Source organism: Mustelus asterias, unplaced genomic scaffold (genome assembly GCF_964213995.1).
Source record: "Mustelus asterias unplaced genomic scaffold, sMusAst1.hap1.1 HAP1_SCAFFOLD_356, whole genome shotgun sequence".
In the NCBI taxonomy this organism is placed as follows: Eukaryota; Metazoa; Chordata; class Chondrichthyes; order Carcharhiniformes; family Triakidae; genus Mustelus; species Mustelus asterias.
The window spans coordinates 15,409-87,163 of NW_027590315.1; the positions used below are offsets into that span (position 1 = coordinate 15,409).

The following is a 71,755-nucleotide window of genomic DNA, read 5'->3' on the forward strand; positions in this document are numbered from 1 at the left end:
GCAGAATATCGCGATTTGCGAACGTCAGATAGTTTAGTATTCTGAACTAGTTAAAATTATGTACTGCCGTCGGAATTTCATGAGCCATCAAGGTTCAAGGTTTGCCAAATATAAAAGCACTGCAAAGCTTAAAACCTAGCCAGTTAAGAAACCAAAATGTTCCTAATCAAATAACTGGTATGTATTGTACCTGCTTTGATTTTGATTCGGCGCCTGTTACTTTTCCTAGAGTGCGGGGGTTTCGATCTGGAGCTCAGTTTAAAAAAAAGAAACGGCTTAAATTAAAAGGGTTTGGATATCACGGGTACGATGTGTAAAGTGGTATGATACAACTGCCGCTTGATTATTTTTATTATACAGTATAGCACTGCCATATAGACACAAGAATAACATCAAATCCTGAAAAGCCTTAACCAACTTTGTATGATATATTCATATACTCTATTGGGCATTGATAAAGACATAATTATTTTGTGAAGTACTGTGGTGTAGCGCTTGCACGCAAACAGATGATCAAATTGGAGATAGTGTAAGAGTACTCATATAAAGATCGGAACTGTATGGCATGTGATTTTAATGGGGAAAGCGATGTCTTTTGATAAGACTACATACAAATGAATGGATGTATCCGACAATACATCCGAGACCTTAGCACCCAATTGAAGGGGATGCGCCGGTCCGTAATTTCTAATCAGGCACAGGTCGACGCAGAGGGGGACTCAGAAATATTACCAGAAGTCCCAAAAGCCGGGAGCCGGGTATTAACAAAAGTGCTTCCTGCAAAACCAGGATTTGCCCCAAGATGGCACGGACCTTACGAGGTCATTATTAGCGGAGATACCTGTGCCTGTATAGATATAAGGGGACAGGGGGTCTGGAAACACGGGACCCAATTAAAACTATATGAGGACAAATGAACTAAAAAAAATACCGTTTTGCTCATTCAACTTCCACAGGAACCAGGACCAGATCTACTATCAAGACGTCGGAACCAACTACCTTTAATTTGATTGCCTGTTTATTTTCTGTATATACTGTAATTGTAAAATACTGTTGAAAAAAAAGAGCGATATGGGAACAGGGACATATCTGATAATAACCCTGACCATTGTAAATACACTCCAACATATGGGGGTTAGGGGAGCAGAACCACCAATCATGGAAGGAAACCTATTCCTGAAAACACACATCCAGATCTATGGGAATAGGACCGCTTGTTACCCCTCAGCGCGATCAGTAAACTCCCTATTCATCGCAACACCAGGGTGGCTCCCACAAGAGTTATTCACTATTGACACATCGGGGGCACCCTGCAAAGAACATATTGGGTACTTTAAGCAAGGGATACAAGGAAGGTGTGTAGAGCTCACTGAGCCGGGAATTCTAAGGGGGACGGGACCCCAACCGGAGGAGACACATGGGAACTACCCACAATGTTTTAAGGGAGAGGGATGGGGGTGCGTGCATGCCTTTGTCCCTAAAAATGATTCGTGCGCTGAGGCACATTGTGCTCTCCAGGAGTGCCGGGTCTGGGAAGGACACTTCACTTGTGACTGCAAGCAACAAAAATGCATTGCAGTCACCGCGGGTAGGCAGCTTATGTGTGGCAAGTGCAACAGCACCCACGTAGGCTCAGCCTCAGGGACATATCCATTTGATTCTCACCAAGAGGTACAATCAAGTGGACAGTCCAGGGGGAGGGAAGGTTCCACAAGATGGGGCCATGCGGTCAAACGACCCCGGGGTAATGCATGTTATCGGGTTAAAGACGGGTACGTGTTTTTATTTAAAAATGTATATATGACGGCCACAGACAGGCCTCCAAGGTTCTTTTCCGTAGGGACAATCAGACCTCTCACGGTTCCATGCCCAAGCGAAGGGCATGTCCAGAAACGCATAGTGACCAGGGCCATCAGCGCAGAATTTTGCTCCGACTGGCAGGCCCCTGTCACACTAGGGTCTTCTTTAGGATATGGATTTCTGGGGACACTATCCCTGGGAGGCGCCGCAGGGGTGATCAGTGCCAGTAATAGGAACTTCTTCATATGTGGACTGACCATTTTAGGAAACAACACCCTACAAGCATTAGGCGCAATTGACCAAGAACTCGCAGAACTCAGACTATACACACAACAAACGAGATATGCGGTGGACTATCAGCTAGCCAGACAAGGGGGGGTATGCACCATCATCAAGGAAAAATGCATCACATACGTACACGACGAGACACTAAACATAACAGCAGCCATGTCCGGGATACAAAAGCAATTGGATAACTTTAAACAGGGGTTAACAGGGACTGATGGGTGGTTAGGATGGCTGTTTAACACAGTTTGGGGAGCATATATTATGAAGGGATTAATCCTAGTAGTAGCCATCCTGTTCACACTCTGCCTTGGCCTAACCTGTATTAAAGTGATATGTGCAAATATTACATCAAGAATGCTACCCACTGCCAGTATCCAGATGCAAGAACTTAACAACGACACAGAAGAGGAGGAACAACGGCAAGGACAACAGCTGTACAAATCACTGTTCCTCTGAAGGTCGTCCATGGGGGGTCAGCCATGAATGGCACCCCCTGGACGAGAGGAGGGACTGAAGGAGGAAATTTTCCAGAAAACCATATTTGTATCATCAAACATATTTTTATTGGACTAATTGGCACCACTCATAACGGGCCAACAATGCAGAGGGGCACCCCCGGATGGATATTCGATCGGGTCCCCCCCCTGCACAGCTGAGAGACTCACGAATTTCAGAAACTACGGAAGATCCCTAATCTGCCTAGCAACAGCACGTAGCTGCATTTTTAAACTGGCCAAGGCAGACATAAAAATCTGATAAACTAAGAGATAAGGATAAAAGGTTAAGAATGAAATACCCCAGACACCCAACAGGACAGGATGACATTAACACTCAATCTCACAAGCAGGAAACACAGACACGGAACAATGGGATCAATTTAAATAAGAGGACACATAGAGATGGTAATGGAAAACGCATTTAGACACCGGGGCAGGACCAAGTAATCCCATTAACACGAACACACACCATACAAATGCTAATCCATGAAACTTCCTAGGGACTTTTGAAACTGACAGACCACTTTATACATTGTGTAAAAAAAGGCATAATCAAATGTTCCCGCGCGAATTTTGGATCCCTATAAAGATCCAGAGCTGATGTGATTTAATGGAGATCAACGTGGCCAAGCCACTGTTTCTGAGCTGGCTACGGGGGTCTCCCTGGGATCCCAGTAATTGTACAATAAAGACACGCTTTGAACCTTGATTTGCGACTCAACTTCTATTCTGCACTGGTAAGGGATATTTCCCTACAACACCATCTTACCCATGTAACTGTCCAAATGCTACAAAATTGCACCCACCTCTAATGCTACCTGTGGCAGTTTGTTCCAGACACTCGCCACTGTTTGCGGGGAAAAAATTGCCCCTCTGGGCTCTTCTGTATTTCTCCCCTTCAACAGGACGTCCCAACTGGGCCTGATGAAATGTATCCTAGGATTCTGTGGGAGGCAAGGGATGAGATTGCAGAGCCTTTTGCGTTGATCTTTGGGTCCTCGCTGTCCACGGGGATGGTGCCAGACGACTGGAGAATGGCGAATGTTGTTCCTCTGTTTAAGAAAGGGAATAGAAATGACCCTGGTAATTATAGGCCGGTTAGTCTTACTTCGGTGGTTGGTAAATTGATGGAAAGGGTCCTTAGGGATGGGATTTACGACCATTTAGAAAGATGCGGATTAATCCGAGATAGTCAGCACGGATTCGTGAAGGGCAAGTCGTGCCTCACAAATTTGATAGAATTTTTTGAGGAGCTAACTAAGTGTGTTGATGAAGGTAGGGCAGTTGATGTCATATACATGGATTTTAGTAAGGCGTTTGATAAGGTCCCCCATGGTCGGCTTATGATGAAAGTGAGGAAGTGTGGGATAGAGGGAAAGTTGGCCGATTGGATAGGTAACTGGCTGTCTGACTGAAGACAGAGGGTGGTGGTCGATGGAAAATTTTCGGATTGGAGACAGGTTGCTAGCGGTGTGCCACAGGGATCAGTGCTTGGTCCTCTGCTCTTTGTGATTTTTATTAATGACTTGGAGGAGGGGGCTGAAGGGTGGATCAGTAAATTTGCTGATGACACCAAGATTGGTGGCAGAGTGGATGAGGTGGAGGGCTGTTGTAGGCTGCAAAGAGACATAGATAGGATGCAAAACTGGGCTGAAAAATGGCAAATGGAGTTTAACCCTGATAAATGTGAGGTGATTCATTTTGGTAGGACTAATTTAAATGTGGATTACAGGGTCAAAGGTAGGGTTCTGAAGACTGTGGAGGAACAGAGAGATCTTGGGGTCCATATCCACAGATCTCTAAAGGTTGCCAGTCAAGTGGATAGAGCTGTGAAGAAGGCCTATAGTGTGTTAGCTTTTATTAACAGGGGGTTGGAGTTTAAGAGCCGTGGGGTTATGCTGCAACTGTACAGGACCTTGGTGAGACCACATTTGGAATATTGTGTGCAGTTCTGGTCACCTCACTATAAGAAGGATGTGGAAGCGCTGGAAAGAGTGCAGAGGAGATTTACCAGGATGCTGCCTGGTTTGGAGGGTAGGTCATATGAGGAAAGGTTGAGGGAGCTAGGGCTGTTCTCTCTGGAGCGGAGGAGGCTGAGGGGAGACTTAATAGAGGTGTATAAAATGATGAAGGGGATAGATAGAGTGAACGTTCAAAGACTATTTCCTCGGGTGGATGGAGCTATTACAAGGGGGCATAACTATAGGGTTCGTGGTGGGAGATACAGGACGGATATCAGAGGTAGGTTCTTTACGCAGAGAGTGGTTGGGGTGTGGAATGGACTGCCTGCAGTGATAGTGGAGTCAGACACTTTTTAGAAACATTTAAGCGGTTATTGGATAGGCACATGGAGCACACCAGGATGATAGGGAGTGGGATAGCTTGATCTTGGTTTCAGATAAAGCTCGGCACAACATCGTGGGCCGAAGGGCCTGTTCTGTGCTGTACTGTTCTATGTCTATGTCTAACTCCTGGATTCAATGTTCTGACCAATGAAACCAAGCGTGCTGAATGCCTTCACCACTCTGTCCACCTGTGACTCCACTTTCAAGGAGCTATGAACCTGTATCCATAGATCTTTGTTCTATAACTCCCCCCAATGCCCTAACATTAACCAAGTACGTACTGCCCTGGTTCGATCAACCAAAATACACCACCTCACATTTATCTAAATTAAACTCCATCTGCCATTCGTCAGCCCATTGGCCCAATTGATCAAGATTCAGTTGCAATCCGAGATAATCTTCAGTGTCCACTATGCCACCAATCTTGGTATCATCTGCAAACCTAGTACACCTGCCTCAATTTCCATCCAAATCATCAATAGAAATGGGAAAGAAGTGGACCCAGTGTATGAATGACATCACCTGCACTTCCCTCATCCACACTCAATTTCAAAAAATTCTATCAAATTAGTTCAAAATGACCTCCCTGTGACAAAGCCATGCTGACAATCCCAAATTAACCTATCCTTTCCAATTAGATAGTAATTTTCTCCAGTAGTTTTCCTGGCACTGACGTGAGACTCTCAGGTCTGTAATTTCCTGGTTCATCTCTCCCACCCTTCTCAAAATGGACCCACATTAGCCATTCCCCAATCCTCTGGCACTTCCCCTGTCGAGCTGGTGTATGAGGTGGTTGGGAAGTGAGAGGTGTGACGGCAAAGTCTCTGTGTCGTTGGTGTTATAGGTCAACCTATAACACTTCCCCTGTGGACAGAGTGGAATTTAAACATTTGTGTCAGAGCCCCTGCAATTTCCTGCCTCGCCTCCCACAGCAGCCTGGGATGCAATTCATCCGGGCCTGGGGATTTGTCCAATTGTATACCAGTCAAAGCCTCCAATACTTCCTCACTTCCAATGTCAAACTGCTCAAGCTCCTCAGTCCCTTTTCCTGAGTGAAGATGAGAAGTATTCAGTTAACACTCTTCCAATGTCCTGAGGTTTCACACACACACATTGCCCCCTTGGTCCCTAATCAGCCCTGCACTTACCCTGGTTACCCTCTTCCCCTTAATATATTTATAGAATATCTTGGAATTCTCCATCTTGTTCACGTCCTCTTTCATGCCCCATTTTTGTTCATCTAATTACTTTCTTAAGGTCCCTCTTGCCTTTCTAAATGTTCTGTATTGTTAACCATTTGTCACCTGCCATCGATCCTGCCTCGCTCCCTATCACAGACCTTCCCTTCTGTTCCTTTTACCAAGTGACTCCTAACTTTACAATCTGAGAATGCTGGAAATACTCGGACATGATTGAGATAGAACCATAGAAAATTACAGCTCAGAAACAGGCCTTTTGGCCCTTCTTGTCTGTGCCGAACCATTTTATGCCTAGTCCCACTGACCTGCACTTGGACCATATCCCTCCACACCCCTCTCATCCATGAACCCGTCCAAGAAGGGGCTTGCAGCTCCGAAAGCTTGTGTGGCTTTTGCTACCAAATAAACCTGTTGGACTTTAACCTGGTGTTGTTAAACATCTTACTGTGTTTACCCCAGTCCAACGCCGGCATCTCCACATCAGTTCTTCCATTGAGCCAGTGTCTTATCCAATTTACTACCTCCCCATGTATACCTAGCGACTGAACCTTCCTAACTAACATCCCATGAGGGACCTTGTCAAAGGCCTTGCTGAAATCCAGGTAGACAACATCCACCGCCTTCCCTTCATCCACTTTCCTGGTAACCTCCTCGAAAAACTCTCATAGATTGGTCAAACATGACCTACCACGCACAAAGCCATGTTGACTCTCCCTAATAAGTCCCTGTCTCTCCAAATATTTGTAGATCCTATCCCTTATCACACCTTCCAATAACTTGCCAACCACCGACGTCAAACTTACTGGCCTATAATTTCCCGGAGTTCTTTTGGAACCTTTTTTAAACAACGGGACAACATGAGCCACCCTCCAATCATCTGGCACCTCCCCCGTGAATACTGACATTTTAAATATGTCTGCCAGGGCCCCTGCAAGTTCAACACTAGCTTCCCTCAAGGTCCGTGGGAATAACCTGTCCGGTCCTGGGGATTTATCCAATCTGATTTGCCTCAAGACAGCGAGCACCTCCTCCCCTTTAATCTGTAAAGGTTCCATGGCCTCCCTACCAGTTTGCCCTATTTCCGTAGACTCCATGCCCGTTTCCTCAGTAAATACGGATGCAAAAAAACCATTTAGTATCTCCCCATCTCTTTTGGTTCCATACACAGTCTACCACTCTGGTCTTCAAGAGGACCAATTTTATCCCTCACTATCCTTTTGCTCCTAACATACCTATAGAAGCTCTTTGGATTTTCCTTCACTCTGTCTGCCAAAGCAACCTCATGTCTTCTTTTAGCCCTCCTGATTTCCCTCTTAAGTAGCTTCTTGCACTTTTTATACTCCTCGAGCATCTGATCTGTTCCTTGCTGCCTGTACATTTCATACAACTCTCTCTTCCTCTTAATCAGTGTTACAATCTCCCTCGAGAACCAAGGTTCCTTATTCCTATTTACTTTGCCTTTAATCCTGACAGGAACATACAAACTCTGCACTCTCAAAAATTTCTCCTTTGAAGGCCTCCCACTTTCAATTAACATCCTTACCAGAGAACAGCCTGTGCCAATCCACACTTCCCAGATCCCTTCTCATTTCATCAAATTTGGTCTTTTTCCAGTTCAGAACTTCAACCCGAGGACCAGATCTATCCTTATCCACGATCAGGTTGAAACTAATGTAAAATGATGAGAGGCAGAGAGAGCAGACAGGAAGAAAGCTTTCCCCTTGGTGGAGGGATCAATGAGCAGGGGGCAGAGATTGAAGGGAAGGGGCAGGGGGTTTAGAGGGGATGTGAGGGAAAACTGTTTGACCCAGAGGGTGCTGGGAGTCTGGAACTCACTGCCTGAAAGGGTGGTGGAGGCAGAGACCCTCATAACATTTGAGAAGTATTTCGATGTGCCCTTATGGTGCCAAGGCAATGGGCCAAGTGCTGGGAAATGGGATTGGAGTAGTTAGGTGTCTTGACTTTGACTGGCACAGATGTGATGGGCCAAAGGGCCTTTTTCTGAACAGGAATTACTCATTGAAAGGAACCAGGTCTGGTCGGGTCTGTGGAGTGAGAAACAAAGAATCTTCCAGCTGGATGATCTTTGATCCGAGCTGGAAAAGTCAGAGATGTAACAGATGGGAAACAAGCGCAGAGGCGGAGGGAGGGGAGTGAGGGGACAAAGGGGAAGGACTGCGATAGGTTTGCTAATATACAGGCCTGTTTCAAAAACCGACAAGCCCTTAGCTACAGACCATTCGGGTTCTATTCAGTGGTGTGGAAGATTCTAGAAGTGATAATTTGTGACACAGACAGAGGTGGTGACCGACTCCTTCCCCCAGAGTTTGGGTAAAGTTTGGAAATCTCTCCCCACCCACCCGGGAGAGGCTGTGGGAGTTCACAGGCTGAAGGCTGTGAGAAGCTTTGTGAATGGACAGGGAGCCCAGGTGATGCGCGTTATCACACACGAGGCTTGAGATGCTCAGGAAATAAAGACTTTTATTTGCTGTAACAACGACGCTACTAATTATATACACGATCCCAGACTGAGGGGTCCCAGACAGAGCAGAGATCTTTATACCTCTCCCAGGAGGCGGAGCCCGACTGGGATGTACCACAATAACTATAATACAAGGTGTAACAGCCCAACCCTAACCCCAACAGCAACAAGTAGAACAACCCATCCCTAACCCCAACAGCAACATATATACATACTTGTAGTACTGGCCAGACCCTGGCTCAGTACTATCTAGTGGGAACCAACGATGGTTCACCACATTCACCCCTCCTTTGAAGACAAAGGCCGGCGGGGTACAAAAAAAACAGAATAATTTGTCATCAGTCTATAAGTTCAGACGGTCAGGGGGACCGCACCATCGTTGTGACCTCCTCAATACCGGCGGTGACACCGGAGTAGGCACTCGCGGTGGCGTTCTCCCCAAGGCGATGTCCAACTGTTCCTCCAAAGACTCACGGGCCGGTTGACCCTGAGGTGATGGTAATCCATGGAGTTCCGACACGCCCTGAAGTGGCGACCATCCTCTGGACTCAGGCAAGCTGTACATGGGAGTAAAAGGGTTAAGTAATGGTCCCGATGCTGCCCGCACCGTGTCCGGAGGGGAAACAAGAGTTATGGGGTTTGTAACAGGGGGTATGGGAGCGACAGGGGTTTCTACGTCCCCTGCTGGCGCCAGGTCTCGGATCGAGACCGTGTCCTCTCGCCCGTCAGGGGATGCCACATAGGCATATTGAGGGTTGGCGTGGAGGAGATGGACCTGTTCGACCAACGGGTCGGACTTGCGGGCCCTTACATGTCGCCGCAGGAGGACAGGTCCTGAGTACGTCAACCAAGACGGTAATGAGGTCCCAGAGGAAGACTTCTGAGGGAATGAAAACAGCCTCTCATGGGGAGTAGCGTTGGTTGCCGTACACAGGAGTGAGCGTATGGAATGGAGCGCATCAGGGAGCACCTCTTGCCAACAGGAGACTGGAAGGCTTTTTGACTTCAACGCCAGTAAGACAGCCTTCCAGACTGTAGCATTCTCACGTTCCACCTGTCCATTACCCCTAGGGTTGTAGCTCGTGGTTCTACTAGAGGCAATCCCGTATGAGAGCAGGTAGTGCCTCAAGTCATCGCTCATGAACGACGAGCCCCTGTCGCTGTGAATGTAGCTGGGGTACCCGAACAGGGTAAAAAGATCACGGAATGCCTTGATAACCGTGGCAGCGGATGTATCAGAGCAGGGAATAACAAAAGGGAATCTCGAGTACTCATCAATGATGTTGAGGAAGTACACATTCCGATCTGTTGAGGGAAGGGGGCCCTTAAAATCGACACTCGGTCTTTCGAAGGGACGAGTGGCCTTGACTAATTGTGCCCGGTCAGGTCGGTAAAAGTGCGGTTTGCATTCAGCGCAAAGCCGACAGCTTCTTGTTATGGACCTGACATCCTCCACCGAGTAGGGCAGATTGTGGGCTTTTATAAAGTGGTAGAGCCGAGTGACCCCAGGATGGCATAGGTCATTATGGAGAGCCTGTAAACGGTCCTCCTGTATACTGGCGCATGTTCCACGCGAGAGGGCATCCGAGTGCTCATTGAGTTTCCCTGGACGATACATGATGTCATAGTTATAGGTGGAGAGTTCAATTCTCCACCGCAAGATCTTGTCGTTCTTGATCTTGCCCCTCAGCGTGTTATTAAACATGAACGCCACGGACCGCTGGTCCGTGATCAGGGTGAACCGTTTTCCCGCCAAGTAATGGCGCCAGTGCCTGACGGCCTCCACAATGGCCTAGGCCTCCTTTTCCACCGCTGAATGCCTAATTTCGGGGCCTTGGAGGGTGCGGGAAAAAAAGGCGACGGGCCTGCCCACCTGGTTAAGTGTGGCGGCCAGGGCGAAATCAGATGCATCGCTCTCCACCTGAAAGGGGATGGACTCATCAACAGCATGCATCGTAGCTTTCACGATGTCGGCTTTTAGTTTATCAAAGGCAAATCGGGCCTCTGGTGTTAGGGGAAAAGAAGTGGACTTAATGAGCGGACGGGCTTTGTCCGCGTAATTGGGAACCCACTGTGCATAATAAGAGAAGAAGCCTAAGCATCTTCTCAGTGCTTTTGCACTAGTGGGCAGGGGAAGTTCAAATAGGGGACGCATACGGTCTGGATCAGGGCCAATGACCCCGTTTTCCACCACGTATCCGAGGATGGCTAAACGGCGCGTACGAAACACCCACTTCTCCCTGTTGTAGGTCAGGTTCAGGCGAGATGCAGTGCGTAGGAAATTCAGGAGATTTGTGTCGTGGTCCTGCTGGTCATGGCCGCAGATGGTGACGTTATCCAGGTACGGGAAGGTAGCCCGCAGCCCGTTCTGGTCCACCATTCGGTCCATAGCACGCTGGAAGACCGAGACCCCATTGGTGACACCAAAGGGAACCCTGAGAAAATGATACAAGCGACCATCCGCCTCAAAAGCCGTGTATTGTCGGTCCTCTGGGTGAATGGGGAGTTGGTGGTAGGCAGACTTGAGGTCTATGGTGGAGAACACCCGGTACTGTGCAATCTAATTGACCATGTCAGATATGCGCGGGAGGGGATACGCATCCAGCTGCGTGTATCTATTAATGGTCTGACTATAGTCAATGACCATCCGGGGTTTGTTCCCACTCTTGACCACCATGACCTGCGCTCTCCACGGACTAGCGCTAGGTTGTATGATCCTTTCCGTGAGAAGCCGCTGAACTTCAGATCGAATGAAGATCTGATCCTCAGCGCTGTAATGCCTACTCTTAGTCGCAATGGGCTTGCAGCCTGGCATAAGATTCTGGAACAGGGAGGGTGTGGTAATCTTCAGCGTCGAGAGGCTACAGGCCTCTCGCGCTGGGCAATTTGTGTTGGGCAATTTGGAGGCTGGTGTTCTCCCACTGAAAGCGAAGGGAGTGGCCCACCGTACTGTAGGGTTACACTCCTCAAGTGGACCATGAAGTTTAGTCCGAGAAGTATTGGCACGCAAAGGTGCGGCAACACCAGGAGCTTGAAACGCTCGTAAACTGTGCCTTGCACCGTTAAAGTTACCATGCAACTCCCTAGCACGGTGACAGACCGGGACCTTGATGCCATAGAAATTGTCTGTTTGACAGGTTGAATCCGGAGTCCACACCGCTTCACAGCGTCTGGGTGGATAAAACTCTCAGTGCTCCTGCTGTCAAACAGACAATAAATCAAGTGGTCATTTACCTGAATGTCCATCATAGACTTGTCAAGTCTATGAGGCTTGGCCTGGTCCAGGATGATCGACGCCACCGTTGGTTCAGGAGCGCCGCTGCAGGCGGCTGAGATTGACGAGGATGACCCCTGCTGGTCGTTCGCGGTCGGTGCCGACCAACATGGCCATTCCCATAGGTGGCACGTGGGTGATGGCGCCAAACTCAGTGACCCCTGGTGGTCACACCTCTCCGACTCCGTCGACCGTAATGGCGTCATCCTGGCCTCGCACGTGGACGAAACCCTCGACAATGCCGACGACAAAGAACCGGGCTCCGAGGAATCGCAGGCCGCACTGCTGTTCCGAGAAGCAGATTTAGATCGGCACACTTTCGAATAGTGCCCCTTCTTACCGCAGGCGGAGCACAACACAGCTTTAGCGGGACACCGTTGCCGAGTATGCTTCGCTCCCCCTCAGAAGTAACACCGCGGGCTGCCCGGAGCTGCTGCCGTCGTCTGGCCTGAGTGTGAGCACGCCATCACGCAGCATTTCCAACCAGAGGGACAAGGAGGGATCAGCGACTGCTCCTGCCACGTTGTCTCCACGTGGTCTTCAGGATACAATACTTGGCTTTTGGAGGCCGTCTCCAACATATCCGCTAGTTCTATTGCCAGGGTGAGGTCAAGATTACCTTTCTCCAGTAGTTTGAGTCGGATATAAGATGATCCGACTCCCGCCACAAACGCATCTCGAGCGAGGTCGTTCATATTCTGGTCTGCCGACACTGCTTTGCAGTTACAGCCCCTGGCTAGCTGTAGGAGCTCGTTCGCGTATTCCTCCGTCGTTTCGCCGGACTGCTGTCGTCGAGTGGCTAAGAGGTAACGAGCGTGTATTTCGTTGGGCGGTTTAATATAACGCTTCTTAAGAAGCTCGAGGGCCTTTGTGTAGTCGGTGGCCGCACAGATCGCGAGGTAGACAGTGTCGCTTATCCTCGCATGGAGGACCCGGAGTCTGTCATCATCTGTGGTGACCGCTGCGGAGGCTGCCAGGTAGTCCTCAAAACATTTCAACCAGTGGTTGAAGGTGTTAGAGGCGCCCACCGCACGTGTTCAGGCTTCAGTATCTGCTCCATACTCTCTATATCGTTTTTTTTTTTTCCGACGAGAGTTTATTTACAGCAAATAAAATTGATGCGCGTTATCACACACGAGGCTTGAGATGCTCAGGAAATAAAGGCTTTTATTTGCTGTAACAACGAAGCTACTAATTATATACACGATCCCAGACTGAGGCGTCCCAGACAGAGCAGAGACCATTATACCTCTCCCAGGAGGCGGAGCCCGACTGGGATGTACCACAATAACTATAATACAAGGTGTAACAGCCCAACCCTAACCCCAACAGCAACAAGTAGAACAACCCATCCCTAACCCTAACAGCAACATATATACATACTTGTAGTACTGGCCAGACCCTGGCTCAGTACTATCTAGTGGGAACCAACGATGGTTCACCACACCAGGTTCGTGTGGAGATGATTGAAAGTGGAGTTGGTGCAACATCAGATCTGGATTGGTCCTGTTGCCGGGGGAGCAGAATCGAGGGGCTGAATGGCCTCCTCCTGCTACTATTGTTCATGTTCTGATGGAGTAACATGAATCTTCACTTGTGCAAATGCATGTTTATTAAATGAATCCAGCTGATAAGAGAAGAACGCGCTGGACTGACTTGCTGCAGTTGTTGATGCTGTAACAGAAAGTATTGCTGAGAGGAATAGAGTTAACGTGGTTTCCCAAAAGGGAGTAAATAAAATCCTGCATCACTGAGACGGAGCAACATTAAAACTCCTGCACCAACCGGGAGAGGAACAATATTGATACCAAACTGGCAAACTCCCAACTAAGAGGGAGCCGGAATGAAAGGCTGTTTTCCAGGGTTGGAGTTGAGTTAATTTTAGAGGATTCCTGTGTTCGGTGTCAATACACAAACTCCTTCTGCTCCAATTAATGACAAAAGGTAATTAGCATTGGCACCAAACAAACCATAGCCATGCCTGGCCAGAGAGAATCTAACCAGCGCCCCTTGACTTTCAATGGCATAGCCATCACTGAACAGCCTAATGCTGGATTAAAATGGAGCAGAAACTGAACTGGATTAGCCATATAAATGCTGTGGCTACAAGAGCAGGTCCGAGGCTAGGAATGCTGCAGATAGTAACTCACTTCCTGACTCACAAAAGTTTGACCATCATCTGGAAAGCACAAGTCAGGAGTGTGATAGGAAGCTCTACACGTTCCTGGATGAGCGCAGCTCCGACAACACTCAAGATATTCGCCAGATTTCAGGACAAAGCAATCCGCTTGATTGGCACCCCATCCACAAACATCCACTCCCTCCACCACCCACACACAGTGGTAGCAGTGTGTACCATCGACAAGATGTACTCCTGCACTCCCTCAGACAGCACCTTCCAACACAGGACCACTGGACCACGATCATCGAGAGGGGAAAGGGCAGCAGGTGCTCGGAACCCCCACCACCTGGATATTTCCACCCCCCCGCTGTCTGCCCGCCTGCTGGCTGGCCCCCACTGCCCCTTGCCTGCTGCCCGCCCCGCCCTGCACCCCACCCCCATGCCCTGCCCCCTGCCCCCACCCCCGTCCCCCCTCCACCCCCCGCCCCCGCCTCCCAACGCAAACCACTCACCATCCTGACTGGGAAAGATATCCCGTTCCTCCGCTGTTGCTGGGTGACAATGTGGAACACCCACCTTAACAGCACAATGGGCGCACTAACAGCACATGGACTACAGTGGTTCCAGAACGCAGCTCACTGTCACCTTTACAACGATAATAAATCTTGGCCGAGTTAACAACACCCACGTTCCATGACAAAATTAAACCAAACACACCCACGCTTCGGTGTGCATGGCAAAATCTCAAATGTTGCGGAATTGACCAAACTCGGAAGCATTGTGACCTGTGGCGTATATTGTAGAATTTCAGCAGGACATCGGCAACTTGGTGGACTGGACGGACACCTGGCAGAAATAATTAAAATGCAAACAAGTGAGAAGTGATTTAGTGTGTGAAACTTCACTTCAGAAACCTCCTCACTGTCAGACAATTGCCCCAAAATATCCATTAGAACCCAGAATGAACAGTGAATCACAACTATTATCATATTGCATCAATCCTCAGGATTAGCAAAAAACAATTGATATTTATCAAAATATGGAAAATTGTACATTTAAAAAGCATAGGGACACACTGACACAGAGAGAGAGAGAGAGATGGACACCACAGCAATGTAGACTGATGTGATTTTAGATAGAGGAGCCATCTCTTGCTGATGTGACACTAAACATATCGATGTAAATTAGGAGTAACAAGAGAGAATCACAGAATCCTACAGTGCAGAAGGAGACCATTTGGCCCATCAAGCCTGCAACAACCACAATCCCTCACAGGCCCTATCCCCATAACCCCATGCATTTACCCGAGCTAGTCCCCCTGACACTAAGGGGAAATTTACCATGGCCAATCCACCTAACCTGCATATCTTTGGGCTGTGGGAGGAAACCCATGCAGTCACGGGGAGAATGTGCAAACTCCACACAGACAGTGACCCAAGGCTGGAATTGAACCCGAGTCCCTGGCACTGTAAGGCCGCAGTGCTAACCACTGTGCCACCGTGCCGACACTCATGTGGCCATTCAATCTCCCCACTTCCAGAGAACGGTGATGAAAGCTGATGAGTAGCGTGTGTGCATTCACATGTCCAAACATTCAAACAGTGGCCTGGCTTTAAGGAAATCTAATGGTCCTCTCATGTTTCAGAAATGAGCCAGACTCTCTCAGAGAAGCTGCTCTCACTTCATGTCCATGACCCCTGACCCCGGCTTTCAGCATTTCCACAGCTAACATCAGAATTATGGATAAGAATTCTGCTTTCCCTCCCTGCCCCGCTTCTCAAATTGAGGAATTCAGGATTTATACCTCAATGGTACGTACTGTTGGCAATGAATGCCGGGCGGCACGGTGGCACAGTGGTTAGCACTGCCGACTCCCAGCGACAGAGACCCAGGTTCGATTCCGGCCTTGGTGACTGACTGTGTAGAAATGTGAAATCTCCCCGTGTCTGTGTGGGTTTTCCCCGGGTCTCCAGGTTCCTCCCACACTGCAAAGATTTGGGGGTAAGGTGCATTGGCCATGCTAAATTACCTCTCAGTGTCAGGGGGACAAGCATGGTTGATACCTGGGGTTACAGAGATAGGATCTGGGTGGGATTGTTGTTGGAGCAGGCTGGATGGGCCGAATGGTCTGATTCTGCACTGTAGGGATTCTATGATTCAATAAATCTATCTGAAATTCCTACTCAACTTGCACACTGAGAGATCCTCCCAATAATTGTCTGTTTGATTTGTTGAATGCTTTCCCTTTCTGTCCAGGCAGTGTCTGCTGAGCTGCATTTTTGAAAATCTCAGCATGTTAGATGTGAAATATTGAAAGCATTGTGTTTGTTTATTCATTGTCAGTAATTTTAATCCCCAGAGAAACTCCTCCCTGTGGATTCCACTCCCACATAAATGTGAGGCTTCTTTCAACGCTCTCCCACACTGCCTCACTCGCCTCGAGTGCTGACTGGTTCACTCTCTGCTGCCAAAGTCGAAACATGCTTCGGGAATTCTCAATAACCATCCGTGTGCTATTCACAGTCTGGGAAGTGCAGAAGATATATTATCCCATCATCGCTGCTCTTGGCGTTCCCTGTAAGTGTCGCTGTTAACTCCATGCATCATGTTTCACTGTGGCATTTCTCCTCTGTACATCCAGATTCCTTTCACTCTCTCAGCTCATTGCTGGTCCTGGTAAGTAACACATGCTGAATTAGTGCTGTTGATGGTGAAGAAACATGAAGTATGAACTTATTGGAAAAGTTCCTGCTGGGCCGCATTTTAATCCAGATGCTCACAGACTCAGCTGATATTAGATAAACCCTCAATAAAATAACGAATGCTGTGTAAAAGTAATAATCATTGATCACTTAATCTCCAACAGTTATGTGCGCTCTTCCAGACAACCAGCAGTTATGGTAAACGTGTTGGATTGAGAGAGATTTTGTGAGTTAAATCGCAATTTGCCATGCTCAGTGTGTTCCATGTATCCGTCTCCAGGTGTCACACTGGAACACATCTGCCTAATTCTGTTTGTTACACAATCACCTCCTCACTTTGCCAGATGTCTCTTTCTGTTACTGAGTTGGCGTGGGCGTCTGTGTGTTCAGCATTTATTGTCCAATCGTTCTTGCTCTTGGGACGGTGCAGTAGAGGCACTTCTGCTGCTGTACTTTGTGATATAGGAACCCAAGCAATCCCAGACTCCACGGATTTTTACCCGGCAACCATGAAGGAACGGCAATATATTCCCAAGTCAGGACACGGAATAAAATTCTGATGCCTGCTTTACCAGAACACAGCAAGCTTTGATAGTTTAACACATCATTTGGACACAATGCCTGATGTAAAACTGCATGTTGCTATTAACTCAGATATGTTTTCAAGACTTTTTTTGCATTTCTAATTCTTTATTCTGCACACATTTTCAGATGTAGAGCAGCAATGTGACAGAATGGTGATAAATACGCAGACAAAGAGTTGAACATAGAATCCCGACAGTGCAGAAGGAGACCATCGAGTTTGCACCGACTCTCTGACAGAGCATCTTAGCCAGCCCCCTCCTTCTCCCCTTCACAACATTTAAGAAGCATTTAGAGGAACGCTGCAAACACCATTGCACACAACACGATGCAGGAAGTGCTGGAAAATGGGTCTGGAATTGTGCATGCATCATCACACAGGGCACTGCATCGAGAAGTAGCACATGTTTCACCTTACTGAGTTAGTGGAAAAGTGTAGCAAAATACTCTGTCATTTTTCACAGAGCAATTGGATAAGTTGTCCACGGATGTTGCCTCATGTGGAGGTTTCCATGTTCTTCTTCCAATAAGTAGAGACAACCCTGGTAATTATAGATCAGTGAGCCTCACTTCTGTTGTGGGCAAAGTTTTGGACAGGATTATAAGAGATAGGATTTATACTCATCTAGAAAGGAACAATTTGATTCGGGATAGTCAGCACGGTTTTGTGAAGGGTAGGTCGTGCCTCACAAACCTTCTTTGAGAAGGTGACCAAAGAGGTGGATGAGGGTAAAGCAGTTGATGTGGTGTATATGGATTTCAGTAAAGTGTTTGATAAGGTTCCCCATGGTAGGCTATTGCAGAAAATACAGAGGCATGGGATTGAGGGTGATTTTGCGGTTTGGATCAGGAATTGGCTAGCTGTAAGAAGACAGAGGGTGGTGGTTGATGGGAAATGTTCATCCTGGAGTTCAGTTACTAGTGGTGTACCGCAAGGATCTGTTTTGGGGCCACTACTGTTTGTCATTTTTGTAAATGACCTGGATAAGGGCGTAGAAGGATGGGTTAGTAAATAGCGGATGACACTAAAGTCGGTGGAGTTGCGGACAGTGCGGAAGGATGTTGCAGGTTACAGAGGGACATAGATAAGCTGCAGAGCTGGGCTGAGAGGTGGCAAATGGAACTTAATGCGGAAAAGCGTGAGGTGATTCAATTTGGAAGGAGTAACAAGAATACAGAGTACTGGGCTAATGGTAAGACACTTGGCAGTGTGGATGAGCAGAGAGATCTCGGTGTCCATGTGCATAGATCCCTGAAAGTTGGCACCCAGGTTGATAGGGTTGTTAAGAAGGCGTACGGTGTGTTAGCTTTTATTGGTAGAGGGATTGAGTTTCAGAGCCATGAGGTCATGTTGCAGCTGTACAAAACTCTGGTGCGGCCGCACTTGGAGTATTGCGTACAGTTCTGGTTGCTGCATTATAGGAAGGATGTGGAAGCATTGGAAAGGGTGCAGAGGAGATTTACCAGGAGGTTGCCTGGTATGGTGGGAAGGTCTTCTGAGGAAAGGCTGAGTGACTTGAGGTTGTTTCCGTTAGAGAGAAGAAGGTTAAGAAGTGACTTAATAGAGGCATACAAGATGATCAGAGGATTAGATAGGGTGGACAGTGAGAGCATTTTTCCTCAGATGGTGATGGCCAGCACGAGGGGACATAGCTTTAAATTGAGGGGTGATAGATATGGGACAGATGTCAGAGGTAGGCTCTTTACTCAGAGAGTAGTAAGAGCATGGAATGCCCTGCCTGCAACAGTCGTGGACTCGTCAATATTAAGGGCATTTAAAGGGTCATTGGATAAACATAAGGTTGATATTGGAATAGTGTAGGTTAGATGGGCTTTAGATTGGTTTCACAGGTCGGTGCAACATTGAGGGCCGAAGGGCCTGTAGTGCGCTGTAATGTTCCATGTTCTATGTTCTAATAATGCTAACTTTAATCTCCTCTGAACAATCCGCCTCGGCAAAGCTGTTCCCTGGACAAGCTCTGTCTCAATGGAGTGTGGTTGGGAAAGTTTGATGCCCCAGCGCTGAATTGGACTGTGAACCCGTATTGTTTCCACATTTGTGCACTTTCTTCTAACAATCGGTGAGCAGTGATCACACGAATATCCACGCCCCATATCTCCCTCCCAGGCAACCGCAGCCTGATATCTATTACAGTTAAAGCCCAATTCTGCACAGCTTTCAGTTCTTTCCAAGTTTGGGTGATTGTTGCTTTCACAAACAATAGCTTGTTATTTTCTACAAGATGGAGCAGCAATCCCCCATCTCAGGAATCACATTTCTCAAGGTTTGCAGCAGATTCTGAAAGACGTGCTGGTTAGGGTGCATTGGCCGTGCTAAATTCTCCCTCAGTGTACCCGAACAGGTGCCAAACTATGGCGACTAGGGGATTTTCACAGTAACTTCATTGCAGTGTAAATACAAGTGTATTTGTGACACTAATAAATACAATTTAACTTTAAAAACTTAGATTCTGTAACGATTAAAGACAGTTTGATCCTGTTCAGTTCTTCATTTCACAGTCCATTACTGCTTTTGCAAAGCCTGTCTCCAACAGGAGAAACTCTCTCAAAGAAAACACTCTAAATATATGGACTAATGAAAATTCTAATTTCAGACTGAACTCTCATTGAATACTGCTGCTTTTTCTTTTGCAAACTCCCTTACAGTGAACTTAGTGACGATTGTGATCCTATCTCAAGGACGATGTGGTCTCTCTAAATGTGTCGCTCGATACCTGGTGTCCATGGCAGCGGCAGATCTACTGGTTATTATAGTTGATGTGATACTCAGACAGATTCCCATTGCTTACGCCGCACACTTCCTTTTTGTATAGAACATTAAATTGTGTAATATACATGGCGTCCTGCTTTATGCAATAACTGACTGGTCAGTCTGGTACACAGTTGCTTTTACCTTTGATCGATTTGTGGCAATCTGTAGCCAGAAGCTGAAAGTAAAATATTGCACAGAGAGAACGGTGACTCCAGTTGTGGGAAGTGTGACGGTGCTGTTCTTATTGAAAAATACTTTCTGCTACTTGATTTTAACCAGTGAATATATACTGTTTAACGCGCCTTGGTTTTCTAACGTGTTAGACAGCTTTCTTCTTTCAAGGATATGGGGAGCAGTAGAAACAGTACATTATATTTTAACTCCATTTGTCCCTTTCTTGCTGATCCTGCTGCTCAATGCGCTGACTGTTAGACACATTCTGGTGTCGAGCGGGGCCCGGAGGAGACTCCGGCTCCACAGCAGTGGGAAGAATCCCAGTGATCCTGAAATCGAGAAGCGAAGAAAATCCATCATTTTACTCTTTGTCATCTCAGGAAATTTTATCTTGCTCTGGGTGATGTTTCTGGTGAATTCTATTTGCTTGCGAATGGCCATGATGCAAGATAATGCATCAATTAGCATTTCGGATGTCCTACAAGAAATCGGTTTCATGCTTCAGCTTTTGAGTTCTTGCACAAATACCTGCATTTATGCAGCAACTCAGAATAAATTCCGTAACGAATTGAAGTCTGTGCTGAAATATCCCATCACTCTCATCTTGAAATGTTGCTGGGGAAGCAAATAGAAATTAAAACATGTCCAGAGCAAAACATCCCGCCACCGATTGCTATTTCATTGTTAGCTTCAACAAATATGCAGCAATTTGACTTCATGCAAACAACTGGATAAATCATTCCAACCTTTAACATGTTAACAAAATAAGATAAACAAACAACTTTCCACCTGGATCAAATAATCTGCTTGTTCTTTCCATATTGTTATATTTTTTATTCATTTATGGGATGTGGGAGTTGCCGGCTGGACCCAGCGTTTATTGTCCATCCCTCACTGCCCCCCATTTCAGAGGGCATTTGAGAGTCACCCACACACAAAGAACAAACAAAGAACAAAGAACAGTACAGCACAGGAAACAGGCCCTTCGGCCCTCCAAGCCTGTGCCGCTCCTTGGTCCAACGAGACCAATCGTTTGTATCCCTCCATTCCCAGGCTGCTCATGTGACTATCCAGGTAAGTCTTAAACGATGTCAGCGTGCCTGCCTCCACCACCCTACTTGGCAGCGCATTCCAGGCCCCCACCACCCTCTGTGTAAAAAACGTCCCTCTGATGTCTGAGTTATACTTCGCCCCTCTCAGCTTGAGCCCGTGACCCCTCGTGATCGTCACCTCCGACCTGGGAAAAAGCTTCCCACTGTTCACCCTATCTATACCCCTCATAATCTTGTATACCTCTATTAGATCTCCCCTCATTCTCCGTCTTTCCAAGGAGAACAACCCCAGTCTACCCAATCTCTCCTCATAGCTAAGACCCTCCATACCAGGCAACATCCTGGTAAACCTTCTCTGCACTCTCTCCAATGCCTCCACGTCCTTCTGGTAGTGCGGCGACCAGAACTGGACGCAGTACTCCAAATGTGGCCTAACCAGCGTTCTATACAGCTGCATCATCAGACTCCAGCTTTTATACTCTATACCCCGTCCTATAAAGGCAAGCATACCATATGCCTTCTTCACCACCTTCTCCACCTGTGTTGCCACCTTCAAGGATTTGTGGACTTGCACACCTAGGTCCCTCTGTGTTTCTATACTCCTGATGACTCTGCCATTTATTGTATAACTCCTCCCTACATTATTTCTTCCAAAATGCATCACTTCGCATTTATCCGGATTAAATTCCATCTGCCACCTCTCCGCCCAATTTTCCAGCCTATCTATATCCTGCTGTATTGCCCGACAATGCTCTTCGCTATCCGCAATTCCAGCCATCTTCGTGTCATCCGCAAACTTGCTTATTACACCAGTTACACCTTCTTCCAAATCATTTATATATATCACAAATAGCAGAGGTCCTAGTACAGAGCCCTGCAGAACACCACTGGTCACAGACCTCCAGCCGGAAAAAGACCCTTCGACCACTACCCTCTGTCTCCTATGGCCAAGCCAGTTCGCCACCCATCTAGCCACTTCTCCTTGTATCCCATGAGCCTTAACCTTCTTAACCAACCTGCCATGTGGGACTTTGTCAAATGCCTTACTGAAATCCATATAGACGACATCCACGGCCCTTCCTTCATCAACCGTTTTTGTCACTTCCTCAAAAAACTCCACCAAATTTGTAAGGCACGACCTCCCTCTTACAAAACCATGCTGTCTGTCACACCTGTGGGTCTGGAGTCTCACGTAGGCCAGACCGGGTAAGGATGGCAGATTTCCTTCCCTAAAGGTCATTAGTGAACCAGATGGGTTTTTCCAACAATTGGCAATCATTTCATGGTCATTGTTAGACTTTTAATTCCAGATTTTTATTGAATTCAAATTTCACCAGCGGCCGTGGTGGGATTTGAACCTGGGTCTCTGGATTATAAATCTAGTGACGATACCATTGTGCCACCGCCTACCTCGGCATGTCCTTGTCGTAACATACCATGGAATAGACCCAGAGGTCTCAGCTAAAAACCATCCATGTGATAACTGAGCCACATTGAGGATTGGTGATTGTTGCATTGTGTCGATGCCATTTGTTCTCCAGATGGACAACTCCTCCAATGAATAGAGGGCAATCATTTCTTTTTGAATCAAGATTGACTTCACGGTATTGGCGATTGAAAAGTAACTTTATAATTTCACGCACACCCTGGGTGGGATTCTCCCAAACAGATTCTAAGAGCTGAATTTGTGTAAAAACTGGAGTAAATCCTGCTGCTTTTTTCAGGGGGAGTTTCAAAATGAATCTCCCGCACTCTGTACATCACCAAGAGCCATAGCGCCAATCCCACTGAAAATCAGTGGACGGGGCCTATTCCCGCTGGAGAGGCCGGCAGCGTAGCACTGAGCGGGACACTGTGCCTGCTCCCATCATTCAGCGCCGAGATTGGCACATGCGCAATAGGCCCGCACTGCCGGCCTCCCGATCGCTGGCCAGCACGGCAACGCCACCCGCAATTGCTGGCCATGTGACCCCCCCTCCCCACCCCCCACAACCCACCCGATTTCTGGCCTTCTGGACCCAGCCCTCCGGCCCAACCTACTCAATCGCTGGCCTTCCGGATGTGTCTGGGCCGGCCATGACCCAGACCCCACCACCCTCTCCCGCCCACCACACTCTCCTGGCCACCTCAATACTTCGATCTCCCCCCCTCCCCCCGACCCTCTGCAGTCTCGATCCCCCCACACTACCTGTTATCACGCTCCCAGCCCGGTCTTCCGATCGCATCCCTCCTCCGCAGCACCGAACCTCCCCAGCAGGACGACCCCTTCCCACTCCGATGGCCAGCCCCGTTCAGCCCTTCTCTCCCTCTGCTCGCGATCCCCATGCAGAGTGGCAGCGGAACCTCTCCATTTATCTGCCCCCCCCCACCCCCATGTGCCCTCTCCGTATGCGCCACCTCCCTCGGCCCCATACCCTTGGCACTGATCAATGTCCGGTGGGTTGTGCCAAGGTGAATCCTTGGCACATTGGGGGCGGTGTGTGGTGGATGGATGGTGGGTGGGTGGGGGGTTCAGGGGGTTGGGATGGGGGTGCGGATCATTGGATGGTGGCAGAGAGAGAGAAACGTTTTGTCCGATTATTCATCCCAGCTCCCCGGTGGAGGCCGTCCTCATGTGTGCGGAACTTGGCTATCAGTCTCTGCTCAGCGACTCTGCGTTGTCCTGTGTCGTGAAGGAGACCGCTTTCCCGAAGATCAGAGGCTGAATGACCGTGACTGCTGAAGTGCTCCCCCACAGGAAGCGAACAGTCTTGCCTGGTGGATTGTTGAGCGGTGTTCATTCATCCGTTGTCGTAGCGTCTGCATGGTCTCCCCAATGTACCATGCCTTGGGACATCCTTTCTTGCAGCGTATCAGGTAGACAATGTTGGCCGAGTTGCAAGAGTAGGTACCGTGTACCTGGTGGATCGTTTTCTCAAGTGAGATGATGGCATTCGTGTCGATGATCCGGCACGTCTTGCAGAGGTTACTGTGGCAGGGTTGTGTGGTGTCATGGTCACTGTTCTCCTGAAGGCTGGGTAGTTTGCTGCGGACAATGGTCTGTTTGAGGTTGTGCGATTGTTTGAAAGCAAGAAGTGGCCTTGGCGAGATGTTCGTCTTCATCAATGACATGTTGAAGGCTCCGGAGAAGATGTCGTAGCTTCTCCACTCCGGGGAAGTACTGGACGACTAAGGATACTCTGTCCACCGTGTCCCGTGTTTGTTTACTGAGGAGGTCGGTGCAGTTTTTCGCTGTGACGTGACACACGACAACGCAGAGTCACTGAGCAGAAACTGAGAGCCAAGTTCCGCACACTTGAGGACGGCCTCAACCGGGATCTTGGGTTCATGTCACATTATCTGTAACCCCCACAACTTGCCTTGGCTTGCAAAATCTCACTAACTGTCCTGTCTGGAGACAATACACATTGGGACTAGCTTAGTAGTAACAACTGGGCGGCATGGACAAGTTGTGCCAAAGGGCCTGTTTCCATGCTGTAAACCTCTATGACTCTATCTCTTTAACCTGTGTTTAACGCTCTCTCCACTCACATTGTCTGTACCTTTAAGACTTGATTACCTGTAAAGACTCACATTCCAACCATTATTTTGTAAATTGAGTTTGTGTCTGTATATGCCCTGTTTGTGAACAGAATTCCCACTTACCTGACAAAGGGGCAGCGCTCCGAAAGCGAGTAGGTTTTGCTACCAAATAAACCTGTTGGACTTTAACCTGGTGTTGTGAGACTTCTTACAGTGTTTACCCCAGTCCAACGCCGGCATCTCCACATCATCAAATGATAAAGGCAAGTGTCCCATATGCCTTTTTCACCACCCTACTAACATGCCCTTCCGCTTTCAGAGATCATTCCGATGGACAGTGGCAACCCGACACCATCCTTGGTGCCAAGCGTCACTTCAATGGGTTGCCACTGTCCATCAGTCAGAACATTGAATACAGGAGTTGGGACGTCTTGTTGAAGTTGTACAAGACATTGGTAAGGCCATACTTGGAACATTGTGTACAGTTCTGGTCACCCTATTATAGAAAGGATATTATTAAACTAGAAGGTGTGCAGAAAAGATTTACTAGGATGCTACCAGGACTTGATGGTTTGGGTGATAAGGAGAGGCTGGACAGACTGGAACATTTTTCTCTGGAGCGTAGGAGGCTGAGGGGGTGATCTTATAGAGGTCTATAAAATAATGAGAGGCACAGATCAGCGAGATAGTCAATATCTTTTCCACACTGTCTGTGTGGAGTTTGCACATTCTCCTCGTGTCTGCGTGGGTTTCCTCCGGGTGCTCCGGTTTCCTCCCACAGTCCAAAGATGTGCGGGTTAGGTTGATTGGCCAGGTTAAAAAAAAAAAAAATTGCCCCTTAGAGTCCTGGGATGCGTAGGTTAGGGGGGTTAGTGGGTAAAATATGTGGGGGTAGGGCCTGGGTGGGATTGTGGTCGGTGCAGACTCGATGGGCCGAATGGCCTCCTTCTGCACTGTAGGGTTTCTATGATTTCTATGAAAGGTAGGGGAGTCTAAAACTAGAGGGCATAGGTTTAAAGTGAGAGGGGAGAGATGAAAAAGTGTCCAGAGGGGCAATGTTTTCACACAGAGGGCGGTGAGTGTCTGGAACAAGCTGCCAGAGGTCGTAGTTGAGGCGGGTACAATTTTGTTTTTTAAAAAGCATTTAGATAGCTACATGGGTAAAATGGGTATAGAGGGATCTGGGCCAAATGCGGGCAATTGGGACTAGCTTAGGGGTTTAAAAAAAAAGGGCGGCATGGACAAGTTGGGCCGAACGGCCTGTTCCCATGCTGCAAACCTCTATGACTCTATGACCTGCACTGGCGGGGTGGGAAACCTTTGCAAAGCCGGGTGATTGGGTCCTGGGCTCGCTAAATAGATACTGAGCAGCTTCTGCATATTGTAATCAGCCTCACGTCCCGGTTGTTGGAATTATGTCACATTATCAGTAACCCCCACAGCATGCCTCCTGGACTTGCGGGTTATCCTGTCTGGAGACAATACACATCTCTTTAACCTGTGCTTAATGCTCCCTCCACCCACATTGTCTATATCTTTAAGATCTGGTTGGCTGTAGGGATTCGCATTCTAGCGTTCCGCTGTTCGGACGGAATTCCACACCGTCCCAAAGCCTATGCCCCCCCTCCCGGGTCAGGTGCCCCACAGCATGAGCCGCGTCACGGAAATATCCTCCGTGCCTTTTTCCACGTCACCGAGGCGTTTCCTGTACGGGCTGCTGCTGCACACCTTCCACTATCGCATCCTCACCTGTCGCCCGGATACACCTTGGCGGCCTTGTTGCCGCCGGGCGGTGGAGGTCCCCAGTACAGGTCCCTCTACGGAGGGATCTCCCCCAATTACATGGGGGACCTGGAGTGGAGGGTGATGCATGCAGCAGTTCCGCACAACCGTAGGATTCACTGGTTCACGGGCTCCAAAGACTGCCCCTTCTGTGGCCTTGTGCAGTCCATGGACCATGTCGACATTTTGTGTCTCAGGTTGCACTTCCATTTTGTTTTCCTGAAGAACCTTTTATTGATGTTTTGTTTGCACTTCAGTCCCACGCTCCTGGTCTCCGGGCACCTGGTGCGGAGAGGGGCGGGTCAGGGTGGCGACCTCCTCGTGAACCTGCTCCTGGGCCTGGCGAAATGCGCCATTTACAGGTCCAGGCAGCGGGCGATCGAGGGGGCCGTCCATCCTGACTGTCTGCCCCTCTACCGCGGCTATGTTCGCGGCCAGGTGTCCACGAGCGCAGTTGACACCTTCCGCACCCATTGGTCACCGCAGGAGTTGGGGTGCTTTATCGATCCGAGTAATCACAGTATGATTTGATGTTTTAAGTTTCCTTTGTATTTTGATTTTGTTCGGGCTGTTCCCCCTCCTTTTGGGGAGCTGCCCCTTTTACATTATCCCTGAGTTAATTTGAGTTGGTTTATTTGTTTGGCCCTAAAAGAGGCTCACTGTTTGGAACACGGTCGCCTCGCGACGCAGCTCTCCCTCGTCAGAGTAGCGCCTCTCATGCGAGAGCCGCTGCTCAGGAATCCGCTCCTGCAGCCGGATAACTTCAGGTGGCTGGCGGAGAGGGGGGCTGTGGACGCCGGGGTGACCAGGATTGGGGACGTGCTGGATGGCGGAGGAGCGGGCTGGATGAGCCCCCGTGTGCTGGCTGAGCGCGCGGAGGTGGCCGTCCGGCGCACGGCCAAAGCCATCCAACACCTTAAGACGGTTGTTCTCAGCCCCGAGTGCACACGCGGTCTCGAGGTGGCGCAGATGTGCGGTGGGATCCCACCTGAGCGTTCCCCTGCTCGGACGGAATTCCACATTGGCCCAAAGCCTATGCCGCCCCTCCCGGGTCAGGTGCCCCACAGCATGAGCCGCGTCACGGAAATGTCCTCCGTGCCTTTTTCTACCGCGCGGAGGTGTTTCCTGTACGGGCTGTTGCTGCACACCTTCCACTACCGCATCCTCGCCTTTCGCCCGGATACACCTTGGTGGGACTTGTTGCCGCCGGGCGGCGGAGGTCCCCAGTGGAGGTCCCTCTACAGAGGGATCTCCCCCAATTACGTCGGGGACCTGGGGTGGAGGGTGATGCATGCAGCAGTTCCGCACAACCGTAGGATTCACTGGTTCACGGGCTCCCAAGACTGCCCTTTCCGTGGCCTCGTGGAGTCCGTGGACCATGTCTACGTTCTGTGTTTTAGGCTGCACACCCTTTTTGGTTTCCTCAAACACCTTTTACTGATGTTTTGTTTGCACTTCAGTCCCACGCTCCTGATCTACGGGCACCTGGTGCGGAGAGGGGCGGGTCGGGATGCCGACCTCCTCGTGAACCTGCTCCTGGGCCTGGCGAGACGCGCCATCAATAGGTCCAGGCAGCGGGCGATCGACGGGGCCGTCCATCCCGACTGTCTGCCCCTCTACCGCGGCTACATTCGCGGCCAGGTGTCCCTGGAGAGGGAGCATGCGGTGTCCACGGGCGCGGTTGACGCCTTCCGCGACCGCTGGGCGCCGCAGGGGCTGGGGTGTATTATCGACCCCGATAATCACCTTTTGGTTTGACGTTTTAAGTTTCCTTTCGACTTTGATTTTGGTTCGGGCTGTTCCCCCCTTCCTTTTGGGGAGCCGCCCCTTTTACTTTGTCCCTAAGTTAATTTGAGTTCGTTTACTTGATTGGTGCCGAAAAAGCTACTTGATTGGTATCGAAACAAAAAAAAGAAATGCCTGAAAGAGGGAGGAGGGGGTGGGGGGGGGGGTGGGGTTGTGGGTGCTGGGTAATTGGTTCAATTGTTGTTATTGATTCTGGAATAATTGCTGTCAGCTGAGTGTGGGCTGTGTGTATAAAAGGTGTCGCTTGGTGCCTGAAGGGATGGTTCAGTTGTTTGGGATGATGGGGGATTTTGGAGTGAGGAGTTTCTTCCCAGTGCTGGTGTTAGTTGGAGCTGTTTGTTGCTCTGATACTTGGCAACAGTTTCCAGGCCACAGGTTTCCATGGATAATAGTCAAAGCCACCCCTAGGCCTCAGACATTCCCTCCTCCTGGGCCTCCCTTTGATTCCCATTTCTGAGGGTCAAGGTGTGTCTCCAGTGCAGAGTGTGAGGGTGCAGTGTGGAGAGGACAAGCTGCTGCTCAGGGTCCAGCTGGATTTATTTGGAACCAGGCACCTGGTTAAAGCTGCTGATCTGACCCTGGGGACAGCAGGTTGTCGGCCAACCAGGATCTACTCTCAGAACCACACTGTCCTCTTTGACTATGGACTCCATGAGTGTGGCAGCAGATTGCAGGTAATGTGAATCCTCAAACTCTGCCTCTGAGCTGGGGCTGTAGGTTGTTCCCCACTCTTCACTCCAACACTGGGTGAGATGTCATTGATATTGAGGAGATAGCTGTCTCCTGCTTTATAAACCCCAAACTAGCTTTCTATTCAGGATTGTACTTCACTTTCACTGGTCTGAGTCTCCAACCCCATTGTCTGGAAGCTTCTCTTTGCTTCCTCCAAGCTTTTCCTCTTGAGGATTTTCAGTTTGATTTCCCCTCATTCAGATCAACTCCACTGAGGGTTGGGTTTCAGTCCTGTTTAATCCAATTTTGGGATGAGTCTGAATGTAATGGGAATTGAGATGGATTGGACTAAAGAGGGACTCCACACTTCCCACTTTCCCAGTCATTGGAATAAATGGGGCCCTGATTACAAACTGTTTCCCGGCTCCAAATTACTGACAACTTGTGGCTCCTTTTCCTGTTAACTGAAGCTTTTATTGAATCACTTCCCTGTTAATTGATTCTGGTCTTGTGCTAAAGATCTCTCCTTGCAGCAAGGGCTGAGGTTGCATAGCAACACTGCTAACCAGATGAGGCCCTTCTGCCTGTTCCCCAGTCATTATGATCAGGACTGAGCTTCCCACAGCCTCCATGTTCCTGTCCTCACAACATGATTCCCTCAATGACCAGAAATATATCCCTCTGTCCTGAATATCCTCAGTGAGTGACCATTTCCCAGCTCTCTGGGGCTGGAGAGAATTCCAAAGATTCATCAGCTGCTGAATGAAGAAATTCCTCATCACATAAATCCTAAATGACTGACCCCCTGCCCTGAGATGACCTCCCCGCTTACAGAATCTCCAGCTTGGGGGAAGCAGCCTCTTCACACTGACCCTGTCAATCCCCCTGAAGAATTGTTTTAATGGGATGAGTTCATTGTTAACCCCAGTGTAGAACATTCTCATTTCAGATCAGTTCTTCATTCCTTGAGCTGCTGTCTTTCAGATGACTGGAGATTTCCTGATCTACAGCACCCACCTGAGCCACAGCCCAGAGTATCATGGATCTGTTATTGTGAGAACCAATGGAGCGATCGTTCCCATTGAGTGTCATTATTTTAGGTGAGAATCTTTACTCGATTGTCAAGATCTCCAGCTGCTAGTGACCTCTGACCTTGTCCTAAAATGCCTGCACTCTTTCCAGGAAGGGCAATGTGAGCAGTAACCCCATCAAGCCCACCTGGATCCCATTCAGCTCCACCAGGTCTGGAGAAGGGCATCTGTCATTCTCACTGCGCCTAATGAATGGTATGTGATGGGTGGATGGGGAGTGATTTCCTGTCCTCATTCACTGGGAGTTACACCCACTGTCTCCAACCCTTGTCCTCTCGTCCTTCAGGTGACTGGCTTACAGAGCGCACTTCGACTGTCTACTACCTGGGTGAGCTCATTCACATTGAGGCCTCTGTTTCAATGAGCAACCACATGGCCCTGAAGCTCTACATTGACCGCTGTGTAGCTACATTGAGGCCAGACAAGGACTCCAGCCCGAGATACAGCATCATTGACTACAATGGGTAAGGAGCTCTCTGCTTTCTCCAGCTGCTCCCATCTCAATGGCTTCTCTGGATTCACTTCATGTCCTTTTTTCCATCTTTCTTCAGCTGCCTCCTGGACAGCAAAGCTGAGGACTCCTTTTCAACCTTTGTGTTGCCAGGAGACGAGCAGGAGCCGGACAAGCTCCGCTTTGACCTGGATGCCTTCCGTTTCTTTGGAGATGAGCGTTCCTTGGTAAGAGGAAGCTGATCATTGGGGTCTCCATGTTGGGAGGGAGTCACTAAATAACCACTTGTGTTGAATGTGTCCCTCAGATTTTCATCACCTGTCACCTGAAAGTTGTTCCAGTGGATCAGAGATTCCAGGAACAAAGCTTGTACTTTGCAGAAGTTGCAGAATGTGTAAGTTCCCCCTCTCTCCCTCAGGGATGTGTTTGTGTGGAGAAGTGATGCACAACCTGGTTGACTGATTTCTCTTGTTTAGCTGGGCCCCATTGGAGGAATCGAGCTTTGACATTTGTGCCTGTTGCCATGTGGGGAAATGTGGGGCCACAAGGGATTTGGGATTTGGATCCAGAGGAAGGAGAGATCTTGTAGCTGAAGCTGGTAGGACATTGATCCTCTAGATGTGGGAGCTTCCCCCTTTCCCCTCTCTAACTGGAATGGTTGATATTGCAGAGAGTGAAGCTGGATTGAAGTGGGAGGCTGAGGCCTCACTTGGACCCCTGCTCATTCTGGATACTGATGGGACCAACCTGGCAACAGCCTCCCTGAATGAGGCTGAGGGAAGGATACAGGAGAGGTCTCCAGGGGGTGAGTTGGCTGGCTGCTGGTTTCCATTTCCCCCTCAGTGTTAGCTTCAGTAACCATTGGTTTCTCATTGCTTTGTAGGTGTGGAGTCTGAGGTGGTCCTGATTGTGACCCTGACTGTGACAGCTGTCTCTCTGATCTCTGCTTCATTGATCACCTTGTTCCTGTACAGGAAACACAAACAAACTCTGTTCAACCAGTCATCAAATGATCAATAAAGACCTGTGCTTGTTTCCAGTGTCTGGGAGCTGATTGGTCAATGCATCCTCCATGTTAGTTCGATGGCTTCATTGAACTAATGGCTGGGGTGAGCCAATCCCAGCCCAGAACTGGGCCTGCTGAATGATTGGTTTACTGACGGTTGAGAGAGAAACACTAACTCTCTGGATTTGATGGGGCTGCTGCTGGTTTTCTGTCTGTTTCAGAGCCCAGTGTGGGGGAGGGGGTGTGATCAGGTCTGGGGATGTCCTTGTGGGGCTGAGCCTGGCTGCTGTGGCTGTTTCCTGGGGCTGCCTCCTTCTCTCCCATGGTGATGTTCACCCCCTGGAGAGGGTCAGTTCACTAAAGCAGCTGTCCTCCCTGGCTGCCTAACTCTGCATCACTTTCACTGAGTGAACAGAGATGAGGAATTGACCTGGGAGAATGTTCTACTGGTCAAGCTGGCTGAGTCCTATTGTGTAGCTGCCGGCATTGGACTGGGGTGAACACAATAAGAGTTTAACAACACCAGCTTAAAGTCCAACAGGTTTATTTGGTAGCAAATACCTCTGCTCTTTGTGATTTTTAATGACTTGGAGGAGGGGGCTGAAGGGTGGATCAGTAAATTTGCTGATGACACCAAGATTGGTGGCAGAGTGGATGAGGTGGAGGGCTGTTGTAGGCTGCAAAGAGACATAGATAGGATGCAAAGCTGGGCTGAAAAATGGCAAATGGAGTTTAACCCTGATAAATGTGAGTTGATTCATTTTGGTAGGACTAATTTAAATGTGGAATACAGGGTCAAAGGTAGGGTTCTGAAGACTGTGGAGGAACAGAGATCTTGGGGTCTATATCCACAGATCTCTAAAGGTTGCCACTCGGGTGGATAGAGCTGTGAAGAAGGCCTATAGTGTGTTAGCTTTTATTAACAGGGGGTTGGAGTTTAAGAGCTGTGGGGTTATGCTGCAACTGTACAGGACCTTGGTGAGACCACATTTGGGATATTGTGTGCAGTTCTGGTCACCTCGCTACAAGAAGGATGTGAAAATGCTGGAAAGAGTGCAGAGGAGATTTACCAGGATGCTGCTTGGTTTGGAGGGTAGGTCTTATGAGGAAAGGTTGAGGGGGCTCGGGCTGTTCTCTCTGGAGTGGAGGAGGCTGAGGGGAGACTTAATAGTGGTTTATAAAATGATGAAGGGGATAGATAGAGTGAACGTTCAAAGACTATTTCCTCGGTGGATGGAGCTATTACAAGGGGGCATAACTATAGGGTTCATGGTGGGAGATATAGGAAGGATATCAGAGGTAGGTTCTTTACACAGTGGTTGGGGTGTGGAATGGACTGCCTGCAGTGATAGTGGAGTCAGACACTTTAGGAACATTTAAGCGGTTATTGGATAGGCACATGGAGCACACCAGGATGATGGGGAGTGGGATAGCTTGATCTTGGTTTCAGATAATGCTTGGCACAGCATCGTGGGCCGAAGGGCCTGTTCTGTGCTGTACTGTTCTATAAGCTTTTGGAGTGCTGCTCCTTCGTTAGATGGAGTGGAAATGTGCTCTCAAACAGTGCACAGAGACACAAAATTAAGTTACAGAATACTGATTAGAATGTGAATCCCTACAACCAGCCAGGTCTTAAAGATACAGACAATGTGGGTGGAGGGAGCATTAAGCACAGGTTAAAGACATGAGTATTGTCTCCAGACAGGACAGCCTGCAAGTCCAGGAGGCAAGCTGTGGGGGTTACTGATAATGTGACATAAATCCAACATCCTGGTTTGGGCTGTCCTCATGTGTGCAGAACTTGGCTATCAGTTTCTGCTCAGTGACTCTGCACTGTCGTGTGTCGTGAAGGCTGCCTTGGAGAATGCTTACCTGAAGATCTGAGGCTGGATGCCCATGACTGCTGAAGTGCTCCCCCACAGGAAGAGAACAGTCTTGCCTGGTGATTGTTGAGTGGTGTTCATTCATCTGTTGTCTCAGCGTCTGCATGGTTTTCCCAATATACCATGCCTCAGGACATCCTTTCCTGCAGCGTATCAGGTAGACAACGGTGGCTGAGTTGCAAGAGTAGGTACTGTGTGCCTGGTAGATGGTGTTCTCACGTGAGATGATGGCATCTGTGTCGATGATCTGGCATGTTTTGCAGAGGTTGCTGTGGCAGGGTTGTGTGGTGGCAGGGTTGTGTGGTGTTGTGGTCACTGTTAGCCTGCAGGATGGGTAGTTTGCTGTGGACAATGGTCTGTTTGAGGTTGTGCGGTTGTTTGAAGGAAAGGTGTGGGGACGGCCTCGGCGAGATGTTCGTCTTCATCAATGACATGTTGAAGGCTCCGGAGGAGATGCCGTAGCTTCTCCATTCCGGGGAAGTACTGGACGATGAAGGGTACTCTGTCCACCATGTCCCGTGTTTGTCTTCTGAGGAGGTCGGTGTGGTTTTTCACTGGCGTGTCGCAACTGTCGATCGAGGAGTCGAGCACCATATCCTGTTCTTATGACGGCATCTTTCAGCGTCTGGAGGTGTCTGTTGCGATCCTCCTCATCCGAGCAGATCCTGTGTATTCGGAGGGCTTGTCTGTCGGGGATGGCTTCTTTAACGTGTTTAGGGTGGAAGCTGGAGAAGTGGAGCATCGTGAGGTTATCCGTGGGCTTGCGGTACAGTGAGGTGCTGAGGTGACTCTCCTTAATGGAGATGCGTGTGTCCAAGAATGCAACAGATTCCGGAGACTAGTCCATGGTGAGTCTGATGGTGGGATGGAGCTTGTTGATGTCGTCATATAGTTGTTTCAGTGATTGCTCACCATGACTCCAAAGGAAGAAAATGTCGTCCATGTATTTAGTGTATAGCATCGGTTGAAGGTCCTGTGCGGTGAAGTCTTGTTCGAACCTGTGCATGAAGATGTTGGCATATTGAGGTGCGAATTTGGTCCCCATGGCTGTTCCGTGTGTCTGGATGAAGAACTGGTTGTTGAAGGTGAAGATCTTGTGGTCCAGGATGAAGCGGATGAGTTGTAAAATTGCATCTGGAAACTGGCAGTTGACAGCATTGAGTACTGAGGCAGTTGCAGCAATGCCATCATCGTGGGGGATGATGGTGTAGAGTGCCGAGACATCCATTGTGACGAGGAGTGCTCCTGGTTCAACTGCTCCTACACAAACAACGCACATCCAAGTCCGTAGTGTTGCAACAAAAGCTGGGGGTTCTTTGTATGAATGGGTTTCAAGATGCCTTCGACATAGCCGGAGAGGTTCTCGCACAGGGTTCCATTGCCTGAAACTATGGGACGGCCGGGTGTGTTTGCCTTGTGTATCTTTGGGAGGCAGTAGAGATCTCCAACGTGTCGAGAGCACGGAGGGTGCTTCGAAGGTCCGGCTCAAAGGTTTTGATCAGAGTGTTGAGTTGACAGGTGTGTTCTTTGGTCGGATCTGTGGGTAACTGTCTGTAGTGTTCCTCGTTCAGTTGTCGGTACACTCCTTTGCAGTCATCCTTTCTGTTCAGTATGACGATGGCCCCTCCTTTGTCCGCTGGTTTGATGTTGCGGTCGGTCTTGAGAGCGTGGATGGCGTTGCGTTGTGCTTGGGTGATGTTCGGTGCTGTCTTGTGAGTGCGGCTGATGAATTTGGTGTTGATGCACCTCCTGATGGCTTGGACATGCATGTCAAGTCGAGGGCAGCGGCCTTCCGGAGGAGTCCAATTTGACTCTTTCCTCTTTGATTGCACTGCGGATCTCTCTGTCTGCTGTTCCAGTTCATTGGCTGTCTCATTGTGTTTGCTGTTGGCCTCTTGGGGTTTGTGGAAGAACTCCTGCAGCCTCATTCGCCTGATGAATTCCTCAGTGTCCGCAGTGAGACTGGGGTCTATTTTGATAGTGGGGCAAAAGTTGAGCCCTCGGCTGAGAACTTCGATTTCATCTGGCTGAAGTGAGTTGTCAACTTGTCAGACTATAGACTTCCCTGCAGTGGTACTGTTTTCTACTGTGGTACCGGGGGAGGCTTGGTTGCTGCTGGTGGTGATGCCGAGTTTCTCAAGTTTCCTGTTCTCGGTGTGCATGTAGATGGTGTAGTTCCTTTGTCTCGTCTGCTTGGCAGTGTTCCGCAGCTGGTTTGCGTCCTGAGCGCAAGTTGACAATATGGACTCTATCTTGGTTTCCAGGCTGTGGCGTTTGCTGTAGAGCTGGTGTTTGAGGTGTTTGAGGAGGGTGAGAGAGGTGCGACTGCCAAGTCTCTCAGCGTAGTCTGTGTTATAGGTTGACCTGAGTGGGTTGTTGATCCGTAGTCCTTTCGGTATCTTGTCTGCTTTCTTGCATGTTTGTAGAAACTAGATGTCTGTCGATATGCGCAATCTTCTTGGAGATCCTCTCCACTTAGACGTGCCGGATCATCGACACAGATGCCATCATCTCACGTGAGAACACCATCTACCAGGTACACGGTACCTACTCTTACAACTCAGCCAACGTTGTCTACCCTATACGCTGCAGGAAAGGATGTCCCGAGGCATGGTACATTGGGGAAACCATGCAGACACTACGACAACGGTTGAATGAACACCACTCAACAATCACCAGGCAAGACTGTTCTCTTCCTGTGGGGGAGCACTTCAGCAGTCACGGGCATTCGGCCTCTGATCTTCGGGTAAGCGTTCTCCAAGGTGGCCTTCATGACACACGACAGCGCAGAGTGGCTGAGCAGAAACTGATACCCAAGTTCCGCACACATGAGGACGGCCAAAACCAGGATGTTGGATTTACGTCACATTATCAGTAACCCCCACAGCTTGCCTCCTGGACTTGCAGGCTGTCCTGTCTGGAGATGATACACATCTCTTTTTAACCTGTGCTTAATGCTCTCTCCACTCACATTGTCTGTCTGTATCTTTAAGACCTGGCTGGCTGTAGGGATTCGCATTCTAATCAGTATTCTGTAACTTGATTTTGTGTCTGTGCCCTGTTTGAGAGCATGTTTCCACTCCATCTGACGAAGGAGCAGCGCTCTGAAAGCTGATGGCATTTGCTACCAAATAAACCTGAACTTTTAAGCTGGTGTTGTTAAAACTCTTACTGAGTCCTATTGGACATATCTGCTGGACTGTCTGTGACATGTTGAGGGAGAAAACTACCTGGCCTCATCCTCCCCAATCTCCCTGCCACAGATACATCTGCCCATTACAGCTTTGGTTCAAGTGTCCATCCACAGTCCCTTCACACGGCCCATTGCTGTGTGACATTAGCACTGTGCTCAATGTGAGATTTACAAATCTAGCAATTCTTCTGGTGTGAGCACTGTCTGCATGCCTCAGTGGAAGCAGCGTGCAGGACAACACTAAGCAATCTCCCAACCAATGGATCAGATCAACGCCCTATAGGCTGACTCTGGTATCAGACAGATATACAACAAACAGGCTCTTCAGCCCAACTTGCAAATGGGACTAGTTCAGTTTAGGAAACCTGGTTGTCGATGGACCAGTGTTTGTCCCATATCCCTCTAAACCTTTCCCATCCACGTACCTGTCACATGTCTTTGAAATGTTGTAATTGTACCCATCTCCCGTGGTAGCTCATTCCATACACACCACTCTCTGTGGGGAAAGGTTGCTCCTACTCTGGGGGAAAAGACCTTGCCTATTTTCCCCCTTGTGATTTTTTTTTTAATGAACTTTCAATGTCACACCTAATCCTCCCAGGCACCCCTGTCTGTTTCACAAGGCTCCCACAGCCCTACCATTAAGCCAACAAGGAGAGACTGCAACACTGGTGCCTTAGAAAGCTGTGTCCTCAGCCCCTTACTTTACTCAGGCAGCATGGTGGCACAGTGGTTAGCAATGTGCCTCATGGTGCCAGATTCAATTCTGGCCTCAGGTGAGAGTGTGTGTGGAGTTTGCATATTCTCCCACAGTCCAATGGCGTGTGGTTTTGGTTGACTGGCCATGCTAAATTGCCTCTTGGCCCCCCTGACTGTAACAGGGTAAATATGCAAGGTTCTGGGGTTAGGGCCTGGGTGGGATTGTTGTCAGTGCAAGCCTGATGGGCTGAATGTGAGGTAATGCATTTTGGAAGATCTAATACAGATAGGAAATATACAGTAAATGGCAGAAACATTGATGGGCAAAGGGATCTGGGTGTACAGGTACTCTGGTCACAAAGTGGCAATGCAGGTGGAGAAAGTCAAGAAGGCATACGGCATGCTTGCCTTCATAGGCCAGGGCATTGAGTTTAAAAATTGGCAAGTCATGTTGCAGCTTTATAGAACCTTAGTGTGGTGAACCATCGTTGGTTCCCACTGGATAGTACTGAGCCAGGTCTGGCCAGTACTACAAGGATGTCCATATGTTACTGTTGGGTTGTGCTATTGTAGCTGTTGGGGTTAGGGTGGGGTTGTTACACCTTTGTACTGTAGTGTTGTGGCACATCCCAGTCGGCCTCCGCCTCCTGGGAGAGGTATAAGAGTCCCTGCTCTGGCCGGGACCCCTTCAGTCTGGGATAGTGTATATAATTACTGGCTGCTTCATTACAGTAAATAAAAGCCTTTCATTTACCGAGCTTCAGGCTTCGTGTTTGAGTAGCGCATCAATTTTATTTGCTGTCGTTAAACTCTCGTCGAAGAATAAAAGAGAGAGTATGGAGCAAATCCTGAAGCCGGAACGCCTTACACTAGATCCACGTGCGGTGGGCGCTTCTAACACCTTCGACCACTGGCTGAAGTGTTTCGAAGACTACCTGGCAGCCTCCGCAGCGGTCACCACAGATGATGACAGACTCCGGGTCCTCCATGCGAGGGTAAGCGACACTGTCTAACTCGCGATCCGTGTGGCCACCGATTTATACTGAGGCCCTCGAGCTTGTGAAGAAGCGTTATATCAAACCACCCAATGAAATACACGCTCGTTACCTCCTAGCCACTCGACGACGGCAGTCTGGCGAAACGATGGAGGATTATGCGAACTAGCTCCTACAGCTAGCCAGGGGCTGTAACTGCAAAGCTGCGTCGGCTGAGCAGAGCATGAACGATTTCGCCCGAGATGCGTTTGTGGCGGGGGTCGGATCGTCGTACATTCGACTTGAACTGTTGGAGAAGGGTAACCTTAATCTTACCCAGGCCATCGCGCTGGCGGAGATGCTCGAGACGGCCTCCAAAAGCTTAGTTTTATATCCGGAGGACCATATGGAGACAACGTGGCAGGAGCAGTCGCCAATCCCTCCTCGTCCCTCGGGTTCAAAATGCTGCATCATGGCGTGCGCTCACTCGGGCCAGACGGCGGCAGCAGCCCCGGGCGGCCCGCGGTGCTATTTCTGTGGGGGAGCGAAGCATACTCGGCAACGGTGTCCCGCTAAAGCTGTGTTGTGCACCGCATGCGGTAAAAAAGGGCATTATTCAAAAGTGTGCCGATCTAAACCCAGGAACGGCAGTGCGGCCTGCGATTCTTCAGAGCTCGGGTCTTCGTCGTCGAAGTCATCGAGGAGTTCGTCCACGTGCGAGGCCAGGACGACACCATTACGGTCGACGGAGTCGGAGGAGTATGACCACCAGGGGTTGCTGAGTTTGGCGCCCTCACCCACGTGCGACTCATGGGAGCGGCCATGTTGGTCAACACTGACCACGAACGACCAGCTGGGGTCCTCCTCATCGATTTCAGCTGCCTGCAGTGGTGCTCATGAAACAACGGTGGCGTCGATCATCCTGGACCAGGCCAAGCCTCATAGACTTGACAAATCTATGATGAATATCCAGGTAAATGACCACGTGATTTATTGTCTGTTTGATAGCGGGGGCACAGAGCTTTATCCACCCAGACACTGTGAAGCGGTGTGGACTCCAGATTCAACCTGCCAAACAGACAATCTCTATGGCATCAAGGTCCCGGTCTGTTACCGTGTTAGGGAGTTGCGTGGTAACCTTGAAGGTGCAAGGCGCAGTTTACCGTTGTTTCAAGCTCCTCGTGTTGCCGTATCTTTGCGCGCCAATACTTCTCGGACTAAACTTCATGGTCCACTTGAGGAGTGTAATCCTACAGGTACGGTGGGCCACTCCCTTCACTGGCAGTGGGAAAACAGCAGCAGCCTGCAAATTGCCCAACGCGCCCTGCCTGCAGCCTCTCGACACTGGAGATCACCACACCCTCCTTGTTCCAGAATCTTGTGCCAGGCTGCAAGCCCATCGCGACTAAAAGTTACAGCGCTGATCTTCATTAGATCTGAGGTTCAGCGGCTCCTCAAAGAAAGGATCATACAACCCAGCGCTAGTCCGTGGAGGGCGCAGGTCGTGGTGGTCAAGAGCGGGAACAAACACCGGATGGTCATTGACTAGTCAGACCATAAACCGATATACGCAGCTGGATGCGTATCCTCTCCCGCGCATATCTGATATGGTCAATCAGATTGCGCAGTACTGGGTGTTCTCCACCATAGACCTCAAGTCTGCCTACCACCAACTCCCCATTCGCCCAGAGGACCGACAATACACGGCTTTTGAGGCGGATGGTCGCTTGTATCACTTTCTCAGGGTTCCCTTTGGTGTCACCAATGGGGTCTCGGTCTTCCAGCGTGCTATGGACCGAATGGTGGGCCAGAACGGGCTGCGGGCTACCTTCCCGTACCTGGATAATGTCACCATCTGCGGCCATGACCAGCAGGACCACGACACGAATCTCCTGAACTTCCTACGCACTGCATCTCGCCTGAACTTGACCTACAACAGGGAGAAGTGTGTGTTTCGTACGTGCCGTTTAGCCATCCTAGGATACGTGGTGGAAAACGGGGTCATTGGCCCTGATCCAGACAGTATGTGCCCCCTTTCTGAACTTCCCTTGCCTGCTCGTGCAAAAGCACTGAAGATGCTTGGGCTTCTTCTCTTATTATGCGCAGTGGGTTCCCAACTACGCGGACAAAGCCCGTCCGCTCATTAAGTCCACGACTTTTCCCCTAACGCCAGAGGCCCGATTGGCCTTCGATAAATTGAAAGCCGACATCGCGAAAGCTAAGATGCACGCTGTTGACGAGTCCATCCCCTTTCAGGTGTAGAGCGATGCTGTGGTGAACCATTGTTGGTTACCACTGTGGGGTTATTCCAATGTTACTGTTGGGTTAGGGTGTTGCCACTGTTGGGGTTGTTATAATGTTGTTGTTGGGTTAGGGTGTTTACACTGTGGGATTAATATACCTGTGGTGGATGCTGTTATGGCACATCCCGGTCGGGCCCCGCCTCCTGGGGAGAGGTATAAGACCCTCTGCTCAGGCGGGACCCCTCCAGTCTGGATTGGTGTACTCGTGTTAGATAGTTCCATTGTTTGTCAATAAAAGCCTTCAATCGCTGAAGCCTTGTACCTCGTGCTTGATTGTCGCGCATCAATTTTATTGACAAACATAAAACTCTCGACAGTAAAGAGAGTATGGAGCAAATGCTGAAACCAGAGCGTCTGATGCTGGACCCACCGTGCGGTCGGTGCCTCTAACACCTTCGACCACTGGCTGAAGTGTTTCGAGGACTGCCTGGCGGCCTCTGCAGCAGTTACTACGGACAACGACAGACTCCAGGTCCTCCACGCGAGGGTAAGCGACACGGTCTACCTCGCAATTCGTGCGGCCACCACTTACCCGAGGGCCATCGAGCTCTTGAAGAAACGATACACGAGACCACCCAACGAGATTCACGCTCGTTACCTCCTCGCTACACGACGTCGGCAGTCGGGCGAAACCATGGAGGACTACGCCAATGAGCTCTTGCAGCTTGCCAGGGGCTGCGACTGCAAAGCTGTGTCGGCTGAGCAGTATATGTACGACCTCGCCCGAGATGCGTTTGTAGCAGGGGTAGGGTCCTCGTACACCCGGCTTAAGCTATTGGAGAAAGGGAACCTCAACTTGACCCAAGCGATGGAGATGGCTGAGATGCTGGAGGCAGCGTTGAAAAGCTTGGCTCTGTACCCCGAAGACCACGTGGAGACAACGTGGCAGGAGCAAGCACAAATCCCTCCTCGCCCCACGGGCTCGCGCTCCCATATCGACCCGACGACGGCGGCAGCTCCAGGCGGCCAGCGATGCTATTTTTGCGGAGGAGCCAAGCATCCACGGCAACAGTGTCCAGCAAAAACGGCGATCTGCAGTCAGTGCGGTAAAAAGGGGCACTATGCTAAAGTCTGCAGGTCGAAGCCCAAGAATGGCAGTGCAGCCTGTGACCCTCCAGAGCGGAGACAATCTCCTTCGGCGTTGCAGTACCCGCGAGGCCCGACCACGTGCGAATCCAGGATGGCGCCATCGTGGCTGACGGAGGAGGAGGATGACCACCAGGAGTCGCTACGCTCGGCGCCCTCACCCACGAGCGATTCATGGGGGCGGCCATCATGGTCGACGACGACCAGGAGCGACCAGCAGGGGTCCTCGGTATCAACCTCGGCTGCATGAAGTGACGCCCTAGGGCCAACGGTGGCGTCGATCTCTCTGGACCAGACAAAGCATCACAGGCTTGACTGTTCGATGATGAACATCAAGGTAAATGGTCGTACTGTGTATTGTCTGTTTGACAGTGGGAGCACCGAGAGTTTTATTCACCCTGACACTGCAAAAAGGTGTGGACTCCGGGTTCTACCTGCCAAACAGACAATTTCTATGGCATCACGGTCCCGGTCTGTACCGATCCAAGGACGTTGTATGGTAACCCTAGAGGTGCAGGGCACAATTTACGAGCGATACAGGCTCCTTGTGTTGCCGCACCTTTGCGCGCCAATTCTCCTCGGACTAAACTTTATGGTCCACATGAAGAGTGTGATCCTACAGTACGGTGGGCCACTCCCTTCGCTGGCAGTAGGGAATCAGCCGCAGCCTCCAAATTGCCCAAAGCGCCCCGCATGCAATCTTTCCACACTAAAGATCACCACACCTTCTTTATTTAAGAATCTGGTACCATCGCTACTAAAAGTAGGCGTTACAGCGCTGAAGACCGGATCTTTATCAGATCTGAGGTTCAGCGGCTCCTCAAAGAAGGGATCATACAGCACAGTGCTAGTCAGTGGAGAGCGCAGGTCGTGGTGGTTAAAAGCGGGAACAAACCCCGGATGGTCATCGACTACAGTCAGACCATTAACCGTTATACGCAGCTGGATGCGTATCCTCTCCCGCGCATATCTGATATGGTCAATCAGATTGCGCAGTACCGGGTGTTCTCCACCATAGACCTTAGGTCCACCTACCACCAACTCCCCATCCGCCCAGAGGACCGATAATACACGGCTTTTGAGGCGGATGGTCGTCTATATCAGTTTCTTAGGGTTCCATTTGGTGTCACCAATGGGGTCTCGGTCTTCCAGCGTGCTATGGACCGAATGGTGGACCAGAACGTGTTGCGGGCTACCTTCCCGTACCTGGATAACGTCACCATCTGCGGCCATGACCAGCAGGACCATGACACGAATCTCCAAAACTTTCTGCGCACTGCATCTCGCCTGAATCTGACCTATAACAGGGAGAAGTGTGTATTCCGTACGCGCACGTTAGCTATCCTTGGATACGTGGTGGAAAACGGGGTCATCGGCCCTGATCCAGACCGTATGCGCCCCCTTACTGAACTTCCCTTGCCCGCTAGCGCAAAAGCACTGAGGAGATGCCTCGGCTTCTTTTCTTATTATGCGCAGTGGGTCCCCAACTACGCGGACAAAGCCCGTCCGCTCATCAAGTCCACGACCTTCCCACTCACGCCGGAGGCCCAATTGGCCTTCAAGGCTTTGAAAAGCGACGTTGCGAAAGCCACGATGCACGCGGTGGATGAATCCATCCCTTTTCAGGTGGAAAGTGATGCATCGGATTTCGCCCTGGCCGCCACACTAAACCAGGCAGGCAGGCCCGTCGCGTTCTTTTCCCGCACCCTTCAAGGTCCCGAAATTCGGCATTCAGCGGTGGAGAAGGAGGCTCAGGCCATTGTGGAGGCCATCAGACACTGGCGCCATTACCTGGCGGGGAAGCGGTTCACCCTGATCACGGATCAACGATCCGTGGCGTTTATGTTCAGTAATACGCAGAGGGGCAAGATCAAGAATGATAAGATCTTGCGGTGGAGAATTGAGCTCTCCACCTATAATTACGATATTATGTATCGTCCAGGGAAGCTCAATGAGCCCTCGGATGCCCTCTCGTGCGGAACATGCGCTATCATGCAGGAGGACCGCTTGAAGGCCCTCCACAATGACCTGTGCCATCCTGGAGTCACTCGACTCTACCACTTCATAAAAGCCCGCAACCTGCCCTACTCGGTGGAGGATGTCAGGTCAGTAACGAGAAGCTGTCGGATTTGCGCGGAATGCAAACCGCACTTTTATCGACCGGACCGGGCGCAATTGGTCAAGGCCACTCGCCCCTTCGAGAGGTTGAGTGTGGATTTTAAGGGCCCCCTTCCCTCAACGGACCGGAATGTCTATTTTCTCAATATCATAGATGAATACTCCCGGTTCCCGTTTGTTGTCCCCTGTGCGGACACGTCGACTGCCACAGTGATTAAGGCATTCAGTGATCTTTTTACCCTGTTCGGGTACCCCTGCTACATACATAGCGACGGGCTCGTCGTTCATGAGTAACGACTTGAGGCAATTCCTGCTCTCATACGGGATTGCCTCTAGTAGAACCACGAGCTACAACCCTAGGGGTAACGGACAGGTGGAGAGGGAGAATGCTACAGTCTGGAAGGCTGTCCTATTGGCGCTGAAGTCCAGGGGCCTTCCAGTCTCCCGTTGGCAGGAGGTCCTTCCAAATGCGCTTCATTCCATTCGCTCCCTCCTGTGTATGGCAACCAATGCTACTCCCCACGAGAGGATGTTCTCATTCCCTCGGAAGTCGTCCTCGGGGATCTCCTTACCAGCCTGGTTGACATACCCAGGACCCGTCCTTCTGCGGCGACATGTGAGGGCCCGCAAGTCCGACCCCTTGGTCGAACCGGTCCAACTCCTCCACGCCAACCCTCAGTATGCCTATGTGGCATATCCTGACGGGCGAGAGGACACGGTCTCGATTCGAGACCTGGCGCCCGCAGGGGACGTAGCAACTTCTGTCGCTCCCATACCCCCTGTCACGAACCCCCTTTCACTTCTTTCTTCCCCAGACGTGGCGCGGTCATCACCGGGACCAGTTATACTCCCATGTACAGCTTGCCTGAGACTCGGAGATCGGCGCCACCACAGAAGGTACCAGGATCCCCTGCATCACCGCCTCACCAGGGTCAACCGGCCCGGGAGTCCTCGAGGGGACAGCCGGACGCTGTTTTGGAGAGAACGCCACCGCAAGCACCTGCTCCGGTGTCGCAACCGGTGTTGAGGAGATCACAGCGACGGTGCGGTCCTCCAGACCATCTGGACTTGTGAATTTTGTATATATGTGATCTGTTTTCGCACCCCGCCGGCCTTTGTTTTTAAAGGAGGGGTGAATGTGGTGAACCATCGTTGGTTACCACTGTGGGGTTATTCCAATGTTACTGTTGGGTTAGGGTGTTGCCACTGTTGGGGTTGTTATAATGTTGTTGTTGGGTTAGGGTGTTTACACTGTGGGATTAATATACCTGTGGTGGATGCTGTTATGGCACATCCCAGTCGGGCCCCGCCTCCTGGGGAGAGGTATAAGACCCTCTGCTCAGGCGGGACCCCTCCAGTCTGTATTGGTGTACTCGTGTTAGATAGTTCCATTGTTTGTCAATAAAAGCCTTCAATCGCTGAAGCCTTGTACCTCGTGCTTGATTGTCGCGCATCAGATGCATCTGATTTCGCCCTGGCCGCCACACTTAACCAGGCGGGCAGGCCCGTCACATTTTTTTCCCGCACCCTCCAAGGCCCCGAAATTCGGCATTCAGCGGTGGAAAAGGAGGCCTAGGCCATTGTGGAGGCCGTCAGGCACTGGCGCCATTACTTGGCGGGAAAACGGTTCACCCTGATCACAGACCAGCGGTCCGTGGCGTTCATGTTTAACAACACGCAGAGGGGCAAGATCAAGAATGACAAGATCTTGCGGTGGAGAATTGAACTCTCCACCTATAACTACGACATCATGTACTGTCCAGGGAAACTCAATGAGCCCTCGGATGCCCTCTCGCGTGGAACATGCGCTAGTATACAGGAGGACCGTTTGCAGGCCCTCCATAATGACCTATGCCATCCTGGGGTCACTCGGCTCTACCACTTTATAAAAGCCCGCAACCTGCCTTACTCGGTGGAGGACGTCAGGTCAGTAACAAGGAGCTGTCGGGTTTGCGCGGAATGCAAACCGCACTTTTACCGACCTGACCGGGCACATTTAGTCAAGGCCACTCGTCCCTTCGAGAGACTGAGTGTCGATTTTAAGGGACCCCTTCCCTCAACAGATCGGAATGTGTACTTCCTCAATATCATTGACGAGTACTCTCGGTTCCCTTTTGTTGTTCCCTGCTCTGATACATCCGCTGCCACGGTTATCAAGGCATTCCGTGATCTCTTTACCCTGTTCGGGTACCCCGGCTACATCCATAGCGACAGGGGCTCGTCGTTCATGAGCGATGACTTGAGGCAATGCCTGCTCTCATACGGGATTGCCTCTAGTAGGACCACGAGCTACAACCCTCGGGGTAACGGACAGGTGGAACGTGAGAATGCTATAGTCTGGAAGGCTGTCTTACTGGCGTTGAAGTCAAAAAGCCTTCCAGTCTCCTGTTGGCAAGAGGTGCTCCCTGATGCGCTCCATTCTATTCGATCCCTCCTGTGTACGGCAACCAATGCTACTCCCCACGAGAGGATGTTTTCATTCCCTCAGAAGTCTTCCTCGGGGACCTCATTACCGTCTTGGTTGACGGACTCAGGACCCGTCCTCCTGCGGCGACATGTAAGGGCCCGCAAGTCCGACCCATTGGTCGAACAGGTCCATCTCCTCCACGCCAACCCTCAGTATGCCTATGTGGCATACCCTGACGGGCGAGAGGATACGGTCTCGATCCGAGACCTGGCGCCAGCAGGGGACGTAGCAACCCCTGTCACTCCCATACCCCCTGTAACAAACCCTTTATCTCTTGTTTCTTCCCCGGACACGGCGCGGGCAGCATCGGGACCATTGCTTAACCATTTTACTCCCATTTACAGCTTGCCTGAGCCCAGAAGATGGTCGCCACTGCAGGGCGTGTCAGGATCCCATGGACTACCTTCACCTCAGGGTCAACCGGCCTGTGAGTCCGTGGAAGAACAGCTGGACGCCGCCTTGGGGAGAACGCCACCGCAAGTGCCTACAAGGTGCCACCGCCGGTATTGAGGAGGTCACAATGACGGTGCGGTCCCCCTGACCATCTGAACTTATAGACTACTGACACTTTATTCTGTTTTTGTACCCCGCCGGCCTTTGTTCTCAAAGGAGGGGTGAATGTGGTGAACCATCGTTGGTTCCCACTGGATAGTACTGAGCCAGGGTCTGGCCAGTACTACAAGGATGTACATATCTTACTGTTGGGTTGTGCTATTGTTGCTGTTGGGGTTAGGGTGGGGTTGTTACACCATTGTACTGTAGTGTTGTGGCACATCCCAGTCGGGCTCCGCCTCCTGGGAGAGGTATAAGAGTCCCTGCTCTGGCCGGGACCCCTTCAGTCTGGGATAGTGTATATAATTACTGGCTGCTTCATTACAGTAAATAAAAGCCTTTCATTTACCGAGCTTCGGGCCTCGTGAGTAGCGCATCACTTAGTTCGGCCGCACTTGGAATATAATGTTAAATTTTGGTTGCCACACTACTAGAAGGATGTGGAGGCTTTGGAGAGGGTACAGAAAAGATTTACCAGGATTCTGCCTGTTATGGAGGGCGTTAGCTATGAGGAGAAGTTGGAGAAACTTGGTTTGTTCTCACTGGAACGACAGAGGTTCAGGGGCGACCTGATAGAAGTCTACAAGATTGAGAAGCCTGGATAGTGTGGATAGTCAGAAGCTTTTTCCCAGGGTGGAAGAGTCAGTTATTCGGGGACACAGGTTTAAGGTGTGAGGGGCAAGGTTAAAGGACATGTATGAGGCAGATTTTTTACAGAGTAGTGAGGGCCTGGAACTCACTGCCGGGGGAAGTAGTGGAAGCGGATACGGGAGTGACTTCTAAGGGGGGTCTTGACAAATACATGACTAGGATGGGAATAAAGGGATATGGTCCCCGGAAGGGTAGGGGGTTTTAGTTCACTCGGGCAGCATAGTCGGTGCAGGCTTGGAGGGCCGAAGGGCCTGTTCCTGTGCTTTAATGTTCTTTGAATGGACTCCTTCTGCATTGTCGGAATTCTATACTCCTTATACCTACAGCTGTGACAAAATTTCTCTCTCCCACCCCCCAACTGACTCCATTTTGACATTTGCTAATGACGCTGCTGTAGGGGGTTAGAGCTCAAACCATGAGAGCGCAGGGAAGAGAATTGGTGACAGCAATCTCTCCATGTCAGTAAAACTGAGGAGAGAGTCATCGACTTCAGGAAGTGTAGTGGAGGACATGCCCCTGTCTACATCAACAGGAGTCAAGTGGGAATGCTTGAGAGCTTCAAGTTTCTAGGTGTTCAGATCCAGTCTCCTCCCCCCACTTTGGGGCAGAGAATTCCATTCTCTCAGAAGGAATTTCTACACTGTTTTAAATGGCCAGCCCTTTATCTTGGAGCTATGTCACCTTGCTCCAGATTCTCCTACGAGTGAAAACATCTCACTATCTCCCCTGTGAAGCCCCCTCAGCATCTTGTATATTTGAATAAGGGTCACCCTCACTCTTCCAAACTCCCAAGGAATAGAGGCCCAGAATACTTAATCTCGCTTGATAAGACAAACTTCTGATCCCAAGAATTTAGCCTGGTGAATCTCCTTTTGGACTGCCTTTTAAGGTTACTCTCTCTCCTTTTTTAGGAAAGGTGACCAGAATTGTATGCAGTATTCCAGGTGAGGCCTCCCCAACACCCTGTACAATTGTAACACATCCTCCCTATTTTTAAACTCCAACCCCTTTGCAATAATGGCCAAAATGCCATTTGCCTTAACTACGTGTTGAGCCTGCCTGCTAGCTTTTTGATTCATGCACTACAACACCCAGATCCCTCTGTACTTCTCTCGCCTGCAGTCTCTCTCCAATCTGCCTTTTCATTCCTCCTACTGAAGTGCATGACCTCACACTTCCCCACATGAAACGCCCTTTGCCCAGTCACCCAATCTATCTCTATCCTGCTGCAGAATCACCATCTCCTCATCACAACCTGCCCTTCCACCTATCTTATCAGCTAATTTAGACACCTCCCATTCTGTTCCTTCCTCCAGGTCATTAATGCAAATAGTGAACAATTGTGGGCCAAGAACTGATCCCTGTGGTACTCCACTGGTTATATCTTTCCTCTCTGACAAGGACCCATTTATTCCAACTCTGTTTTCTATGTGACAGCCAGTTTTCAACCCATGCGAACACACTCCCTTCAATTCCATGGGGTTTATAAATTCTGATGCCTGCTTTACCAGAACACAGCAAGCTTTGATAGTTTAACACATCGTTTGGACACAATGCCTGATGTAAAACTGCATGTTGCTATTCGCTCAGATATGTTTTCAAGACTTTTTTTTGCATTTCCAATTCTTTATTCTGCACACATTTTCAGATGTAGAGCAGCAATGTGACAGAATGGTGATAAATACGCAGACAAAGAGTTGAACATAGAATCCCGACAGTGCAGAAGGAGACCATCGAGTTTGCACCGACTCTCTGACAGAGCATCTTAGCCAGCCCCCTCCCTCTCCCCTTCACAACATTTAAGAAGCATTTAGAGGAACGCTGCAAACACCATTGCAAACAACACGATGCAGGAAGTGCTGGAAAATGGGTCTGGAATTGTGCATGCATCATCACACAGGGCACCGCATCGAGAAGTAGCACATGTTTCACCTTACTGAGTTAGTGGAAAAGTGTAGCAAAATACTCTGTCATTTTTCACAGATCAATTGGATAAGTTGTCCACGGATGTTGCCTCATGTGGCACAGTTGGCAAGAATGCCGAGATTTCTATGTTCTTCTTCCAATAATGCCAACTTTAATCTCCCCCGAACAATCCGCCTCCGCAAAGCTGTTCCCTGGAAAAGCTCTGTCTCAATGGAGTGTGGGTAGGAGAGTTTGATGCCCCAGCGCTGAACTGGACTGTGAACCCGTATTGTTTCCACATTTGTGCACTTTCTTCCAACAATCGGTGAGCAGTGATCACAGGAATATCCACGCCCCATATCGCCCTCCCAGGCAACAGCAGCCTGATATCTATTACAGTTAAAGCCCAATTCTGCACAGCTTTCAGTTCTTTCCAAGTTTGGGTGATTGTTGCTTTCACAAACAATAGCTTGTTATTTTCTACAAGATGGAGCAGCAATCCTCCATCTCAGGAATCACATTTCTTAAGGTTTGCAGCAGATTCTGAAAGACACGCTGGTTAGGGTGCATTGGCCGTGCTAAATTCTCCCTCAGTGTACCCGAACAGGTGCCGAACTATGGCGACGACGGGATTTTTCACAGTAACTTCATTGCAGTGTTAATGTAAGCCTACTTGTGTCACTAATAAATACACTTTAACTTTAAAAACTTAGATTCTGTATCTATTAAAGATAGTTTGATCCTGTTCAGTTCTTTATTTCACAGTCCATTGCTGCTTTTGCAAAGCCTGTCTCCAACAGGAGAAACTCTCTCAAAGAAAACACTCTAAATATATGCAGTAATGAAAATTCTAATTTCAGACTGAACTCTCATTGAATACTGCTGCTTTTTCTTTTGCAAACTCCCTTACAGTGAACTTAGTGACGATTGTGATCCTATCTCAAGGACGATGTGGTCTCTCTAAATGTGTCGCTCGATACCTGGTGTCCATGGCAGCGGCAGATCTACTGGTTATTATAGTTGATGTGATACTCGGACAGATTCCCATTGCTTACGCCGCACACTTCCTTTTTGTACAGAACATTAAATTGTGTAATATACATGGCGTCCTGCTTTATGCAATAACTGACTGTTCAGTCTGGTACACAGTTGCTTTTACCTTTGATCGATTTGTGACAATCTGTTGCCAGAAGCTGAAAGCAAAATATTGCACAGAGAGAACGGCGACTACAGTTGTGGGAAGCGTGACGGTGCTGTTCTTATTGAAAAATACTTTCTGGTACTTTATTTTAACCAGTGAATATATGCTGTTTAACACGCCTTGGTTTTGTAACGTGTTAGACAGCTTTCTTCTTTCAAGGATATGGGGAGCAGTTGAAACAATACATTAAATTTTAACTCCATTTGTCCCTTTCTTGCTGATCCTGCTGCTCAATGCGCTGACTGTTAGACACATTCTGGTGTCGAGCGGGGCCCGGAGGAGACTCCGGCTCCACAGCAGTGGGAAGAATCCCAGTGATCCCGAAATCGAGAAGCGAAGAAAATCCATCATTTTACTCTTTGTCATCTCAGGAAATTTTATCTTGCTCTGGGTGATGTTTCTGGTGAATTCTATTTGCTTGCGAATGGCCATGATGCAAGATAATGCATCAATTAGCATTTCGGATGTCCTACAAGAAATCGGTTTCATGCTTCAGCTTTTGAGTTCTTGCACAAATACCTGCATTTATGCAGCAACTCAGAATAAATTCCGTAACGAATTGAAGTCTGTGCTGAAATATCCCATCACTCTCATCTTGAAATGTTGCTGGGGAAACAAATAGAAATTAAAACATGCCCAGAGCAAAACATCCCGCCACCGATTGCTGTTTCATTGTTAGCTTCAACAAATATGCAGCAATTTGACTTCATGCAAACAACTGGATAAATCATTCCAACCTTTAACATGTTAATAAAATAAGATAAACAAACAACTTTCCACCTGGATCAAATAATCTGCTTGTTCTTTCCATATTGTTATATTTTTATTCATTTATGGGATGTGGGAGTTGCCGGCTGGACCCAGCGTTTATTGTCCATCCCTCACTGCCCCCCATTTCAGAGGGCATTTGAGAGTCACCCACACACCTGTGGGTCTGGAGTCTCACGTAGGCCAGACCGGGTAAGGATGGCAGATTTCCTTCCCTAAAGGTCATTAGTGAACCAGATGGGTTTTTCCAACAATTGACAATCATTTCATGGTCATTGTTCGACGTTTAATTCCAGATTTTTATTGAATTCAAATTTCACCAGCGGCCGTGGTGGGATTTGAACCTGGGTCTCTGGATTACAAATCTAGTGACGATACCATTGTGCCACCGCCTTCCTCGGCATGTCCTTGTCGTAACGTGCAATGGATAAGACCCAGAGGTCTCAGCTAAAAACCATCCACGTGATAACTGAGCCACGATGAGGATTGGTGATTGTTGCATTGTGTCGATGCCATTTGTTCTCCAGATGGACAACTCCTCCAATGAATAGAGGGCAATCATTTATTTTTGAATCAAGATTGACTTCACGGTATTGGCGATTGAAAAGTAACTTTATAATTTCACGCACACCCTGGGTGGGATTCTCCCAAACAGATTCTAAGAGCTGAATTTGTGTAAAAAGTAGAGTAAATCCCGTTGCTTTTTTCAGCGGGAGTTTCAAAATGAATCTCCCACACTCTGTGCATCACCAAGAGCCGGAGCGTCAATCGTGCTGAAAATCAGTCGACGGGGCCCATTCCCGCTGGAGAGGCCGGCAGCGTAGCACTGAGCGGGACACTGTGCCTGCTCCCATCATTCAGCGCCGAGATTGGCACATGCGCAATAGGCCCGCACCGCCGGCCTCCCGATCACTGGCCAGCACAGCAACACCGCCCGCAATTGCTGGCCATGTGACCCTCCCCTCCCCACCCCCCGATCGCTGGCCTTCCGGACCCAGCTCCACCACCCCCCTCCCCCCTCCCAACCCACCCAATCGCTGGCCTTCCGGATGTGTCTGGGCCAGCCATGACCTCGATCCCACCATCCTCTCCCACCCACCATCCTCTCCCGCCCACCTTGATACCTCGATCCCCCCAACCCCTGCAGTCTCGATCCTCCCACACTACTTGTTTCCACTCTCCCAGCCCGGTCTTCCGATCGCACCCCTCCCCCACAGCACCGAACCTCCCCAGCAGGACGACCCCTTCCCACGCTGATGGCCAGCCCCATTCAGCCCTTCTCTCCCTCTGCTCACGATCCCTATGCAGAGTGGCAGCAGAACCCCCCCACTGATCTGCCACCCCCTCATGTGCCCTCTCAGTAGGTGCCACCTCCCTCTGTCCCCATCCCCGTGGCACTGCTCAATGTCCGGTGGGTTATGCCAAGGTGCATCCTTGGCACATTGGGGGCGGTGTGTGGTGGATGGTGGGGTCAGGGGATTGGGATGGGGGTGCGGATCATTGGATGGTGGCAGAGAGGGAGAAACGCTTTGTCCGATTATTCATCCCAGCTCCCCACCCCCTCCCAATAACCAGTGTCCCCATGAGTCTGGATGGTGGCAACCCAACACCATCCCCGGTGCCACGCATGTCACCTCAATGGGTTGCCTACTGTGGTGGACCTCAGTTGTGCCTTTGTCCTATATGGACCACCGTTGTGTGTGCTTGTCATACCTGGACACATCCCCTTCCAGTTTGGGTCCTCCCCTCAGCACCTAGTATAAAGGTGGCTGTCTCCTCCCCCTTGTTCAGTCCAGGTCGGTTATTTGTTGGGATCTGCTCCTGATTCTGTTGTGAATAAAAGCCTACACTTATATTGGCATATCGGTAGTCTTTCGCCTTATTGATAGCGCATCACCTACCGTTAACAAACTGGCCACGGCAGGCAGGGGGAGCATACGGGTGGGAGCGCGGGGGTGCCCATTGTGGACCCTTGAGGCATAGACGTCGATGCTCCTTCTGCACTGCCTTCCAGGTATGTGTTTGAGTTCAGCCGCATGGACAGGGGCAGCCTCCTGACTATCACCAGCTGGGTTCCACGAGGTGGTGACCTTCCTATAATGTGGCGACCGGAACTGCACACAGTATTCTAGCTGTGGCCTCACCAAATCAAGACTTCCCAGCTTTTGTAATCTATCCCTGGAATGATAAAGGCAAGTGTCCCATATGCCTTTTTCACCACCCTACTAACATGCCCTTCCGCTTTCAGAGATCATTCCGATGGACGGTGGCAACCCGACACCATCCTCGGTGCCAAGTGTCACTTCAATGGGTTGTCCATCAGTCAGAACATTGAATACAGGAGTTGGGACGTCTTATTGAAGTTGTACAAGACATTGGTAAGGCCATACTTGGAATACTGTGTGCAGTTCTGGTCACCCTATTATAGAAAGGATATTATTAAACTAGAAGGAGTGCAGAAAAGATTTACTAGGATGCTACCAGGACTTGATGGTTTGGGTTATAAGGAGAAGCTGGATAGACTGGGACATTTTTCTCTGGAGAGTAGGAGGCTGAGGGGGTGATCTTGTAGAGGTCTATAAAATAATGAGGGGCACAGATCAGCTGGATAGTCAATATATTTTCCCAAAGGTAGGGGAGTCTAAAACTAGAGGGCATAGGTTTAAGGTGAGAGAGGAGAGATACAAAAGTGTCCAGAGGGGCAATGGAGTGGTAACTAGGGGGCATAATTATAGGGTTCATGGTGGGAGATATAGGAAGGATGTCCGAGGTAGGTTTTTTACTCAGAGAGTGGTTGGGGTGTGGAATGGACTGCCTGCAGTGATAGTGGAGTCAGAAACTTCAGGAACATTTAAGAAGCTATTGGATAGGCACATAGAGTACTTCGGGATGATAGGGAGGAAATAGCTTGATCTGGGTTTCAGACAAAGCTCGGCACAACAACGTGGGCCGAAGGGCCTGTTCTGTGCTGTACTGTTCTATGTTCTATGTTCTAAACTCCATTTGCCATTTTTCAGCCCAGCTTTGCATCCTATCTATGTCTCTTTGCAGCCTACAACAGCCCTCCACCTCATCCACTACTCCACCAATTTGGTGTCATCAGCAAATTTACTGATCCACCCTTCAGCCCCCTCCTCTAAGTCATTAATAAAAATCACAAAGAGCAGAGGACCAAGCACTGATCCCTGTGGCACTCCGCTAGCAACCTGCCTCCAGTCCGAAAATTTCCCATCCACCACCACCCTCTGTCTTCGATCAGATAGCCAGTTACCTATCCAATCGGCCAACTTTCCCTTTATCCCACACCTCCTTACTTTCATCATAAGCCGACCATGGGGGACCTTATCAAACGCCTTACTAAAATCCATGTATATGACATCAACTGCCCTACCTTCATCAAATCACTTAGTTATCGCCTCAAAAAATTCAATCAAATTTGTGAGGCACGACTTGCCCTTCATGAATACGTGCTGACTATCCCGGATTAATCCGCATCTTTCTAAATGGTCGTAAATCCCATCCCTAAGGACCTTTTCCATCAATTTACCAACCACCGAAGTAAGACTAACCGGTCTATAATTAGCAGGGTCATTTCTATTCCCTTTCTTAAACAGAGGAACAACATTCGCCACTCTCTTTGTGTAACTAACGCAGTGAGTTACACAAAGTGCGACAAGTGTCAGGTGAAGGTCCAACACTGTGCTATTGAACACTTCAGGATATTGAATGTGATGATCAGCCATGATCAAAATGAATGGTGGAACAGCCTCAAGGGGCCGAATGGCCTACTCCTGCTTCCAGTTTCAATGTTTCCACATCAAGGATTTCATCAAAACAGAAAAACTCAGAAAAGATAAAGAATTGATATGAAATGGTGTTAAAGAGTGGAGGAGATAGGGATTGAGGATTGATCCAGTATCATAGAGAATGGGATTGGAAAGGTACAACAGGAGTAGATGGGATAACTAGAGATAAGGAAGGAATATGGACAAAGAGAGGAAAAGACTTTGGACACTGGCTTGAACTTTCTATTGAGTACACTGTATTCAATGCTCACAATGTGCTCTGCTCTACATTGGGGAGTTCAGATACAGACTGGGTTTCCGCTTTGAGGAACACATCCATTCCTTCCACAGACATGACCCTGAGCTTCCTGTGGTTTGTCATGTCAATCCTCCACCTTGCTGGCACTCTGACCTTTCTGTCCTTGTCCTGCGACAGGGTTGGAATGAAGCTCAACGCAAACTGGAGGAACAGCAGCTCCTCTTTCGAATGGACTCTCGGCAGCATTCTGGACTCAGCTCTGAGTTCAACAATTTCACATCAGACTCTCCACCTTCATTCCGGCTTTTCTGCTGCTTTCATTTGGTCTCATTTCTTTCTTTAGAACATAGAACATAGAACATAGAACATTACAGCGCAGAACAGGCCCTTCGGCCCACGATGTTGCACCGACCAGTTAAAAAAAAAAACTGTGACCCTCCAACCTAAACCAATTTCTTTTCGTCCATGAACCTATCTACGGATCTCTTAAACGCCCCCAAACTAGGCGCATTTACTACTGATGCTGGCAGGGCATTCCAATCCCTCACCACCCTCTGGGTAAAGAACCTACCCCTGACATCGGTTCTATAACTACCCCCCCTCAATTTAAAGCCATGCCCCCTCGTGCTGGATTTCTCCATCAGAGGAAAAAGGCTATCACTATCCACCCTATCTAAACCTCTAATCATCTTATATGTTTCAATAAGATCCCCTCTTAGCCGCCGCCTTTCCAGCGAAAACAATCCCAAATCCCTCAGCCTCTCCTCATAGGATCTCCCCTCCATACCAGGCAACATCCTGGTAAACCTCCTCTGCACCCTCTCCAAAGCCTCCACATCCTTCCTGTAATGTGGGGACCAGAACTGCACACAGTACTCCAAGTGCGGCCGCACCAGAGTTGTGTACAGTTGCAACATAACGCTACGACTCCTAAATTCAATCCCCCTACCAATAAACGCCAAGACACCATATGCCTTCTTAACAACCTTATCTACTTGATTCCCAACTTTCAGGGATCTATGCACACATACACCTAGATCCCTCTGCTCCTCCACACTATTCAAAGTCCTCCCGTTAGCCCTATACTCAACACATCTGTTATTCCTACCAAAGTGAATTACCTCACACTTCTCCGCATTAAACTCCATCCGCCACCTCTCGGCCCAACTTTGCAACCTGTCTAAGTCTTCCTGCAAACTACGACACCCTTCCTCACTGTCTACCACACCACCGACTTTGGTGTCATCAGCAAATTTGCTAATCCACCCAACTATACCCTCATCCAGATCATTAATAAATATTACAAACAGCAGTGGCCCCAAAACAGATCCCTGAGGTACACCACTTGTAACCGCACTCCATGATGAATATTTACTATCAACCACCACCCTCTGTTTCCTATCCGCTAGCCAATTCCTGATCCAATTTCCTAGATCACCCCCAATCCCATACATCTGCATTTTCTGCAGAAGCCTACCATGGTGAACCTTATCAAACGCCTTACTAAAATCCATATATACCACGTCCACTGCCTTGCCCCCATCCACCTCCTTGGTCACTTTCTCAAAAAACTCAATAAGGTTAGTAAGGCACGACCTACCTGCCACAAAACCATGCTGACTATCACCTATCAATTCATTACTCTCCAAATAACTATAAATCCTATCCCTTATAATTTTTTCCAACATCTTGCCGACAACAGAAGTGAGACTCACCGGTCTATAATTCCCGGGGAAGTCTCTGTTCCCCTTCTTAAACAATGGGACAACATTCGCTAACCTCCAATCTTCTGGTACTATACCAGAGGCCAACGACGACCTGAAGATCAGAGCCAGAGGCTCTGCAATCACTTCTCTTGCCTCCCAGAGAATCCTTGGATAAATCCCATCCGGACCAGGGGATTTATCTATTTTCAGACCCTCCAGAATATCCTGCACATCCTCCTTATCAACTGTAATACTGTCTATTCTACTCCCTTGCAACCCAGTGTCCTCCTCAGCTATATTCCTGTCCCCTTGCGTGAACACCGAAGAGAAATATTGGTTCAATGCTTCACCAATCTCCTCCGGTTCCACACATAACTTCCCTCTGCCATCTATAACTGGCCCTAAACTTGCCCTAACCAACCTTCTGTTCTTGACATACCTATAGAACGCCTTAGGATTCTCTTTAACCCTATCCGCCAAAGTCTTCTCATGTCCCCTTTTAGCCCTTCTAAGCTCGCTCTTCAACTCCCTCTTAGCCAATCTAAAGCTTTCTAGTGCACTACCCGAGTGCTCACGTCTCATCCGAACATAAGCCTCCTTTTTCTTTTTAACCAACAAAGAAACTTTTTTGGTGCACCACGGTTCCCTAGCCCTACCAATTCCTCCTTGCCTGACAGGGACATACCTATCACAGACTCGCAGTAGCTGCTCCTTGAAAAAACTCCACATGTCGGACGTTCCCAGTCCTTCCTGTTACATTCTGACAGTTACTAGGCAACCAGTCACACCTGGAGACATCTGGGGCACAATTGTCCCCCCAAAAAAGTTGAAGTTGATTTATTAGTGTCACAAGTAGGCTGACATTAACACTGCAATGAAGTTACTGTGAAAATCCGCTAGTTGCCACACTCTGGCGCCTGTTCGGGTACACTGAGGGAGAATTTAGCATGGCCAAAGCACCCTAACCAGCATGTCTTTCAGGCAGTGAGAGGAAACCTCAGCACCCGGAGGAAACCCACGCAGATACGGGGAGAACGTGCAGACTCTGCACAGACACTGACCCAAGCTGGAAATTGAACCTCGGCCCCTGGCACTGTGAGGTAGCAGTGCTAACGACTGTGCCAGCGTGCCAGTGCCCAATGGTCAGGAATATGGGCGGAATATATCCTCATGAACCTGCTCCTGGGCCTGGCGAGACGCGCCATCAATAGGTCCAGGCAGCGGGCGATCGACGGGGCCGTCCATCTCGACTGTCTGCCCCTCTACCGCGGCTACATTCGCGGCCAGGTGTCTCTGGAGAGGGAGCATGCGGTGTCCACGGGCGCGGTTGACGCCTTCCGCGACCGCTGGGCGCCGCAGGGGCTGGGGTGTATTATCGACCCCGATAATCACCTTTTGGTTTGACGTTTTAAGTTTTCTTTCGACTTTGTTTTTGGTTCGGGCTGTTCCCCCCTTCCTTTTGGGGAGCCGCCCCTTTTACTTTGTCCCTAAGTTAATTTGAGTTCGTTTACTTGATTGGTGTCGAAAGAAATGAGTAATTGGTTCAATTGTTGTTATTGATTCTGGAATAATTGCTGTCAGCTGAGTGTGGGCTGTGTGTATAAAAGGTGTCGCTTGGTGCCTGACGGGATGGTTCAGTTGTTTGGGATGATGGGGGATTTTGGAGTGAGGGGTTTCTTCCCAGTGCTGGTGTTAGTTGGAGCTGTTTGTTGCTCTGATACTTGGCAACAGTTTCCAGGCCACAGGTTTCCATGGATAATAGTCAAAGCCACCCCTCGGCCTCAGACATTCCCTCCTCCTGGGCCTCCCTTTGATTCCCATTTCCGTGTGTCTGAGGGTCAAGGTGTGTCTCCAGTGCAGAGTGTGAGGGTGCAGTGTGGAGAGGACAAGCTGCTGGTCAGGGTCCAGCTGGATTTATTTGGAACCAGGCACCTGGTTAAAGCTGCTGATCTGACCCTGGGGACAGCAGGTTGTCGGCCAACCAGGATCTACTCTCAGAATCACACCGTCCTCTTTGACTATGGACTCCATGAGTGTGGCAGCAGATTGCAGGTAATGTGAATCCTCAAACTTTGCCTCTGAGCTGGGGCTGTAGGTTGTTCCCCACTCTTCACTCCAGCACTTGGTGAGATGTCATTGATATTGAGGAGATAGCTGTCTCCTGCTTTATAAACCCCAAATTAGCTTTCTATTCAGGATTGTGCTTTACTTTCACTGGTCTGAGTCTCTCCAACCCCATTGTTCTGGAAGCATCTCTTTGCTTCCTCCAAGCTTTCCCTATTTTGAGAATTTTTCAGTTTGATTTCCCCTCATTCACATCAACTCAACTGAGGGTTGAGTTTCAGTCCACTTTTTAATCCAATTGGGTTAAATCTGAATGAAATAGGAATTGAGATCGATTGGACTAAAGAGGAACTCTACACTTCCCACTTTCCCAGTCATTGGAATAAATGGGGCTCTGATTACAAACTGTTCTATTGCCATGTTCCAAATTGCTGACAACTTGTGGCTCCTTTTCCTGTTAACTGAAGCTTTTATTGAATCACTTCCCTGTTAATTGATTCTGGTCTTGTGCTCATGATCTCTCCTTGCAGGAAGGGCTGAGGTTGCATAGCAACACTGCTAACCAGATGAGGCCCTTCAGCCTGTTCCCCAGTCATTATGATCAGGACTGAGCTTCCCACAGCCTCCATGTTCCTGTCCTCACAACATGATTCCCTCAATGGCCAAAAATAAATGCCTCTGTCCTGAATATCCTCAGTGAGTGGCCATTCCCAGCTCTCTGGGGCTGGAGAGAATTCCAAAGATTCATCAGCTGCTGAATGAAGAAATTCCTCATCACATTAAATCCTAAATGACTGACCCCTGACTTGAGAAGACTCCCTGCTAACAGAATCTCCAGCTTGGGGGAAGCAGCCTCTTCACACTGACCCTGTCAATCCTCCTGAAGAATTGTTTTAATGGGATGAGTTCATTGTTAACCCCAGTGTAGAACATTCTCATTTCAGATCAGTTCTTCATTCCTTAAGCTGCTGTCTTTCAGATGACTGGAGATTTCCTGATCTACAGCACCCACCTGAGCCACAGCCCAGAGTATCATGGATCTGTTATTGTGAGAACCAATGGAGCGGTCGTTCCCATTGAGTGTCGTTATTTTAGGTGAGAATCTTTACTCGATTGTCAATAAGATCTCCAGCTGCTAGTGACCTCTGACCTTGTCCTAAAATGCCTGCATTGTCTTTCCAGGAAGGGCAATGTGAGCAGTAACCCCATCAAGCCCACCTGGATCCCATTCAGCTCCACCAGGTCTGGAGAAGGGCATCTGTCATTCTCACTGCGCCTAATGAATGGTATGTGATGGGTGGATGGGGAGTGATTTCCTGTCCTCATTCACTGGGAGTTACACCCACTGTCTCCAACCCTTGTCCTCTTGTCCTTCAGGTGACTGGCTTACAGAGCGCACTTCGACTGTCTACTACCTGGGTGAGCTCATTCACATTGAGGCCTCTGTTTCAATGAGCAACCACATGGTCCTGAAGCTCTACATTGACCGCTGTGTAGCTACATTGAGGCCAGACAAGGACTCCAGCCCGAGATACAGCATCATTGACTACAATGGGTAAGGAGCTCTCTGCTTTCTCCAGCTGCTCCCATCTCAATGGCTTCTCTGGATTCACTTCTTGTCCCTTTTTCCATCTTTCTTCAGCTGCCTCCTGGACAGCAAAGCTGAGGACTCCTTTTCAACCTTTGTGTTGCCAGGAGACGAGCGGGAGTCGGACAAACTCCGCTTTGACCTGGATGTCTTCCGTTTCTTTGGAGATGAGCGTTCCTTGGTAAGGGGAAGCTGATCATTGGGGTCTCCATGTTGGGAGGGAGTCACTAAATAACCACTTGTGTTGAATGTGTCCCTCAGATTTTCATCACCTGTCACCTGAAAGTTGTTCCAGTGGATCGGAGAGATTCCAGGAACAAAGCTTGTACTTTGCAGAAGATGCAGAATGTGTAAGTTCCCCCTCTCTCCCTCAGGGATGTGTTTGTGTGGAGAAGTGATGCACAACCTGGTTGACTGTTTTCTCTTGTTTAGCTGGACCCCATTGGAGGAATCGAGCTTTGACATTTGTGCCTGTTGCCATGTGGGGAACTGTGGGGCCACAAGGGATTTGGGATTTGGATCCAGAGGAAGGAGAGATCTTGCAGCTGAAGCTGGTAGGACATTGATCCTCTAGATGTGGGAGCTTCCCCCTTTCCCCTCTCTAACTGGAATGGTTGATATTGCAGAGAGTGAAGCTGGATTGAAGTGGGAGGCTGAGGCCTCACTTGGACCCCTGCTCATTCTGGATACTGATGGAACCAACCTGGCAACAGCCTCCCTGAATGAGGCTGAGGGAAGGATACAGGAGAGGTCTCCAGGGGGTGAGTTGGCTGACTGCTGGTTTCCATTTCCCCCTCAGTGGTAGCTTCAGTAACCATTGGTTTCTCATTGCTTTGTAGGTGTGGAGTCTGAGGTGGTCCTGATTGTGACCCTGACTGTGACAGCTGTCTCTCTGATCTTTGCTTCATTGATCACCTTGTTCCTGTACAGGAAACACAAACAAACTCTGTTCAACCAGTCATCAAATGATCAATAAAGCACTCAGTCCTTGTTTCTAGTGTCTGGGAGCTGATTGGTCAATGCATCCTCCACATGTTAGCCAATAGCTCCATGAGACTGGTGGCTGGGGTGAGCCAATCCCAGCAGAACTGGGCCTGCTGAATGATTGGTTTACTGAGGGTTGAGAGAGAAACACTAACTCTGGATTTGATGGGGCTGCTGCTGGTTTTCTGTCTGTTTCGGAGCCCAGAGTGGGGGAGGCGGTGTGATCAGGTCTGGGGATGTCCTTGTGGAGCTGAGCCTGGCTGTGGCTGCCTCCTTCTCTCCCATGGTGATGCTCACCCCCGGGAGAGGGACAGACTGTATTTTGGAATGTTTGGGCTTTGCTGGACCCAGTGGGTGTTGCTCACACTGCAAACAGAATGTGAATTTGATCAAAATCATTCTGCATTTGTTCAAGTTCTGATTTGGTGATTGCCTCTCTCTGATCAGCCAGTTAACTAAGGCCCGTCTATTGTGGGGAATAGTGTGTATGCAACTCAAACAGAAGGTGATCACGTGAGCTAGTGTGGCTTTCAGTGGATGGGACTGAACTGTCCTTCATTGGAGTTCACTGAGTGGATATGGACTTTCAGAATCTCAACCCTGTTCAGGACAGAGCAGCTCATTGATTGACATCCCTGCCACACTCTCCCTGCACCGCTGACAGTGGCAGCAGTTTGTACCATCGACAAGATGTGCTGCTATTCACCAAGCTTCCTTAGACAGCACCTTCCAGACCCACAATCCGTACTTAATGGACAAAGACAGCATTCGCATTCCCACCCTCCCCCTCCTCTAACCTAAAAATAAAGACTCGGTGTGAGAGCAGGTGAGTTTTTTTTTCTTCTTTTTCTCTTTTGTTTCTTAGTAAGGGAAGTTAGCAGGGATGTCAGTGCAATGTTCCTCCTGTGGGATGTTTGAGGTGAGGGACACCATTAGTGTCCCAGCTGAGTACCCCTGTAGGAAGTGCACCCAATTCCAGCTCCTTGAAGACCGTGTTAGGGATCTGGAGCTGGAACTGGATGAACTCAGGATCATTCGGGAGGCAGAGACAGTTATAGATATGCGGCATGGTAGCACAGCGGTTAGCACTGCTGCTTCACAGCTCCAGGGTCCCGGGTTCAATTCCTGGCTCGGGTCACTGTCTGTGTGGAGTTTGCATGTTCTCCTTGTGTCTGCATGGGTTTCCTCCGGGTGCTCCGGTTTCCTCCCACAGTTCAAAGATGTGCGGGTTAGGTTGATTGGCCAGGTTAAAAAAAAAATTGCCCCTTAGAATCCTAAAATGCGTAGGTTAGAGGGATTAGTAGGTAAATATGTGGGGGTAGGGCCTGGGTGGGATTGTGGTCGGTGCAGACTCGATGGGCCGAATGGCCTCCTTCTGCACTGTAAGGTTTCTTCTTCTTCTATGATAAAAGCTACAGGGAGGTTCATACTCCTAGGAATAAGGATACTTGGGTGACTGTTAGAAGGGGTAAGAAGCAGTCAGTGCAGTGATCCCCTGTGGCCGTTCCTCTGTATAACAAGTGTACCATTTTGGATACTGTTGTGGAGGACAACTTACCAGGGGTAAGCCATGGGGTACAGATCTCTGGCACAGAGGCTGTCCCTGTTGCTCAGAAGGGAAAGGGGGGGAGGAGTAGAGCATTAGTCATTGGGGACTCCATAGTTAGGGGGACCGATAGGAGATTCTGTGGGAGCGAGAGACTCGCGGTTGGTGTGGTGCCTCCCAGGTGCCAGAGTCCGTGATGTCTCGGATCGTGTTTTCGGGATCCTTAAGGGAGAGGGGGACCAACCCCAAGTTGTGGTTCACATAGGCACCCAAGACATAGGTAGGAAAAGAGACGGGGATGTAAGGCAGAAATTCAGGGAGTTAGGGTGGAAGCTTAGAGCGAGAACAAACAGAGTTGTTATCTCTGGTTTGTTACCCGTGCCACGTGCTAGCGAGGAGGGGAATAGGGAGAGAGAGCAGCTGAACACGTGGCTACAGGAATGGTGCAGGAGGGAAGGATTCAGATTCCTGGACAATCGGGGCTCATTCTGGGGTAGGTGGGACCTCTACAAACAGGATGGTCTTCACCTGGACCAGAGGGGTACCAATGTCCTGGGGGGGAAATTTGCTAATGCTCTTCGGGAGGGTTTAAACTAATTCGGCAGGGGGATGGGAACCTGGATTGTTGCTCCAGGAGGATGTGAGTGGTGAGGTCATGAATCGGGTTTCAAGGTCGCAGGAGTGTACCGGCAGGCAGGAAGGTGGTTTGAAGTGTGTCTACTTCAACGCCAGGAGCATCCGGAATAAGGTGGGTGAACTTGCAGCATGGGTTGGTGCCTGGGACTTCAATGTTGTGGCCATTTCGGAGACATGGATAGAGCAGGGACAGGAATGGTTGCTGCAGGTTCCGGGGTTTAGATATTTCAGTGAGATCGGGGAAGGTGGTAAGAGGGGGAAGTGTGGCATTGCTAGTCAAGGACAGTATTACGGTGGCAGAAAGAATGTTTGATGAGGACTCGTCTACTGAGGTAGTATGGGCTGAGGTTAGAAACCGAAAAGGAGGTCACCCTGTTGGGAGTTTTCTATAGGTCTCCAAAAAGTTCCAGAGATGTCGAGGAAAGGATTGCAAAGATGATTCTGGATAGGAGTGAAAATAACAGGGTGTTTGTTATGGGGGACTTTAACTTTACAAATATTGACTGGAAACGCTATAGTTCGAGTACTCTAGATGGGTCAGTTTTTGTCCAATGTTTGCAGGCGGGTTTCCTGACACAGTATGTAGATAGACCAACAAGAGGCGAGGCCACATTGGATTTGGTACTGGGTAATGAACCAGGCCAGGTGTTAGATTTGGAGGTAGGTGAGCACTTTGGCGATAGTGACCACAATTCGGTTACGTTTACTTTAGTGATGGAAAGGGATAGGTATATACCACAGGGCAAGTGTTATAGCTGGAGGAAAGGAAATTATGATGCGATTAGGTGAGATTTAGGATGCAAAGGATGGGGGAGAAATCTGCAGGGGATGGGCACAATTGAAATGTGGAGCTTGCTCAAGGAACAGCGACTGCATGTCCTTGATAAGTATGTACCTGTCAGGCAGGGAGGAAGTGGTCGAGTGAGGGAACCGTGGTTTACTAAAGAAGTTGAATCTCTTGTGAAGAGGAAGAAGGAGACTTGGTAAAGATGAGACGTGAAGGCTCAGTTAGGGCACCTGAGTTACAAGTTAGCCAGGAAGGACCTGAAGAGAGCTAAGAAGTGCCAGGAGGGGACATGATAAGTCTTTGGCAGGTAGGATCAAGGAAAACCCTAAAGCTTTTTATAGGTATGTCAGGAATAAAAGAATGACTAGGGTAAGATGAGGGCCAGTCAAGGACAGTAGTGGGAAGTTGTGCGTGGAGTCCGAAGAGATAGGAGAGGTGCTAAATGAATATTTTTCGTCAGTATTCACACAGGAAAAAGACAATGTTGTCGAAGAGAATACTGAGATACAGACTATTGGACTAGATGGGATTGACGTTGTAGTAGGTAAAAAATACCTGAGGCTGGTATGTGTCAAAATAGAGTAGGCTTTATTCTCACAAGCTTGTGGGAGAACCTGAGCCCTTGAAAGCAGAAGCCAAAATTCTCTCTGAACATGGAAAAGTGGGGATATATATACATTATGGCTCCCAGCACCAGTCACAACACAAACACTGGTCTGGTCATGAATCAAAGTCCATACAACTGTCCTTGATCATGAAGCACGATGCATCTGACCATAAATCAGAGTGTATCTGATTCTCAGGTCACGAAGCACCAGTCTCTGGCAGCTGTAGTCACGATGTAGTCTCTGGTTTCCTGCTCCTCCGTGGCTTCCCTTTGAAGTGACTGTGTGCGGTCAGCGGCCCCAGCGGGAGTCCTTCTGTCAAACATCATGGAATTGCTTTCCTTCCGCAAACCACACACAAGCTGGTAGAAAAGGTATTCTCTCAAACACACTCACATTTACATTTGACTATCTATTGTTATAAGAATAAAAGTTAACTTGTATTCATGTCAGAAGCAGTATAAACAAGGGGATCAGCCCTTCTAAGATGCATTCTAAGTACAAAGTTCAACCCTTTAGGTACAAAATACATTGAGTACAAAAAACATTAACCCTTTCCCTTCTTCAAGGTTCATAAGGAGGAGGTGTTAGCAATTCTGGAAAGTGTGAAAATAGATAAGTCTCCTGGACCAGATGGGATTTATCCTAGGATTCTCTGGGAAGCTAGGGAGGAGGTTGCAGAGGCTTTGGCTTTGATCTTTGTCATCATTGTCTACAGGAATAATGCCAGAAGACTGGAGGATAGCAAATGTTGTCCCCTTGTTCAAGAAGGGGAGTAGAGACAACCCTGGTAATTATAGACCAGTGAGCCTTATTTCTGTTGTGGGCAAAGTTTTGGAAAGGATTATAAGAGATAGGATTTATAATCATCTAGAAAGGAACAATTTGATTAGGGATAGTCAATACGGTTTTGTGAAAGGTAGGTCGTGCCTCACAAACCTTATTGAGTTCTTTGAGAAGGTGACCAAAGAGGTGGATGAGGGTAAAGCGGTTGATGTGGTGTATATGGATTTCAGTAAAGCTTTTGATAAGGTTCCCCACAGTAGGCTATTGCAGAAAATACAGAGGCATGGGATTGAGGGTGATTTGGTGGTTTGGATCAGAAATTGGCTAGCTGTAAGAAGACAGACAGCGGTGGTTGATGGGAAATATTCATCCTGGAGTTCAGTTACTAGTGGTGTACCGCAAGGATCTGTTTTGGGGCCACTGCTGTTGTCATTTTTATTAATGACCTGGATGAGGGCGTAGAAGGATGGGTTAGTAAATTTACAGATGACACTAAAGTCGGTGGAGTTGTGGACAGTGCGGAAGGATGCTGCAGGTTACAGAGGGACATAGATAAGCTGCAGAGCTGGGCTGAGAGGTGGCAAATGGAGTTTAATGTGGAAAAGTGTGAGGTGATTCACTTTGGAAGGAGTAACAAGAATATAGAGTACTGGGTTAATGGTAAGATACTTGGTAGTGTGGATGAGCAGATAGATCTGGGTGTCCATGTGCATAGATCCCTGAAAGTTGGCACCCAGGTTGATGGGGTTGTTAAGAAGGTGTACAATGTATTAGCTTTTATTGGTAGAGGGATTGAGTTTCAGAGCCATGATGTCATGTTGCAGCTGTACAAAACTCTGGTTCGGCTGCACTTGGAGTATTGCGTACAGTTCTGGTCGCCGCATTATAGGAAAGATGTGGAAGCATTGGAAAGGGTGCAGAGGAGATTTACCAGGAGGTTGCCTGGTATGGTGGGAAGGTCTTATGAGGAAAGGCTCAGTGACTTGAGGCTGTTTTCGTTAGAGAGAAGTAGGTTAAGAGGTGACTTAATAAAGGCATACAAGATCATAGAAATCATAGAAACCCTACAGTACAGAAAAAGGCCATTCGGCCCATCAAGTCTGCACCGACCACAATCCCACCCAGGCCTTGACCAGACAACAAAGAACAATAAAGCACAGGAACAGGCCCTTCGGCCCTCCAAGCCTGTGCCGCTCCCTGCTCCAAACTAGATCATTCTTTTGTATCCCTCCATTCCCACTCCGTTCATGTGGCTATCTAGATAAGTCTTAAACATTCCCAGTGTGCCCACCTCCAGCACCTTGCCTGGCAGCGCATTCCAGGCCCCCACCACCCTCTGTGTAAAATATGTCCTTCTGATATACGTGTTAAACCTCCCCCCCCCCCCCCCCCCCCTCTCCCTCACCTTGAATCTATGATCCCTCGTGAACGTCACCACCGACCTGGGGAAAAGCTTCCCACCGTTCACCCTATCTATGCCTTTCATAATTTTATACACTTCTATTAGGTCTCCCCTCATCCTCTGTCTTTCCAGTGAGAACAACCCCAGTTTACCCAATCTCTCCTCATAACTAAGCCCCTCCATACCAGGCAACATCCTGGTAAATAATCTCTGCACTCTCTCTAAAGCCTCCACGTCCTTCTGGTATTATGGCGACGAGAACTGGACGCAGTATTTCAAATGCGGCTGAACCAACGTTCTATACATCTGCAACATCAGACCCCAACTTTTGTACTCTATGCCCTGTCCTATAAAGGCAAGCATGCCATATGCCTTCTTCACCACCTTCTCCACCTGTGACGTCACCTTCAAGGATCTGTGGACTTGCACACCCAGGTCCCTCTGCGTATCTACACCCTTTATGGTTCTGCCATTTATCGTATAGCTCCCCCCTACATTAGCTCTACCAAAATGCATCACTTCGCATTTATCTGGATTGAACTCCATCTGCCATTTCTTTGCCCAAATTTCCAGCCGATCTATATCCTTATGTAGCCTCCAACAATGCTCCTCACTATCTGCAAGTCCTGCCAATTTCATGTCGTCTGCAAACTTACTGATCACCCCAGTTACACTTTCTTCCAGATCGTTTATATAAATCACAAACAGCAGAGGTCCCAATACAGAGCCCTGCGGAACACCACTAGTCACAGGCCTCCAGCCGGAAAAAGACCCTTCCACTACCACCCTCTGTCTTCTGTGACCAAAATGTGGAGATGCTGGCGTTGGACTGGGGTAAACACAGTCAGAGTTTTAACAACAGGTTAAAGTCAACAGGTTTATTTGGTAGCGTATACCATTAGCTTTCGGAGCGCTGCTCCTTTGTCAGATGGAGTGGAAATCTGCTCTCAAACAGGGCACAGAGACACAAAATCAAGTTACAGAATACTGATTAGAATGCGAGTCTCTACAGCCAACCAGGTCTTAAAGATACAGACAATGTGAGTGGAGGGAGCATTAAGCACAGGTTAAAGAGATGTGTATTGTCTCCAGACAGGACAGCCAGTGAGATTCTGCAAGTCCTTGCAGAGTTCTTGCAGAATCTCACTGGCTGTCCTGTCTGGAGACAATACACCTCTTTAACCTGTGCTTAATGCTCCCTCCACTCACATTGTCTGTATCTTTAAGACCTGGTTGGCTGTAGAGACTCGCATTCTAATCAGTATTCTGTAACTTGATTTTGTGTCTCTGTGCCCTGTTTGAGAGCAGATTTCCACTCCATCTGACAAAGGAGCAGCGCTCCGGAAGCTAATGGTATACGCTACCAAATAAACCTGTTGGACTTTAACCTGGTGTTGTTAAAACTCTTATTCTGTGACCAAGCCAGTTCTCCACCCATCTAGCCACCTCCCCTTTATCCCATGAAATCCAACCTTTTGCACCAACCTACCATGAGGTACTTTGTCAAACGCTTTCCTAAAGTCTATATAGATGACATCCACGGCCCTTCCCTCGTCAACCATTCTAGTCACTTCTTCAACAAACTCCACCAGGTTAGTGAGGGATGACCTCCCTCTCTCAAAACCATGCTGACTATCGTTAATGAGTTTATTCCTTTCTAAATGCACATACATCCTATCTCTAAGAATCCTCTCCAACAACTTCCCGACCACGGACGTCAAGCTCACCGGCCTATAATTTCCCGGGTTATCCTTACTACCCTTAAATAACGGGACCACATTAGCAATCTTCCAATCCTCTGGGACCTCACCTGTGTCCAGTGACAAGACAAAGATTTGCGGATTAGATAGGGTGGACAGTGTAAGCCTTTTTCCTCGGATGGTGATGGCTAGTACGAGGGGACATAGCTTTAAATTGAGGGGTGATAGATATAGGACAAATGTCAGAGGTAGGTTCTTTACTCAGAGAGTAGTAAGGGCATGGAATGCCCTGCCTGCAACAGTAGTGGACTCGTCAACATTAAGGGCATTTAAAGGGTTATTGGATAAACATATGGATGATATTGCAATAGTGTAGTTAGATGAGCTTTAGATTTGTTTCACAAATCGGCGCCACATCGAGGGCCGAAGGGCCTGTACTGCCTTGTAATGTTCTATGCCTGCACCAACAACAACCCCACCCTGGTCCTAACCCCATAATCCCACACATTTACCCTGCTAATCCCTCTAATCTATGCATCCCGGGACACAGGGGCAATTTACCATGGCCAATTGACCTAACCCGCACATCTTTGAACACTGAGGGACAATTTAGCATAGCCAATCCACCTAATCCGCATGTCTTTGGACATCATGGGGCAATTTCGCATGGACAATCCACTTAACCTGCACATCTTTGGACAATGAGAGGCAATTTAGCATAGCCAATCAACCTAACCCGCACGTCTTTCGGACTATGGGAGGAAACCAGAGAGCCCGGAGGAAATCCATGCAGACACGGGGGAGAACGTGCAGACTCCGCACAGACGGTGACCCAAGCCAGGAATCGAACCTGGGTCCCTGGTGCTGTGAGGCAGCAGTGCTAACCACCGTGCCACTACTATTCCTTATTCATATGTTCATATAACCCTTCATGAAAATTTTTATCTTGCCTCAAAGTGTTCACCCTCAGCTCCTCAATTTCTTCAGTTACACGATCCTCCCTCCTGGGGTCTTTCAATAATAAATCCACTAACATACTGCCACATGATTTCACTTGATTCTTGATTTGTTTTTTCTCTTTGCCTCTTGCTGACTTCCTACTTTCATCTATTAGTCTTCAGCGGTGTTTCCTATCAGGCTCTCCCTTCCTCTGCCTTGAACCTTCACCAGATTTTCCAAACTTCCAAATGTTTGGGGGCGACTCTCCCAAAAAACTTTGAAGTGTCGAATTCATGTGGAAGCTGGAGTAAATCACACTTTTTTAACAGCAGGGTTTTCAAAACGAATCTCCCACATCCTGTGCACTGCAGAGGACATTAGTGTGAACCACGTGAAAAATCCATGGTGGGGCCTACTCCCGCTGAAGAGGCTGAAATCAGTGCATTGAGTGGGCCACCGCGCATGCACTGATCTCTGGGAGATCACTAAACAAGTCCTCCCAGCATGGAGATCGCCGGCCTCAACCCCCCAACAGACATTGTTGGCCTCATCGCTGGCCTATCACTCCCCACACAGACATTGTTGGCCTTGTTGCTGGCCTATCACTCCCCACACAGACATTGTTGGCCTTGTTGCTGGCCTATCACTCCCCACACACACATTAATGGCCTCTCACCAACGCGCCCCCCCCCCCCCCCCCCCAACAAGATAATCGCTGGCTTCCCCATCCCCCACTGACCCAGACATCGCTGCCCCCCGCACCCCCCCCCCATCCCCCAATGACCCCAACATCACTGGCCTCTTGGCCTCCCCACCCGCCACTGATCCAGACTTCGCTGGCCTCTTGGCCTCCACCCCCCTCCCCACCCAAACCCCCTTCACACACAGATGGTTGCCATGCACACACCCTCCCAGCGAGCATTCCCCCTCATTGAATGAAAGCCTTGAGTGTTGCACCCCCTGGACACTGCGGGGTGGCGTCCGCAGTGGAAAGTCTGGCACAGGGATTTGGCCTCATGGGTGGCAGGGTCCAGGCCATCCTGGAGACACAGCGGGTCATGGCAGAGACACAGCGAGCCACGGCTGAGGGTGTCACAGGCATCCAGGAGGCACATCAGTCCATAGCCATGGGTGTCGGGGGCACGTTGGAGACACTGCTGGCCATGTCTGGGACTCTCGCTGGTATTCTGGAGACATAGCAGGCCGTGGCTGTGAGCCTCGACAACTTAGCCCAGTCCCAGAGAGCTAATGCTGAGGGGCTCCAGAGGTTGGCCCACTCTAAGAGGGCCAACGCTAAGGGTTCACAGACCATGGGGCAGATGCATCTGGGCCTCCAGGACTGGCAGAGCAAGGTGACGCTGGAGATTCTGGAGCTCAGTCCAGCTACCCTGGCATCCCATGGAGTGTCCCCGGGGCCTCTGTGCATCATGAGGGAGGAGGAAGGGCTGGAGCCCATGCCAGGGCCTTTCACATGGGAGACCTCCTGATTCCCTCTTTCTCACACCGGGGCATCTCAGAGCCAACTGAATGAACAGAAACATCAGTGTC

The 71,755-nt window shown here is 49.2% G+C and overlaps 2 protein-coding genes across 2 annotated transcripts; both read left to right on the forward strand.

Annotated features, from left to right (window-relative positions):
* Positions 1-16,555: 16,555 nt before the first annotated feature.
* Positions 16,556-31,634, forward strand: LOC144486469 (zona pellucida sperm-binding protein 3-like). Its single transcript, XM_078204508.1, has 8 exons — positions 16,556-16,584; positions 30,057-30,172; positions 30,255-30,358; positions 30,450-30,627; positions 30,715-30,841; positions 30,922-30,983; positions 31,091-31,212; positions 31,498-31,634. The coding sequence occupies exons 2-8, from the start codon at positions 30,057-30,059 to the stop codon at positions 31,632-31,634; spliced, it is 846 nt and encodes a 281-aa protein (XP_078060634.1). The 5' UTR covers positions 16,556-16,584.
* Positions 31,635-58,799: 27,165 nt separating this feature from the next.
* LOC144486470 (zona pellucida sperm-binding protein 3-like) lies at positions 58,800-61,798 on the forward strand. The gene is made up of 8 exons (XM_078204509.1): positions 58,800-59,222; positions 60,214-60,329; positions 60,417-60,520; positions 60,612-60,789; positions 60,877-61,003; positions 61,084-61,172; positions 61,255-61,376; positions 61,662-61,798. Exons 1-8 carry the CDS (start codon positions 58,800-58,802, stop codon positions 61,796-61,798), a joined length of 1,296 nt encoding a protein of 431 aa, XP_078060635.1.
* Positions 61,799-71,755: the final 9,957 nt, after the last annotated feature.

Bases quoted from the DNA above. Each gene is read 5' to 3' on its own strand.
- LOC144486469 (XM_078204508.1), top strand. From the start codon at position 30,057: ATGACTGGAGATTTCCTGATCTACAGCACCCACCTGAGCCACAGCCCA. The intron at 30,173-30,254 runs GTGAGAATCTTT...CACTCTTTCCAG, and splicing joins ATTGAGTGTCATTATTTTAG to GAAGGGCAATGTGAGCAGTA. The intron at 30,359-30,449 runs GTATGTGATGGG...CTCGTCCTTCAG, and splicing joins CTCACTGCGCCTAATGAATG to GTGACTGGCTTACAGAGCGC.
- LOC144486470 (XM_078204509.1), top strand. From the start codon at position 58,800: ATGGTTCAGTTGTTTGGGATGATGGGGGATTTTGGAGTGAGGGGTTTC. The intron at 60,330-60,416 runs GTGAGAATCTTT...TTGTCTTTCCAG, and splicing joins ATTGAGTGTCGTTATTTTAG to GAAGGGCAATGTGAGCAGTA. The intron at 61,004-61,083 runs GTAAGGGGAAGC...TGTGTCCCTCAG, and splicing joins TTGGAGATGAGCGTTCCTTG to ATTTTCATCACCTGTCACCT.